Raw genomic sequence first — 72,089 nt, 5'->3', positions numbered from 1 at the left:
GAGATTAGAAAACATTTCTACACACAAAGGGTGGTAGAAGTTTGGAACTCTCTTCCGCAAACAGCAATTGATACTAGCTCAATTGCTAAATTTAAATCTGAGATAGATGGCTTTTTGGCAATCAAAGGTATTAAGGGATATGGGCCAAAGGCGGGTATATGGAGTTAGATCACAGATCAGCCATGATCTTATCAAATGGCAGAGCAGGCACGAGGGGCTGAATGGCCTACTCCTGTTCCTATGTTCCGAATCAGGTGTTCCCCAGGTAACTGCTTAATATTCCTAGCCAACGTGACCCCTATCTGACCCGGCTGTAAGATTGCCTGATGCCCACTGATGACTTTGTCACACATTTTCTGGCCACACTGACAATATTGCGGGAGAACTCCCCAGGTGAACTTTTCTACGGCCATTTGCAAGACTTTGAGCGAGTCTTCATCAAGGATACTGTAAAATTCTCCATGGTGCCTAATATTTGCTGCGTGTACAAGTAATGAAATACTTGGCTTCATTTTCCCCACCTTATTAGCTACGTGCAGGATTATTTTTCGTTCAGTAGAATCCTGTCTCCTCTGTGCTTGTCTTCATCCATATCTAATCCAGATTCATTGACCAATGGATTCTGCTCTTCTGTAGTCAGCAATTAGATGGAGCAGCCAGTATCAGGAGGATCACGGGCATGGTACCCAGCATGACTGGTATTAAGAGAGTCTGGGGCTGTACCCAGATAAGTAAAGTGATGTATTGGAGGAGCAACCTCCCATAGTTTGTGTTGACGCAGCACCGGTCCCAAAACCTCTTGCCTTACTGGACATACCGGCAGGAGTTAACTCGGTTTACCAGGTTCAGTACATTCCCAGCAGTCATCCTCATAACCATAATATGGCAGGTAAAGGTCCCCGCCATCATCATATGGGTGGGCAGTAGGATCGGAATCTAAATTTATAGTCACAATGTGACCTCTCAGGGTGCTAACATGCTCTCCTAGGTCTTTACATTGCCTGCAGCATTCAATATGATTTCCAGCAAAAAAAAGTTATCTGTTTTTAATACAAACCCCAGCATCTGCTACATTTGACCCCTGGTGACCCCACCTCAGTATTCTTGGATGTAATGTTTCCCTGACTAACCTGTTTGAACACCATTCACTCCTTTGATTGCTGTGATTATCTCTCTGCCGAGGTGTGATAAAGGGCAGTTAGAAAGATTATCTATAATCACCAGGCATTGTTCTCTGACTATATATGCTGTGCCTATATGCATCTCTTCACTTCACCCGACGAAGGAGCAAAGCTCCGAAAGCTTGTGATTTCAAATAAACCTGGTGTTGTGCGAAACCTTACATTTGTCCACCTCAGTCCATCACCGGCATCTCCACATCATATATGATCCACGGCAGTGCATGTATTAGTTTGTGTCAGCTGTTCTTGTAATATGCCAAACACACTCTTCAAATACTTCAGTTCTGACAAAAGGTCATTGATCTAAAATGTTAACCCTATCTTTCTTTCTCCACCAATGCTACCTGTCCTGCATCTGCACTACTTTGCTTTTTGTGCTCTTCAAATCTCCTGCCTTTTTTCCTTAATCCTCCTTCTTCACTTGCACTTTGCTTAACTGCACCTGTGCCTCAGTAACCTTCGTCCTTCATACCTCCAGGTTATGGACGAATGTTCCGATCATGTTATTAACATCCTCCATCTGTCTATTGTAATCCTTACACTGATACTCTTTATTTTTCAGAAGGTCCTTTTCTTTCCTTTAATTGTTCTTTCATATGACTGATTTTAGAGATAAGAGCCATACAAAGTCCCTGAACTGCTTTTCCTTTGCTGTGGAGATGCCGGTGATGGACTGGGGTTGACAAATGTAAGGAATCTTACAACACCAGGTTATAGTCCAACAGTTTTATTTGAAAATCACAAGCTTTCGGAGGCTTTCTCTTTTGTCAGGTGAGTGTCGGATTCCTTGAAAATTAACGCATGTATAGTCAGAGAACAATACCTGGTGATTACAGATAATCTTTCCAACTGCCCGTTATCAAGGCAATCAAAGGAATTGAATAGTGTTCAGACAGAGAAACATTAGATACCAGACTACTGAATATACAAGCGGCCAGAACCAAAGACAGAGAGGGAGAGAGAGAGAGAAACATCCGAAAGGAAGAGAAAGAGAGAGAATGACCAGTTGTATTAAAAACAGATAACTTTTTTTTTGCTGGTGGGGTTACGTGTAGCGCGACATGAACCCAAGATCTCAGTTGAGGCCGTCCTCATACTCCTGTGACTCGGCCAACGTTGTCTACCTCATACATAGAGTCATAGAGTCATAGAGTTATACAGCACGGATAGAGGCCCTTCGGCCCATCGTGTCCGCGCCGGCCATCAAGCCCTGTCTACTCTAATCCCATATTCCAGCATTTGGTCCGTAGCCTTGTATGCTATGGCATTTCAAGTGCTCATCCAAATGCTTCTTGAATGTTGTGAGGGTTCCTGCCTCCACAACCCTTTCAGGCAGTGAGTTCCAGACTCCAACCACCCTCTGGGTGAAAAAGTTCTTTCTCAAATCCCCTCTAAACCTCCCGCCTTTTACCTTGAATCTATGTCCCCTTGTTATAGAACCCTCAACGAAGGGAAAAAGCTCCTTAGTATCCATCCTATCTGTGCCCCTCATAATTTTGTACACCTCAATCATGTCCCCCCTCAGCCTCCTCTGCTCCAAGGAAAACAAACCCAATCTTCCCAGTCTCTCTTCATAGCTGAAGCGCTCCAGCCCTGGTAACATCCTGGTGAATCTCCTCTGCACCCTCTCCAAAGCGATCACATCCTTCCTGTAGTGTGGCGACCAGAACTGCACACAGTACTCCAGCTGTGGCCTAACCAGTGTTTTATACAGCTCCATCATAACCTCCTTGCTCTTATATTCTATGCCTCGGCTAATAAAGGCAAGTATCCCATATGCCTTCTTTACCACCTTATCTACCTGTTCTGCCGCCTTCAGGGATCTGTGAACTTGCACACCAAGATCCCTCTGACCCTCTGTCTTGCCTAGGTTCCTCCCATTCATTGTGTATTCCCTTGCCTTGTTAGTCCCTCCAAAGTGCATCACCTCGCACTTTTCCGGGTTAAATTCCATTTGCCACTGTTCCGCCCATCTGACCAACCCATCTATATCGTCCTGCAGACTGAGGCTATCCTCCTCGCTATTTACCACCCTACCAATTTTTGTATCATCAGCGAACTTACTGATCATACCTTTTACATTCATATCCAAGTCATTAATGTAGACCACAAACAGCAAGGGACCCAGCACCGATCCCTGTGGTACCCCACTGGCCACAGGCTTCCAGTCACAAAAACAACCTTCGACCATCACCCTCTGCCTTCTGCCACTAAGCCAGTTTTGTATCCAAAGTGCCAAGGCACCCTGGATTCCATGGGCTCGTACCTTCTTGACCAGCCTCCGGTGGGGGACTTTATCGAAGGCCTTACTGAAATCCATGTATACCACATCCACTCCGTTACCCTCATCCACACGCCTAGTCACCCCCTCAAAAAATTCAATCAAATTAGTCAGACATGATCTTCCCTTGACAAAGCCATGTTGACTATCCCTGATTAATCCTTGCTTCTCCAAGTGGAGACTAATTTTGTCCTTCAGAATTTTTTCCAATAATTTTCCTACCACTGATGTTAGGCTCACTGGCCTGTAGTTCCCCGGTTTTTCCCTACTCCCCTCGTTGCAGGAAAGGATGCCCCGGAGCATGGTACATTGGCGAGACCATGCAGACACTGCGACAACGGATGAACGGACACCGCGCAACAATCGCCAGACAGGAGGGTTCCCTCCCAGTCGGGGAACACTTCAGCAGTCAAGGACATTCAGTCACCGATCTTCGGGTAAGCGTTCTCCAAGGCGGCCTTCGAGACACAGGACAACGCAAAATCGTCGAGCAGAAATTGCTAGCTCCGCACCCATGAGGACGGCCTCAACCGGGATCTTGGGTTCATGTCATACTACACGTAACCCCAGCAGCGAAAAAAAAGTTTTCTGTTTTTAATACAACTGGTCATTCTCTCTCTCTTCCTTTCGGATGTTTCTCTCTCTCTCTCCCTCTCTGTCTTTGAACATAAGAACATAAGAAATAGGAGCAGGAGTAGGCCAATCGGCCCCTCGAGCCTGCTTCGCCATTCAATAAGATCATGGCTGATCTGATCCTAACCTCAAATCTAAATTCATGTCCAATTTCCTGCCCGCTCCCCGTAACCCCTAATTCCCTTTACTTTGGTTCTGACTGTTCGTATATTTAGTAGTCTGGTATCTAATGTCTCTCTGTCTGAACACTATTCAATTCCTTTGATTGCCTTGATAACGGGCAGTTGGAAAGATTATCTGTAATCACCAGGCATTGCTCTCTGACTATACATGCGTTAATTTTCAAGGAATCCGACACTTACCTGACGAAGGAGAAAGCCTCCGAAAGCTTGTGATTTTCAAATAAAACTGTTGGACTATAACCTGGTGTTGTAAGATTCCTTGCTTTTCCTTTCTTCTCTTTCTCATTTTTCTTTACCTGCACTCCTGCCATTACTTATTCGAACAGTGAACATACACAGTCCCACGGGTTATTTTTATACATTATATCTAGTGCAAAATCAGATGTCCCATGGTCACTAACATATTTTAGTATGCAATTTATTGTAATTTATTGACCTTTTTAATCGGTTAGCTATATCGAAGCCACGTCTTACAGCAAGTGCCGGGTACAGTCGGGACTTAGAAACAGCTGCAGTCTCCCTCGGCTTATCTGCGCAAATTCAGAAAGAGTTAGGTTGCTAGCCTTATCCTCCTTCTGGGTTCTTGTGATACTGATTACAGATTCTCCGCATTGGATGCCAGCTGTAGACTCATAATGATCGGAGTCTAATGGTTTTGGACATCGGATAATCAAACTCACAACAGGCTGTCTCTCAAGACTTTTTTTTTATTAACAGCACTGAAAAATACAGAAATGGTGGAATTATCTCATTCTGGAGAACAGAGGTGGTCTCCATAGCCATAACCAGCTTCTCGAGTCTGTTCTGGCCCACAGGGCGCGTGTCTTGTACAGGTGACTTGTTTACAAGAAACTAGCAACTGCCCTTGCACAATTATGACCATGGGATGTCTGTGCTTTGACCCTTTGAACTATATATTCTCAAATATAGTTACCAATTTCCCTTGATTCAGCAAGCCACGCTAACTACCAGAAATTTCAGAGAACAGAGTGGGGGAATTTACAACATAAAAACTATTTACCCCACGCCACTCTATTACGCAGGATTTCAGGAACTGATCTGATTATTGACACCTTCTTCCTAGCTCCAAACCCACACTGCCGTCCTCTCTGATGAATAACAATTAATCTAGTTTCATTCTGAATGATTCAACCAAAGTGCTAAAATGGTATTTTTTGTTAAACGCTTCAGTCATGTCAAAAAGTAAGGCACAATATTTTTTATAAGGGTTTAATCACCAGTTTGAACTAATTACCTGTAAACTGTAGGTGAAAATAACATATAATTTTAACATTATTCGCTATTGTATCAATAATAATGGTAAATATAAATTTGCTGTCATCGGATTAAAATGCAAATAATCATATGATTACATTTTAGATCAGATTTATATCTGATATATTCATTTCAGATACATCAGATTTCTATAGAGTTATAATAGTTATTTTGTTTACTGATGTAGGAAAGCAGGGTTATTATTTTGTATTATTACATGAAGACAAATGAATGATCATAACCGTTGCTCTGTATCTTTGTCTGGTCTTGTCTTACCAAGTGTTTTCTTGGTCTAACTTGGAAAAAATTGAAAAAGCATGTGTGCAATAGACATGGATATCACTAGGGGATATTATTGATACACCCTGGATTATGCTCTCATATGGTTAGATATTACACAAAATGGACAGAGTAAGATACTCAAATCGCTTTGGGGAGTGACTAGCTTCGACAGAATATTTAAGGCAAGACCCTAAATTTGTAACAGGTAGAAATCACTGTTGAGTTTATGCCTCTGTTATAATAGTGGAGAGAGGAATGTCACACAAATGCATTAAGTGTACGCCCATTAATAACACCAGCACTTATTTCCAGCCATATACATTTTTAAATCACTATGTAAGTCAGTTCCCTGAATTCAAAGGACAAAAAAAAGCTGTGAATATTTAAATTATATTGCAGAGATTGCGGTAATGCAGCTTGCTTTTAACACTTTTACACACCTGACTATCCTGGAATGTTGTCTCACTATTGATTTCATGCAGTTGGCACTGAAAGTACACTGTGAAATGACTCCTGCTTTCTTACTGTTGCAATGCACTGAGCTGCCAGTAGGGGCTTTATGCCTCTCCCTGATGTGCAGCAACAGCTGTGGGAAACTGTATGACATTGCAAACAGTTGCAAATGATTAAAAATTTAAAATAACTGAAGGAATGGCACTTCAATCCAGATGGGCTTAGTGATGAATCCAAATTAGTTAAGACAAGGTTTTTATTTTAAATTTCCCTTCAACAGTTATGCTAGAATTCACTTAACTGAGCGATTGCTAAGCATTTGCAAAGTACTATTAATCAACAAATGGTTATTCAATCAAATCCCTATTGATCGTTAAAGATCTTTATTACATTTTTAATGCAATTGAAATGATGACATTGCTTCCCCAGTCTGAAAGGGCTATTACTAGGAGATCTGGGCTCTAATCAAGTTAACTGGTGGAGTTCAGGTTCAGTTTCCCCCTCTCTCCACTGAATCCCCTATCTCAGCTGCACTGCTGTGGGGAGGTGCCTAGGGGATGCCACGGACCTCCAAAGGAGAAGAGATAAAACCTGAGGGAGAATCTTGCCCAGGTCTCTTGTATGCACTTCGCAGCTGTAGGCTCAGAATGGCTAAAGGAGGCCTGGCAACAGGTTGTCCAGTGCCATCTTTCCCACAGTCACAGCATGGCCTGAGAAGACCAAGGAGAAAATGGCACATAAACACAGTGATTTCAAGTTGGTAAAATTATTTTAACATGGTTTAATTGGAATACAATTGAAGAACATAGAAATTTTGAACCACACCTGACACTGCAGAATGGAAACAGTGATTTATGTGGAGGATATTGCATTCATGACGAGTTGTGGTAGTTCTCACAAACATGAAACACCTATACCTCCCAAGTCATGCAGGAGCAAGTTATTACAATCGTTCACAAAAGTGAAGGAATTATTGGACCTCATTATCACTGGGCAGACATTGTGTTGATTCAAAGAACCCGTGGCTCCAGGTAGAAGATTAAATGCATGCTTAAGTGCATTCTAATAATACTGTGCTCCATTATAGAATATTAACTGTTATTGGTCATGTCTTCAGAATTTCATGTGAATGAAATAAAAACAATCTGGGGCAGAAAACTTACAAATTATGGCCATAGAATTTTTTTAAAACTCTGTTCTGTTCAAGGAATTAAGAGATCTGGGCAACACAATAAGACTTCATGTTTCCGCACTGCATCTAAAAATTGTGATGTCAGGTGCTCTGTCTACATCTGTTCATTGTTAACCATTATGCCTCTTTCTCTCATACACAGAACACGTCACTTGCATCATGTATTTCATTAATGACACATGTACAGATGTTCAAATGTCAATCAGACAGAAGTGAATTCTAACTTTCAAAGAACAATATGAATGAAATTGAAAGGAAAATGGATGTTGTTGTAACTGAAGAAGAAATGCTCATCTTTGGTCATCCAAATATGAAATCTCCTACCTGTAGCTTGTGCCTCCTTAGCACTGTGGTGAAGGGAAGGATTATACAGAAGAGACTTTCTGAGGGGAAACAGTGATTCTTACCAAACAGAGTGACTGATCACCAGAGTGACATTAGTTGTTCCTTTTGGTCAAATTTCTAGAATATTTCTGAGCCACATATGTTGCGGTACTTAAAAATAATAGCAGCCCATGTGAACTTAGTAAGGCAAGCCAAAGAAATATAATAAACCTGACTGATGAGAATAAATTACAATAATGAAAAGAATTATAACTGACCATAAAATTAAATGATATCAATATATCCTTTCAGTTTTTGGAATGAATTTATACTACTCATCTTGCCTGCCCGTCCTTCTATAAAATGGATGCAATTAATCAATGTAGGAAGGTTTTTTTTAGTAGAGATCCCTTTTCATTCCAACATTCTCTACACAGTTACAGGAGCAAACACAGGGAAATTGCGATACAATGTTTTTCATATGGACAGTATTATCCACATAAGCTCTCGTTCCTGTATCACGGAAGCTTCACTTCCTGGACTGCCAGACTAGTCCTCCTTGTTGCCAACAGGCCTGGTAACTACCTGCCTTTCCATTGGTAAGCCAGGATTTTACTTTATTTAATTTATTGTCATGTCAGTGATTCCAGCTTAATAAAAGATAAACTACTAAATATAAAGACTAAAAAGAAGACAATAGAGGTAAAAGGCAGTATTGTGATGTGCAAGTCCTTTAGGCTCAAGTATTGCATCAAGTTTGCCTTGGGTTCACCATTGCTGATGGGCAATCAAAATACATCCATTGCCTTTTATCCAGAACAATATGAACTGCTGCTCCATTAGTCTAAGTTTCTCTGCTCCTATCCATTGGTTCTGATTACAAAGATGGAAAGTCATCCTCCAGGAGAACATCCACTTCAGCAATGAGCCCTTGAGAACACAGATGATGTGAACACCATTAAAAGCAGCAGTACTGGGTAAGTTATGTGCCACCTTGGTACTTGGGAAGCTGGGGTCTGACTCTTTGAAGCCTGCTGTGGAGAGGGGATGTGCTCCCATACATTGGACTACTTCCTATGTTAATACTTTGGCACTGACCAATACTGGCTATGCTATAAATAGTTCACCGTCAATGTTAATAGAGAAGAATTGGCTTTATCCCTTCTGGATCCCCACTGAACCATGCAGTTTGACATTGGTAAATTTCATCCTATGATGTCAGTACTAAACAGCATTAAGAGGCATTCCAAAACCTCATCATTGACTGGTATTGAGAACCTCAAACTTTGAATACCATCCAGTACCAGATAAAAGAAACCCAGGATGCCAAATGGTATGTCAAGGTTTTGGACAAGAAGAAACTGCATTTTGCTTCTCTCAGTGCTGACCTAGTTAGCAACGGGTATTGCAGGACAAAAGACCAAGACTGCTCCACGGGAGGCTGAGGGGCAACAAGCATTGACCTCTTCCTCAGCCTTTACCATTGAGATTCTCCCAGTGCTAACCAACACTGTTGGGAAGCCCAACATTCTGATGAGAACTGTAACTAAGGAAGTTACTCCCTAACTCTCTCGGAATCAAGGGACCTTCCTGAGGTTACTAAACTCTCTGCAGGTTCTGCCAGGGTTTCATGGATGGAGGCCCCGATTTAATAAATTAGTCTGACCAGGATTTGGAGGAAGTCAGTGTAAAAAGAGACAGCCAGAGCCCGTGGCCTGTGGATTGCTTGAATCCATAGGATTTGAGTTATTTGATTCAGGGTCAAGGAAAAAACAGATAGAAGAGAAACATTCTGCCCTGCCAGAGCTAGCTCCTTAATACTTACAAAGTGCGTTCAATGCAAAATTGACACCCCAATTGTTGATGAAATGGACCAACGTAGCATTGCTCATCCAGAAATATATGAATTGGCCCTGCACTAAAATTTAAACTGTAAATGTAACAGGGACAATCCCATACCACTTGAAATTTGCACCTGTTGATGTGGCATCTGGACTCCGCTGGAGTCTTTGGGCCCTTGTCCAAATTCCTTGAATATGAGCCTTACAGCCCATTAAGAAAGCATCTATCACCAGTATCAGTGGCAATAACTGTTCTTGTATAAGTGTTTAACTGTGACTCTTGCAGCTGTGCTGTATTTGGGTGTAATAGTTTATCACCGGCGGTAAGTTAAAATGCGGTGGTTTAGAATATGCCATGTTAACAGCTGGCCAGCAAACCTATTTAATTATTGTCACAAAACAGCTTGAAATACCTTTACACCCGACATACTCAACAGCACATTTTCCTCTTGTCGTATGTAATGCAGGCAACATTTTGTTTTAATGTTGATCTCTTGATTTCTCCCAGTCCTAAAGGGCTGAATGGCAATTTATGGAAAGAAAGGTGGCAAAGAGAGGAAAAGCAGTTTAAAACTTTGTTACTAGCTTGTTAATGCCTGAGATGGTCTCATGAAAGTAAAATTGGAAGAAAGGTGTGCTCATTTCCTCATGGTGCAATATAAAAGTCAAGTGTGATCTGAACATCCTGTGAGAGCAGCTGTTCATTAGACAAAGGAAAGATAACATTTGGAGGACATCAGCCAATCCCTGACGACGGTCTGAGCCAATCCCTGACGACGGTCTGAGCCAATCCCTGACGACGGTCTGAGCCAATCCCTGACGACGGTCTGAGCCAATCCCTGACGACGGTCTGAGCCAATCCCTGACGACGGTCTGAGCCAATCCCTGACGACGGTCTCAGCCAATTCCTGACGACGGTCTCAGCCAATCCCTGACGACGGTCTCAGCCAATCTCTGACGACGGTCTCAGCCAATCCTTGACGACGGTCTGAGCCAATCCCTGACGACGGTTTCAGCCAATCCCTGACGACGGTCTGAGCCAATCCCTGACGACGGTCTCAGCCAATCCCTGACGACGGTCTCAGCCAATCCCTGACGACGGTCTCAGCCATTCCCTGACGACGGTCTCAGCCAATCTCTGACGACGGTCTCAGCCAATCCCTGACGACGGTCTCAGCCAATCCCTGACGACGGTCTCAGCCAATCCCTGACGACGGTCTGAGCCAATCCCTGACGACGGTCTCAGCCAATCCTTGACGACGGTCTCAGCCAATCCCTGACGACGGTCTCAGCCATTCCCTGACGACGGTCTCAGCCAATCTCTGACGACGGTCTCAGCCAATCCTTGACGACGGTCTCAGCCAATCCCTGACGACGGTCTGAGCCAATCCCTGACGACGGTCTGAGCCAATCCCTGACGACGGTCTGAGCCAATCCCTGACGACGGTCTGAGCCAATCCCTGACGACGGTCTCAGCCAATCCCTGACGACGGTCTCAGCCAATCCCTGACGACGGTCTCAGCCAATCCCTGACGACGGTCTGAGCCAATCCCTGATGACGGTCTGAGCCAATCCCTGACGACGGTCTCAGCCAATCCCTGACGATGGTCTCAGCCATTCCCTGACGACGGTCTGAGCCAATCCCTGACGACGGTTTGAGCCAATCCCTGACGACGGTCTCAGCCAATCCCTGACGACGGTCTCAGCCAATCCCTGACGACGGTCTCAGCCAATCCTTGACGACGGTCTGAGCCAATCCCTGACGACGGTTTGAGCCAATCCCGGACGACGGTCTCAGCCATTCCCTGACGACGGTTTGAGCCAATCCCTGACGACGGTCTCAGCCAATCCTTGACGACGGTCTCAGCCAATCCCTGACGACGGTCTGAGCCAATCCCTGACGACGGTCTGAGCCAATCCCTGACGACGGTCTCAGCCAATCCTTGACGACGGTCTCAACCAATCCCTGACGACGGTCTCAGCCAATCCTTGACGACGGTCTCAACCAATCCCTGACGACGGTCTCAGCCAATCCTTGACGACGGTCTCAGCCATTCCCTGACGACGGTCTCAGCCAATCCTTGACGACGGTCTCAGCCATTCCCTGACGACGGTCTGAGCCAATCCCTGACGACCGTCTCAGCCAATCCCTGACGACGGTCTCAGCCAATCCCTGACGACGGTCTCAGCCAATCCCTGACGACGGTCTCAGCCAATCCCTGACGACGGTCTCAGCCAGTCCCCGATGGAAGCCCATTCACAAAAATGAATGTACTGGTAGCTGAGAGGTTCACTGATGTTAATATTGGAGAGGATGGAAATAAATTTCAACTGATGTTATAATTGATCAAATAATGGAAAGTAAAAGACACTGACAGTGAAATCAATGAAATTGGGGATGATATAGCAACAAATGAATTAAATTTCTGTGTATCAATGATTCATTTTTTAAATTCATGCTTTTCTGAAACTAGCTTTTATAACTTTTTTCATAGTAAGAATAACTGATTTATTTATTCAGAACTTACCATCTGCGAAGAGAATCCAATGGATACAATAGCTAAACAGCACCGCACAACTGAGCAAACATGGTCACCAACTCACTTGAAGCAAACACTGGTGCAATTACATGCACTAAGGGAGAAGTAACTAGTGATAAAGATAAAGAATAAAAGGGCAAGGCACTGAGTACTGGTGAGGAAGGCATAGCTGCTGTGCCCTTACTGAGTTACATGGAGATACAGACCTTAGTGACCCTGCTTTCAAACTGGTAGGAAAAGGTCCAGCTGGTTAGCACTCTTGAGAGCAGCACTTCTGTGAATTTGTGTCATTCTACACAAATGACAGTAGCACTGCCTTTGAAAGCACTGAAGCACAATGACGACAAATCCAGAGACCCTGGGCACTGATGCAGGCCCCACAGGGTCAGTCGCAGATGTAGGTAGTGTGCCTTCTGTATCCCTGCAGTTTACTGTGCAGCCATCCATGAGAGTTTCCCTTTTATCAAGGGAGCCAGTTATTAGTAGGCCACATCCATAATCAGTACAGAAAAGTTCATCACACTCAAGAGACAGAAAAAAAAAACATTAAACATGTAAGAGTCTGTAACTCTTTCATTGTACAGAAAGTGAAATGTCAGTTGTTCAGAAGACAAATTAAAACAAAAAGCAAAAACCAACAGAGATGTAAATAGCAATTCCATTATTGTAATGGGGACAATTTTCCTGTCCCTTGCCCCTGGTGAATGCCAATTCCCCAGGCCTAAAAGCGAGGAAAAAGGGAGCAGAGACCCATTATGCCAGGTCCCTTCTTTTCGTTGCCACAGGATTTCTGATCTTCCCCAGCATGGATGGAGCAGGCCCTGCACCTGCAATAGTCACAGGCCGAATGACAGCATGTTGATGAGGCAGAAAGGAGTGTCCCGAGTCCTCCCTGCTCAATTCTTTGATCCAGTGGACTTGCGGTGCCCAGATGGAGGGATGCCCCCCAAAGCTAGCAGTGGGGGTTTTTATAGGACATTCCTCAGATTCGAAGAAGGCTGAGGCATTTTTTTCCCAGCTGATATTTGGCCTTGAGGCCTTCAGCCGGCACGTCTGCTCCTGTTCCCCTTCCTATTTTCCAGTGCTAGGCCCAGCCAGGGGACGGAGCTGCTCTGGGGGCCCTGCTGGGCCACATTAATGGCTTAGGGCAGGAAGTTTAGGTGCTCATGGGCCTGGACAGATGCAGCGCATTTTGGCCAGGAAAATTGGTCACAATGGGAGGAATATTAACTCTCCCACAACGGGCGGAGGAGGGTCGGGGGGGAGGATTAAATTGTTAAAAATGTGAAACCCGACCCCAACTCGCCACTAATGCGGCTACATCCTGTTTAACCATGGCAGGTTTGGGGGTGTCCGAGTAACCTGCTCGGGAGAGGCGGGTCCGTGATTATAATATTTAAATGAGGCTCCATTCCTCAGATTGTCGCAGCCATTTTAATTTAACGACAGCTGGCTGGGTTTCACAGAGCTTGGGAAACTGGGCAGCTGAGGGGAGGCGGGAGCTGTCAGATCCAGCAGGTAAGTGCTTTTCCAGCACTGCTTGTGGACCAAAAGGAGCAGGGGTGCTTCCCCCTCGCTTCTCAAGCATACCTTCTGCTGTGATCTCTCCCTCCCCGCGATCGGACGACCCCTCCCTTCATGATCTTCGGAACCCCTCCCATCTCTCCCCACTGCAATCTCATCCCCCCCCCCCACCACCAGCAATCTCTCCCCCCCGATCTCATCCCCCCCCCAGCCACCTCTCCCCCCGCGATCTTTATCTATCCCCCACTCGATCTCTCCCGCTGCAATCTTCATCCCCAACGTGATCTCTTCCCCCCCCCCCCCACCCAAGCCCCCATGATCTTCCCATCCCTCTCTCCTTCCCTTGCTGCCATGCTCCGAGCCCCCGCACCTACCTCTGATCTTCTCTGTTGTCGTGGACCGTCCCCAGAAGTCCCCAGCCGCGGCCTTCTACCCCAGGCTTTCTCACCCGGCCGCGGCCTTCTACCCCAGGCTTTCTCACCCGGCCGCGGCCTTCTACTCCAGGCTTTCTCACCCGGCCGCGGCCTTCTACCCCAGGCTTTCTCACCCGGCCGCGGCCTTCTACCCCAGGCTTTCTCACCCGGCCGCGGCCTTCTACCCCAGGCTTTCTCACACGGCCGCGGCCTTCTACCCCAGGCTTTCTCACCCGGCAGCGGCCTTCTACCCCAGGCTTTCTCACCCGGCCGCGGCCTTCTACCCCAGGCTTTCTCACCCGGCCGCGGCCTTCGACCCCAGGCTTTCTCACCCGGCCGCGGCCTTCTACCCCAGGCTTTCTCACCCGGCCGCGGCCTTCTACCCCAGGCTTTCTCACCCGGCAGCGGCCTTCTACCCCAGGCTTTCTCACCCGGCAGCCGGCCGGGAAACAGAGTAAAAAAAAGTTAGAATGAGGTCCTGCCGTTAAATTCAGCAGGACCTCCACCTTCCTGTTATATCTGGGTTTTCCGTGCTCCAGCTCCCTCCCTGTCTCCCCGTAAACATCGGGGGCAACATTTCCAAAAGTAGTTACATGCACAATTGTAGAATTCACTGTACGAATTAGGTAATGAAATCCTCGGGTAACAGTCTTCCTGATTCCAGTGCCTGGTTTACTGCTGGCTTTTGCTGAGATGTGTGTGGCTGCATGTCTGGTGACACAAAGCTTGAGGTATCTCCTTAATAATGTGATCAGCGCCAAAGTGGCTGATTTTTGATGCGTCCACTGTGGCTGCTTGGAAGGTCCCTGTGGCATAAAGGCCAAGGGCAGCGATGGCCCTTGCTTAAAATAGTGCAAATGATATTCTTATCCCTGCAAGTCTTTTAGTCCAGGTGACCCACCCTTAGACACTACTCAACAGTGGCTGGGTAGTTGACTGTATTGTGGTAGATGCATTGCCTGGGGTAGTGACTGCCCTTAATCCCCCAATCCCCTCTTCTCCTTCTATATCATGATATGTCTAGCTATTGCTGCAACATCAATGCTCTCAGCAGAAATACTCCTGTGGCATTCACTGCTCTCTTGTGTTATTTGTAGCCATATGATTTATATCAATTAGTGTTAATTGTATTTAGGTGGTGCGTATCAATTTGGGACTCTATTGTATCCATTTATATGAAAGCGTATCTAGGGTGTGGTATGGGTAATGTGGATCTCTGTGAATAAAGGCTTGGAAGCAACTGAAGACCAGGCTCTAGTATTCTATCCTGTACCAACTGGCTATCCAATTTATTACATCTTGTTAATTAAAACCCTTCGACCTTATTTACCTTGCTAAAACCAGGTCTAACCTGGAGTTAGAATTCACTTTCTACGTGCCTCTACAGCTGTGGAATGCTGCATGACACCTTCATTAAAGACCTTTAACAAGACTATAACAAGTTAAATTAGCATTTTTCAAAACTTTATGATTTGTTTTACTCCAGTTGTTTAGGATAGGAATATACAGAAAAGGGCTGAACATGGATGATTAATTCATTGGCACTTTTCCCAATATTCCACCCCTCCCTTTACTAAGTCTATCTTTTAGCTAAGATTCATGAACAAATGAATATTCTTTTGTCCTGTTGGATTAATGCCAATCCATTGGATCCAGTTGAGTTCCATGGTGCTCTACTGTCAGTTTGGCTTAATGACAGCACCCCTGAGTCTGAGTCGGAGGTTTGTGGGTTCAAACCGCACTGCAGGACTTGAGCACAGAATCTAGTCTGACGCTGCAGGGAGTGCTGTATTGTTGGAGATGTTGTCTTTCGGATGAAACATTAAATTGCAACCCTGCCTGCCTCTCTGTTCAGGCAAAAGATCCCTGGACATGGTTTGAAGAAGAGCAGGAAGTTGTTCTGATGTCCTGACAAATATTCATCCTTCAATCAACACCACTAAAATATAAATTATCTGGTCATTTATCTCATTTGCTGTTTATGGAACCTTGCTGTATGTAAATTGTCTGTTGCATTAAATTGTCGATTTAACACCAGTGACTGCACTTCAAAAAGTCATTCACTGGCTGTGATGCACTTTGTGATGTCCTAAGGATGTGAAAGGCACTATATAAATATAGATTCTTCCTCAGTTAGAAGCTTTGCATCCAAGTTCTCCATTTGTTTATCAAATGGAGGAGGGCTTTTGTCTGAGATTATTTCTGCTGGGACAGGGGCGGGGGGCGGTGGTGGTTATGAACTAAATTCTTGCAATGACATTTATTATTAAGTGCAATTGATTTACAAACAAGTCAACTGACATAAAGTAGCTGGTTGGACTTTATCTGTATCAACTGTTCTCAAGAACCTTCAACCTGAAGCTATACAGTAAGGATTCAGTCCTGTGAGCTGCAGCTATAAAATCAACAACTCCATTGTCCTACACCAAGCAGTTATGTGCTCTGGTAAAGGATTCCCTTAGGACAATGCCATGAAATATGTTCCATGTGTCACATCAGTCAAGCATCAATTGCTCATTAAGGCTGAAAGTCCATGTGAGGAGTCAAGATGACACGTGAAACCCTTTCAGCTATTTTTTGCTTTAGATAACAAGCATTTATCACACAATAAAACTTGATGCTTTGCCCACTATGCAGGTTATCAGGTGTTACCAGGCACCATTCTGTGTTAATTGTATTCAGGTGGTTGATATCAATTGGGGACTCTCTTGGATCCTTTTTATAGGAGAGCTTATCTGAGGTGTGGTGTCTGTGTAAAGGGAATTTCTATGAATAAAGGCTTGGAAACAACTAAAGACCAGGCTCTAGTGTTCTATCCTTCACCACATGGCTATCCGATTATAACATTCTGGTTTCAATCCCAACAATCAACCACTCGGCTTGAACTTAAAATTCGATGGGCTTTGTTTTGTCGCCAATTGTCCTCTGTCAATTTTCTTCCTCCCCTTCCCTACTGAAACTGTTAACTCCTTGCTGTGATACAGCTCCACCAGCACCAGTCACCCTCAGGTACCTTGCCCAACTGCCCATTATTCATATATTAGGTGAGCCCAAGCTTGTCCACACCTGATGTCTACCTGCACTTCCAGCAGAACCCGTTAGATATTGGATATTTATGCTTACAAGTTATGTAAGACTTGAACTAAGTTGGGTGTTAGGCGGTTCCTCTTTTCCCAGCGAATAGTGGGCCTGTGGAACAGCTTCCCGCTGTGGTGAATGCTGATTCACTGTATTCCTTCAAGAGAGAGCTGGACCTGTTTCTGGCTGAGGTGGAGATCATCTGGTACAAGAGATAAATATCTTGTAATATTATTTAAATGGAGAGAGATTGCAGAACTCTGAGGTACAGAGGGATCTGGGTGTCCTAGTACATGAATCACAAAAAGTTAATATGTAGGTACAGCAAGTGATTAGGAAGGCAAATGGAATGTTGTCATGTAGGAATAAACGGGTCTTTTTCCGGGTGGCAGGCAGTGACTAGTGGGGTACCGCAGGGATCAGTGCTTGGGCCCCAGCTATTCACAATACATATCAATGATTTGGATGAGGGAACGGAATGTAACATTTCCAAGTTTGCAGACGACACAAAGCTGGGGTGGAATGTGTGCTGTGAGGAGGATGCAAAGAGTCTCCAATGTGATTTAGACAAGTTGGGTGAGTGGGCAAGAACATGGCAGATGCAGTATAACGCAGATAAATGTGAGGTTATCCACTTTGGTTATAAAAACAGAAAGGCAGATTATTATCTGAATGGTGATAGATTGGGAAAAGGGGAGGTGCAACGAAACCTGGGTGTCCTCGTACACCAGTTGCTGAAAGCAAGAATTCAGGTGCAGCAAGCAGTTAGGAAGGCGAATGGTATGTTGGCATTCATTGCAAGAGGATTTGAGTACAGGAACAGAGATGCCTTACTGCAGTTATACAGGGCCTTGGTGACACCACATCTGGAGTGTTGTGGGCAGTTTTGGTCTCCTTATCTGAGGAAGGATGTCCTTGCCATGGAGGGAGTGCAACGAAGGTTTACCAGACTGATTCATGGGATGGCAGGACTGATGTATGAGGAGAGATTAGGTCGACTAGACCAATATTCACTAGAGCTTAGAAGAATGAGAGGTGATCACATCGAAACATAGAAAATTCTAACAGGACTAGACAGACTAGATGCAGGGAGGATGTTCCCGATGGCTGGGGAATCCAGAACCAAGGGCCACAGTCTCAGGATACGGGGTATGCCATTTAGAACCGAGATGAGGAGAAATTTCTTCACTCAGAGGGTGGTGAACCTGTGGAATTCTCTACCACAGAAGGCAGTGGAGACCAAGTCATTAGATATATTCAAGAAGGAGATAGATATATTTCTTAATGCTAAAGAGATCAAGGGGTATGGGGAAAAAGCAGGAACAGGGTACTGAGTTAGACGATCAGCCATTATCATTTTGAATGACGGAGCAGGCCCGAAGGGCCGAATGGCCTACTCTTGCTCCTATTTTCTATGTTTCTATGTTTTTCTATGTTTCTATTGCAAGGGGAGTGGAATATAAAAGTAGAGATGTTTTGCTACAGTTGTACAGGGCATTGGTGAGACCACATCTAGAATACTGTGTGCAGTTTTGGTCTCCTTATTTAAGAAAGGACATAATTGCTTTGGAAGCGGTTCAGAGAAGGTTCGCTGACTGATTCCTGGGATGAGGGGGTCATCTTATGAGGAAAGGTTGGACAAGTTTGGCCTGTATACACTGGAGTTTAGAAGAATGAGAGGTGATCTTATTGAAACATATAAGATCCTGAGGGTACTAGAAGGGGTAGATGCTGTGAGGATGTTTCCCCTTGTGGGAGAGAGTAGAACCAGAGTTTAAAAATAAGGGGTCTCCCAAGACAGAGATGAGGAGAATTTTTTTCTCTCAGAGGGTCGTGAGTCTGGGGAACTCCCTTCCCCAGAGAGCGGTGGAGGCAGGGTCATTGAATATTTTTAAGGCTAAGTTGGATAGATTCCTGATTAACAAGGGAGTCAAAGGTTATAGTAGGTAGACGGGAAAGTAGGGTTGAGGTCACAATCAGATCAGCCATGATCTTATCAAATGGCGTACTCCTGCTATTAATTCGTATGTTCGTATATGGGGTCATGGGATCTCCTGGACTAGTTTGATTGACTAAAAGGGTCTGAGAGGAACTGTCCAGGTTTTTTTCTCCCCCTAACTGGCCTGGGATTTTAGTCTGTTTTTTGCCTCTAAAGATTATTATAGCTCCGGGTGGTGGGGACTGTTGGAACAACTATATGGAAAAGGCTGGATGGAGCAGTGGGTCCATCATTTTCATTTGTTGGTATGATATTTTACCAGAATGATGCTTCACATAATTAACACACTGATAAAGAGAGATCAGGCTAACATCTGAGTAAAAGAAAGAGGAAAAAATGCTGATTATCAAACTGTCCAACAAATATCAAACATGTTTCTCCAGCCTTTCTTCAATTTAGCTTTGCATTTGCTGTCAATGACCTCCATTATTCTCCCCATATTTGTACTGCATCTTCCATATTCCTGTCAATTCACCTATAGCAAGACTAGTATAATTTATATTTATAAATGTTGATCTTCGCTTGAGTTGGACCGTAATTCTTTTTTACATGCATTCTTTAATTTATCAAGATTGCTGCTTTAATATCTTTAACAATTTATCAATTTGACATATTTTTATGATTTGATTGATACAACACTGACAGATTACGTGCAGTATCTTTTAAGTCTGGATTGTGGTTGCCACTATTAGGCCAGTATCATCAGCATTTCTAATTTTGGTTTGATTTAGTGCGTCATGTGTTCCATTTAGCACGACACATCCCTACTGTATCCCAGCTACAGATGCAGGACTGCAGCCATGCTGCGACCGTTCTCAATGGACTCTTTCTGCTGATTTAAGTTGTCAGTTCTGAAAATGATTTGGGGTAGACGCTCATAGGGCTGTAATCTGGAATTTCACTGCATACAAATTCAATCCAAAATGCTTTTTTTTTGATGTTGCTGATGATGTGATTGTGATATAATTCTGTCCGTTGAGTCTCTCGGCTTTTCTCAGCAATCATGCGGAAGATCAAAATCTGTTCAGTAGTGCTCTTTCCTGACCAGAAACCAGCTTTTTCTTCAACCATCTGTTCTTTATACAAGCTTTTCCTTTCAGCCCTTATAATTTTCAGGATAATCTCGCAAGTATGATAGACAAGTCTAATGATATACTAGTGTTCACAACTAGTGACAGTGCTCATTTTTCAGATAACAATCAGCGTCTGGGTCCAAATCTGAAGGAAAGCAGACACACTTCTGCGAATGGTACGTGTGCTGTTTCTATCATGTTTGAGTCAAAATTTATTTCATCCACACCACGTACTTTTGTATTTTTTTTTTACTTTCTTACAGTTGCAAAAGCTTCCTTTAGAATTTGGGAGAGGGATGTTGTAGTTTGTGTTTACTCCCGGTAAGTTTTATTTATGTTCACAGCAAAAGGCAGTTTTCATAAGTAACCCTGTGTCCGCTAGAAACTGAAACTGAAACTTGCTCCCTAATCCATGATGGGAATGGGAACAGCATGTCGCAGGACTAACAATGGCACTGACACCTTGGTATTTTGCACCAGATTAGTTTGTGTTACCCACTACTTGTCAAGGTGGAAAAAATCATGTTGTCAGATGGCATAATTCAGGCAAAAACTGACAGTCAATGTATTCACAAGGGATATAATCACACAGAAGCAAACAAATACAGCATGTAACCAGTAGTACAATATTTGACTTGTACAATATTTAATCTGCTTGAATCAAAATAAAGTCCAAAATCTGAGAAGTCTTTTAACTGAGTCTCTGATGAGCATAACATGGATGCTCCCACTGTCAAAAAGTGGATACATATTATGGCAGGGGAAGGGGGAGGGGGGTGTGGGGGGATATCATGCAAAAAAAGTGTCTATATCTCATCTGCCAGAAATAGGAAATTGAAGACAGAGAAATCTCTTTACCTATTGTATTAATCTGGGATTGCTACATTGAAGATCAGATCATTTCTTTCCAACTAGGTAGGCAATCATTTTATTAATTCACAATACCATTCAGATAGATGGACTGCGATCTTGGCTGATCTTGTGGCTCTGTTTGCCTTTGACATCTGATTTCCATGTTAGATGGCTTTCCTTCCCTCATGTAGTCAGTTTGGCTCTGATCGAAGTCTGTTAGATTGGATACATTAACATCTCAAAAACGTGAGGGACTTTCTGAAGCAATTAACTTCTCAATACATGTAATAACATCGCTCCATGAAACCAGATAGACCTATTGATGCGTAGATATTCCTGGATAATGTGGCTGCATTTGTCTCTTTTCTCAACAAAGACAAAGGGACCCTTTTGGAATACAACTAACTGAAGTGAATTCTAAATTCCCAATATTTTGCCTGGATGAGGCCATATTGAAAAATGGTTTGGCATAGATGGAGGGCCACGTCCCTCGCAGTGGACTACCTTATCCAAAAGATACCAATCCATTTCTTATTTAATGTACTTTTGAGTGTTGTGATTCTGTTAAAGAAGGTGTTCCTAAAGAGGATATGAAGTACAGAGATAAGTCTCTCTCAACTGTACACAAAACTGGAGCTCATCTGATTCATCTGTACACAGAACTGAGTCTAGTCTGGGTGATCTGCACACTGAACTGTAGCTGGAGCTGAGTGAGCAAACAATAATGTCCTCTTCAGTATCATGTGTGGGAAGAATTCGACTTCTCCCTAGGGCTTTGGCATCTTGATAGCAATAGCGACTAGTCACACTGTATGATACTATTATGTTCCTTTGTTTGTTATTTGAATGAAGCCACACAAAATAAATGGATTAACCCCCTTCATTAAAGTAGCAAATAAAGGAATTTCACAAGAGCATGTTATTATGTTTGTAACTAACACTGCACAGCACAATTTCCCTCCATATATTTCGTTTGAGGTATGAAGGAGTAAAACATTAATTTGTTTGTGATTTCCATTTAAGGCACCATTTTATCATTCTTCAATATGTTTTCATCTATGTGCATAAAGTTATGGGGAAATACTTGCATGAAAGTGTAATTGGTAGACAATCAAAGTTTAGGAAAGTAATTTTTGACACAGGAAAATATTTGTGTTTAATTGTTTTGCTAAATTCAGTGTTGGGAAGAGAAACTAAACTTAATATTTTAATATTGCAAAGATTTTTGAGGGATTATAATTTCCAGTGGTATTGTTTATTTACTAAAGGGAAAGTGCCAACAAGACATCTTACACTTGCACACACTGATAGAATCTTGAATATATGACCCACGCTTAGTTCAAAATTGAAAAGTGGATTTTTGATTTAATCCCCAAGTTGCAGATTTAAATTCAGCAAACTTCCTAAATCGATATCTCCAAAATGGAATGCATTTAAATCACTGTTTTCAGAAGTTAATAATTGCGGTGGAGTACGGCTTCTAAGTTCATAATAGCAGATCTGACAGGGTAAGAAAAAGAAAATATATTGGAATGTCAGAAAATAAGGTAATAAACGTGGGTTTAAAAACATAGGTGTCCAATTCTCAGCAGACTTGCAATTATATACTATTTGCCTCTTCTAAATGTTCTGTAGTTTGAGAATTTTAACATATTTTAATATGGAGATGCATTTTCTCCCCAATGTTTAATAAAAAATATATATATTTTAACCTCAAAGTTTCTTTTACTCCATCTTTAACTAGTATCTTAAGATTTTATTTTCCCCCGACCACAAATTCCAGAGTTGCCTCCAGATGGCTGATGACTTTTTGAACTTTGAAAGTCTCCATTAAGGGTACATTTAGGCTGACAGTATAAAGAACAGTATTTTTCTTCAGATTGGCCCATGAGGCTGCTTGACAGATGGAGGAGAAGGTATGATTACACTAAGCAAGGAGACGCATAACTAAATTAGAGTGGGGCACACATGATTGGAAAAGAAAACAATGTTGAGGTCGACAATCTTCTCATATTATAAAAACATTATCTGTAATTACTCGTAACATTAGGCAGGATAGGAAATACACAATAAAAAATTACAGCTTGTTCACATGTGTGTTTTTTAATCCGTCCTTCAATTATTTATTTTTAACTCTGACTTCCATTAACGTCATTTGGTAAACTCTTATTGTTGACTTCAGGGTAGATTTGGACTATGGGTGGAATTCTTATTGTACCAAATCTTTATAGCATTGCCCCCTAATCTTTCTCCTCCGGAAAAAGCCTATTAAAGCGGCACTGTCTTCATGAAAACTTATTTATCAATCTTTTATTTATTTTTTATTCGTTCATGGGATGTGGGCGTCGCTGGCGAGGCTAGCATTTATTGCCCATCCCTAATTGCCCTTGAGAAGGTGGTGGTGAGCTGCCGCCTTGAACCGCTGCAGTCCGTGTGGTGAAGGTTCTCCCACAGTGCTGTTAGGAAGGGAGTTCCAGGATTTTGACCCAGTGACGATTTATTTGTTTATAAATGCATGATGTGAGTATATAAATCTTGTAGACACATATTTTGGATGTCATGGCAAAATGATGTACAGCTCTTCTCTCCATCTAAGTAAAACAAAATGGTTTTCCAGGCACTTTTTTAATAAATGAAGACAGTGTTGCTTTAAGCTACATTTTTGTCCACCTAGGAGTTCGTATTCTCACTACTGCCATCTTAGTATTTTCCTTTGCTTGTAGTCTTGATGTACTTGGACAGAAAGATAAACTGTTTCTTCTTGAGCCTGTTTTGGGGTTGGAGATAAAGCAAACAGATTGCACAGCACCGAGTCCCCACAGACATCGCCGCCCATCAGGCGGCAGATAAAGGCACTGCAAGGCTGATTTATTTTCTTTTAATTTAAAGTTAAAACTACGGTAGAAAAAAAATTCCAACATTGCTTTTTTTCTGATTAACAAAACAAATCCTTAGACCAGTGGAAAAGACATGCAGTAGGGTTGTAGTGGTACTCAGAAATTCTTTTTGAAAATCTAGAAATTGGCCATTTTTAAAAATGGGATTTAGGCACTTGGTTCAGGGCCTGCTATCAATAACAGAAGTACCAAGATGCATATTGCAGAGAGGAGGCGAATGTTAATGAGAGTGAAAAGACAAGCAATTAAGTACAAAAGGACCATAAGAATATTTAGGATTTAAATGCTATTAGGCCCCAGAAAGCTTGTCCCTTTTTAATAGATAAACACGAGCGACCTATCTACTCGTTAATTTTCCTCCTTTAGAAATAATTACTGAAGTTCACCTATTAATGTTCATGTGTATCATCTCTTTCAACCCATCGCCCTGAAGACAGCATATACTTCTCAAAGTGACATTCTTGACTAGTCAGAGGCACAGTTTTAAAAAAAATGATGCAGATAAGGAGTAATTAAATGCCCCGTGCAAGAAGTACTAAATGGAATTGGAGAGTCGTACAACCAGGATCTAAAAGCTCTTTGCGACAGTCAAGAATTGCAAGGAAATAACGTTATAGTGTGCTATTTTCGTGTAGTAGCTTCAAATGGTAACATAAGTAGTTAAAAGTATATGGAGCAATAAGGGAAAAACAGGAAAGAATATAATTTTATTAAGGAAGCTTTCAGTTAAGAAAGAAAAGGATAGTGATCTGGGATCATAGAGCATAGTATTGGGTAATATAGGGTGGAAGGAAATTCCAAAGCACATAGAAGATGATGTGTGGAATTAAGTGTTCCATGTAATAAAAGAGAGAAAGATGAGGTAACAGCAATTGATAGCAGGAATACCAAGATACATATTGCAGAGACAGGAGGTGAATGTTAATGAGAGTGAAAAGACAAGCAATTAAGGATAGAAGCACCATGAGAATTTTTAGGAATTAAAGGCCATTAGGCCCAAAAGGCTTGTCCATATTTAATAAACACTAACGACCGACCTACTTATTTTTCCTCCTTTATAAATAATTACTAAAGTTCACCTATATTTGTTCAAGAATATCATCTGTTTCAACCCATCACACTTGTGTTTTCCAAATTTGACAATCCCATTCAATCAATCAGCATATGTCTAATGGCCATTTCACGTGATAAATGTAGATGAGAATGGCTATTCATCCCATTTTAACTTATCCATTTAGAAAGGCCGACAATCATCCATCACAATATCCACTATCTCTTAAATGATTTCACAGCTTTTACCTCCACTAACCATACTACTCTGAAGTCCAGTCCAAGTGATTGTGTGTAAAACATAATGAGGCTACTTAATCTGTAGCTGGGTGGTAAGTGAACTTGATGCTTTATGTCCAAATCTGTCAATTAGCAACTACTGTACTGACCATGATACTAACTGTTGATAATCAATTTTTTTCACTTGAGCTGCAATAACCAAAAGAGAAGTTCTTCTCCTTCCCTGGTAATGGAATAACACAGCATGTAGTCATAACTGAATACTTTCACTGTTTGCTAAGCTTTTCTTTTTCTTGACATATACTGGTCCAGAGGAATAAATTCCTTCCTATCTATCCACACACACACTAGTCAATCTCCCGTAGTGTTGCATACAGGGAGTCAACACCGATTGTCGTGTTCTGGACAAGCGGGCTGAGAGTATGGTGGATAATTGGGCCAGGGCTGTAGGAGGACTGTAGTACTGGCGGTGAGAAGAGTCTAGAGGGGCAGGTAGAGTGGAGTTAGATGCTGTCAGTGGGGGTGGGGGGAGATAACAGCAGGTTTAGAGGCTGCGGCAGGGTGCAGAAGGTAGACTATTGTAACAGAGCAGAGGAGAGTTAGGGGGCCAGTGGGTGGGGGAGAGAAATGAAAGATGCTGGATCAGTGCCAAAGCCCAAAGGAAGTAGGAATGAGGTGGGTGGGGGAAGGGACTGGGAAAGGCGAGAGGCTGAAGTGGGAGAGGAGATAAGATGTTCACCACAAGAAGGCGGCTCACCACCATTTTCTCAAGGGCAATTAGGGATGGGCAATAAATGCTGGCCTCGCCAGCGACGCCCACATCCCATGAACGAATAAAAAAAATGTCTGACTTTTCCTGAACTCTGCATTTCTGGCTCTCTATTTCTCTCTACCTAATTTCTTTCACCCATTCCCTACATTACAGCAGTGTCTACATTTAAAAAGGTACTTCATTGGCTGTAAAGCACTTTGGGACATCGTGAGGTCATGAAAGGCGCTATATAAATGCAAGTCCTTTCCTTTATTTGTATTCGACTAATATTTTTCATCGATCTGTCCTTTTTGTGTTTCTGCTCCATCTCTCTCTCTCACCCTCCTCTGTTTTCTTGCCTATCTCTGTTCTGGCATTTTCTCTGTATTGGTCTCTCTTTTCTGTGAGTGAGGGATAGGCCATGTGTGTTTTGAGCACTTTTAGATTTGTTTAAACCTAGACCTAAATGGTTAAAAAAGTGAGAAAATTAAACTAAATATTTTAAAAGGTATAATAACTAATAGAGACAGATCATGATTGAAAATGTGACAGTGAAATAAAAGATGCTAAAAATGTATGCCTAGAAATGACTGTGATATTAGCATATGAATGTGCAACACGTATATATCACAGTATTTTGTCCACAATTTTAAATGGATTATTGCCTCCATTAAAATGGCATAGGTAATGTTATATGAATGTGTTATGTTCATATACTAATATCACACATTTCTAGCCTATAATCAAGAATGAAAGCAAAAGCTGAAAAAACAAACTGTAATGGACTGTAGGAAAATTAATTATTTTGAGTCATTTGCATTTTTACACTATTAAACCATGGCGGTCTCCTTGTAATATAGTTCTTTGCCTTTCCTACTTCCATGTAAAAGTAAAGGGACAGGAATAAAATTCAAATAAGGAATGCAATTGCTGCTCGTTTTTGGAATCCTAAGGGGGCACATTGGGAATATCAAATGGGAAAAGCAAAAGTGGTTTAAAGAAAACATATTCCCCACATTATTTTTCAAATGACAAAAGGTGATATTGAGAGTGTCGACTAACAAAAACAAAATTGATCTTTCTGGAGAGTAGGGATAATGGATAGGTACTCACATTGGCAGGATGTGACCAGTGGAGTCCCGCAGGGATCTGTCTTGGGGCCTCAATTATTCACAATATTTATTAACGACTTAGATGAAGGCATAGAAAGTCTCATATCTAAGTTTGCCGATGACACAAAGATTGGTGGCATTGTAAGCAGTGTAGATGAAAACATAAAATTACAAAGCGATATTGATAGATTAGGTGAATGGGCAAAACTGTGGCAAATGGAATTCAATGTAAACAAATGTGAGATCATCCACTTTGGATCAAAATAGGATAGAACAGGGTACTTTCTAAATGGTGAAAAGTTAAAAACAGTGGATGTCCAAAGGGACTTAGGGGTTCAGGTACATAGATCATTGAAGTGTCATGAACAGGTGCAGAAAATAATCAAGAAGGCAAATGGAATGTTGGCCTTTATATCTAGAGGACTAGAGTACAAGAGGGCAGAAGTTATGCTGTAGCTATACAAAACCCTGGTTAGACCGCACCTGGAGTAATGTGAGCTGTTCTGGGCACCGCACCTTCGGAAGGACATATTGGCCTCGGAGGGAGTGCAGTGTAGGTTTACTAGAATGATACCCGGACTTCAAGGGTTAAGTTACGAGGAGAGATTACAGAAATTGGGGTTGTATTCTCTAGAGTTTCGAAGGTTAAGGGGTGATCTTATCAAAGTTTATAAGATATTAAGGGGAACAGATTGGGTGGATAGAGAGGAACTATTTCCGCTGGTTGGGGATTTTAGGAGTAGGGGGCACAGTCTAAAAATTAGAGCCAGACCTTTCAGGAGCGAGATTAGAAAACATTTCTACACACAAAGGGTGGTAGAAGTTTGGAACTCTCTTCCGCAAACGGCAATTGATACTAGCTCAATTGCTAAATTTAAATCTGAGATGGATAGCTTTTTGGCAACCAAAGGTATTAAGGGATATGGGCCAAAGGCAGGTATATGGGGCTCGATTTTGGGATCGTGTTTCCGGCGGGTTCCCAGCGGGGTGGCCCCGAAAATCCCGATATCCGGTCACGTGACCGGATCGCGACGAAATCCCGGCCACTTCCGGGTACCGCGCTGACGTGCGGGGCTGCGCGCGCAAGCCCCGCTGGTGGGAATCCCGCAGGCAATTAAAGCCAGCGGGGTTCCACTTGAGAGTACTTAACTTGCTCGTTGTGGTCAGTTAATGAGCTGAAGCAGCTGTCAAAAGAGGAAGTGTGGGATTTTCGGTTCAAGGCAGTGAGTTTCCCACACTGGGGGAAACAGTCTCCCTCCAACCAGGCGTGTTGCAGCCAGCAGCCTGTGGCAGGTGCCAAGGTGCGCTCCACGGGGGAGAGCCCTCACCCACGCAGGAGGCCACCGCGTCACATAGGGCAACCCCTGCCCTCCACCACCCCCCGCCAAGCCAGAGGACAGACCGACACGAAACCGCAGCCCCAGTCCGAGGAACCACACACCTACCCTGCACAACCCCTCAGACCAACACCTGCCAGTTGGGTGGTGTGTGGAGACCCTCGGAGGACGAAGAGCATGACCAGCACCAGCAGCCTCACAGTCCACGCCGTCCGCCGCAGGGACGTGGATCCCCCCAACACGGTGTTGTTGCACGCCCACCTGCACAGCAGGAGGGAGGGCAACCGCAGAGAGAGACGCATCGCAGAGGGCACTACCCTCGCCACAGGGTCCACAGACCGAGGCGCAGCTCCCCGGACCTCTCCGAGCAGCAGTGCACAGGGAGGCGCAGATTCGCTCGACATGTAGTCGTGGAGATCTGCAGCCTCTTTCATGCCGAGCTGCTCCTGGCTGGCCCCAGCACCAACTGCTTACCTGTCGCTGTCAAAGTCACCACTGCCCTCCACACCTTCTCCTCCGCATCCTTCCAGGGTGCAGCCGGCTACACCGCCGATGTCTCTCAGTCGTCTGTGCGGACGAGCCCTGCAAATACACCTGCACCTACTCTGCAGTAACACGATGGGTGGCATCAGTGGTGGGTCCTCATAGTGATACCCAGGAGCGGCCATTATTGGACACAACGGACAGGATTCGCGGAGACATGGCAGTGGTGGTGTCAATATAATGTGTGCTGTTTGTTGCTCTGAAATTCAATATAGGTAACACCCATGACAAACCCTCAGACACCCTTGTGCACCCCCTTCATGCTGACGAGACGTTTGCCTTACGCTGCCTACTGCACATATGTGATGCATGCCCTGTGGCTGCAGCACAGGTGGTGGCAGGTTGAGTGAGGCTGGCCGTGAGGGAGATGCACGGGAGGGTGAGTATGGGATGGAGCAATGAGATTGTATGAGGATTGGGTTGCGTGTTAGTGGCAGGATGAGTACTGGCGAGGTGAGTAGGTGGAGGTAAGATGAGGATGGGGTTTGAGTGGGTATGAAGGGTGATGTGACAGAATAGTGTTGGCGGTGCCGAAGGAGATGTGGGGTGGGGGCAGTGTTGTGGCAGACGGAGTGTAGGGGAAAGACTTCATGTTCTCACTGCGGCTGACCTACTGCGGTCATTGCAGCGCCTCCTGCACTGTATGCAGGTGGGCGATATGTTGGTGGCGCAGGTGACCCCCTCTGCCACCTCGAGCCAGGCCTTCTTGGTGGCAGAGGCAGGCCGCTTCCTCCCGCCCGCCGGGGGGAAGATCTGTGTCCTCCCCCTCCTCCTCACCCCATCTGATGATACCTGGGGTGAGGCATCATTAAACTGGGAGCAGCCTTCCCCCTGGGCTGCTCCATGCTGCAATTTGTCCCATTGGTTGCAGCATCTGTCAGTGGAGGACTGCCCCTTTAACTAGAGAACCTCCAGCTGACAGATCGTACTGCGCATGCGCAGCCCGACCGACGCGCAGGCCAGCGCCGTGGACCCCGGAGGAGCAGGTAATTGATTCCTATTAGCGTGTTGCCTGCTACAATCGCGTGGGCAACCCACTAATTTCGCCGTCCGCGTTTTCGACGCTCCCGGAGGACCACCCGCTGGGAACCCGCAGGCCTGCTAAATTCGAGCCCATGGAGTTAGATCACAGATCAGCCATGATCTTATCAAATGGCGGAGTAGGCATGAGGGGCTGAATGGCCTACTCTTGTTCCTATGTTCCTATTCAGTTTTGATTAGGAGATTGTCCATCAAATAACACATGCATGCACACACAATATTACTATATTCGTGAGATCCTGATTCGGGATCCCTTTATATAGAAGTTTACCAAATGATTTCTCCTGTTGAGGCAGAGGGAACAACAAAATTTTGGGAAGACACTCTCAATAGATCCAAGCTGGACTACATTCACCTTGTTTTTTTTCCCTCTTTGTTTCCCTTTTAACTCTACTTTTTGTCATCTCAGGTAAGTTTGTTTTCATTCACACCAAAGTTATATCTACAGTGATTCAAGGCATCATAATTGTACATATTTCTTTCAGAAGACTGTTGTCTGACTGAAGACCTCATTTTATTTGGCAACCAGGAAAATACCCATTAACTATAAGAGATTTTTTGAAAATGTATCAATTTGACCAGGTCGCAACCATCAAGTTCTAATTTGGCCATTAGTCCCCTAGTCTTAATCTTTCTAACTGTAGGATATTTAAAGGTCTCTGTAATCTACTGTTATATCAATATTCAGTCTTACTCTCTGTTCTTTAATTGAATAAATCTCCTTGAATTGATTATTCTTCAGGATATTCTTTCTAACTTACTGATTTTTTTTGTATGTAGATGTATGACTTTTATTTTGCCTTATTTAATATTTCCAGATATTCCCTTAGACCCTTGGATACTTAACAGGTAAGCTTATTCTCCCTACAGGCCCTCTCCTGCAAATCAGAATGTCATATATTGCAACACTCAAGATCTCAAACTTTACATTAGAGCTACTCCATCAGTCTGAGTTCTGCTTGTCAGAAAAATTTAAAGCTCAGATTTCAGATACCCATGTAAAATGTCCTCTTTATAATGGAACCCCTTTATGACATGCTTTCAGCTGGTCTCTTGGAGAGAGAGTAATGGAATAATAATGAACTAAAATAGCTTTTTTGACTGCATGTACAGTAATAAAAAGCACGTTTTCATATTTATCAATACTAGTGGATGTCCCATGGGCTTATTTATGGTAAGTCAAATAGTACACTGCATTATATGGACAGCAGTATAATACCAAGCAATGCACAGCATATTGTTCTACTGATAAACTAGAGTTGTGTCCCTTTAAAGTCACAAAGTCCAATTGTTATCGGGACTAAAAAGGTTAAATTATGAGGATTAGGCTTGTATTCCTTTGAATATAGAAGATTAAGAGGTGGTCTCATTGAGGCGTTTAAGACAATCAAAGGAGTTGGTAAGGTAGATAGAAAGTATTTCCTCTGGTGGGGGTGTCCAGAACAAGGAGTCATAACTTTAAAATTGGACCTTGGATGTACAGGGGTGATATCAGAAAGCATTTCTTCACACATTAGGTAATGAAAATCTGGAACTCACTCATCCAAAAAGCTGTTGAGGCTGGGTCAATTGATAATTTCAAAACTGAGATTGATAGATTTTTGTTAGGCAAGGGTATTAAGGATTAAAGAACCTAAGCGGGTAGATGGAGTTAAGATACAGATCAGCCATGATCTAATTGAATGACAGAATCGGCCCGAGCGGCGGAAAGGCCTTACTCCTGTTTCTATGTTCCTAAGTAAAATCAGGCTTCAGTCAATCAGAGATTAATTGTGGTTCGTCATGGAATGTTTCAGAATAGAAAGTGCTTGCAAGTAGGAAGGATCCAATGTTAGCTGACTGGATTTCCATTTTTTCTGAAATGTGGCTGCTAAGATCAATCGGTGGGGATAGACATTCTGACTCCTGTATTTTCTGTTGCTGTACATTGCAAATGATTGACTTTCTTTCTCTTTTTCTTTCCAAATACTTTTTTACTGAAGTGTAACACAGAAAAATATGTGCATGTAGACTGGTGTGATGGACAAAACATATATCAAATGCAATATATATATATATGCACAATGGTTCCCAACACATCTCATCAGTGGGAGGTAAAAGATCCTCTAATAACAACACTGCTGTAATTCAACATATCTATTCAATACCAAGAATATAGCTGTGTAATATAGTCAAATGTGTTTTATGGCTTTCACCCTATTGTGTTAAAATTACAGTATTACTCATACTATCATTTGGAGACACGTGTTTTTTTATATCGCATTATGTAATACTTTGTTAAGCTGATTTTCAAACTAACCGTGTGTAAATCATTTAGCAATTCATGTGGATTCATCCTCCAGGTTTCGTTTGCCAGACTTCTAACTGGAGAACTTGAACTCTTGACAGTAGTTAAAATTATTACTTATAATCTGTAACCCCTGACTAATCGCTGGTAATCCTGAGTTCTCAATTTCATTATTTATCTGTTAGAAGTGAGAAAATGCTGTACTTTCTAAATCGAGTAAGAGCTGTGCATACTCAAATCCTTATTACTGCAGAATAAACACTGTGTAAACTCATAAAATTTCCCCCCCTCCCACATCTCTGGGACATCTGTCAATCCTTCACAGTGTCTCCTTTACATAGATCAGCCTGTAGAGTGCACCTTGCCATTTGCTGGACTTGCACAATGTTTGCAAAATGATGGAAATCTATAGTTATGTTGCTGACATTTCAGACATCTTGAAGTCTGGTATCAATAACCTTAACAGTGATATCCTGTAGGTCTAGTAAGGCATCTTTGTAGAAATCATAGATGATAGTGTTGAATTAATTAATTTTCTTGCTGTGTTTCAGCAGTTCCTGAGCCAGACATTCATTTAGTTCTGTGCTGTGAGCCACAAGCATCCCCATTAAGTTCTGCTCAAAGCATAGATTAAAGCTAGCATCGACTGAGAGCTTGGTACCTGGCCGCAGGCCTATTCCACCTGAGGCGCCAATGCCATCAGGGCACTTGGGGCGACAGGGCAACTTGATGCCAACCAAATATACTTGTGTATACGTGCACCCAACTGTTAGTGCAGATAGAAATACAGGCAACACCACCAGGACAACTATATCAGTACTCATATATCTATGGAAATCGCTTGACTTTCCAGGCAAATTTATCTGTTTGCAGATATAACAAGGAAAAAGAGAAAGTTAGAAATCTAGGAGAATATAAATGTGAGCGTTCTATTGTCCAATGAATTGCCATTAACACTTCAAAGTCATTTTAAAACTGAAACATTACAAAGGGCAGAAAACATAATGGGCAAGAACCATGAATGCTATATTCGGATGTGTCCATTACTTGCCAGCAATTTTTTATGCATGGTGCCCACTGCAGAAGTAACGTTTATGGCTTAATGAGGTATGCCAGGCTTGGCAAGTGAGAACTGTTGCCGCTGAAAATCTGTGGGTGTTCCGCTGGTCTTACCCTGTAACTCCGCTGGGAGACCAGAAGAACCCACCGGAAAACAGCGAGCGCCAGGTCTCTGCTGCTTCTGGGAGTTTCCAACTTTATTTATTATGGGGCAGAACCTCCGCCCAGCCTTTAACCAGGCAAATGTTGTCCTGGACTCCCTACGATGGAAGTTCCCATTTTCCTGGCTCAGTCAGGACCCGGCTTACCTCTCAAGGCCAGTACACCAAGTGAGATGAGGTACATCAGGCTCTGGGTGGGAGAAAATAGGTCTAACAATGGGTGGGAGAAGAAGAAGGATCCAGATCAGAGAAGCGGCTTGGACCCCCAAAGGGAGGACAGAATTTTGTTGTCCCACTGTCACGGGAGACTAAGAGAAATATGGCTGAGGTCTGGAAGGATGCTAGGCAACCTTCCCCAACCCCAATGGTGAGCATCTGCCAGACTGAATGAGTGCTTGGGACAGATGGACGCCCAAAGATGTGCCTACAGCGACACTTGTGCCTGCCAGCCCTGTGTAAAATTAGGTGCCATCCCACTGACCCCGCAGGGTCATTGCTGGAGGGCACGATCAGGCGTAATCCCAGCGTAAATGGCAGGATCATGTCCCAAGGAATTTCAGGGCCATTGCATTCCTTTAATAAATACCAATACATTACAACAATTTTATGGGGCCCGATGTTAGCAGGGCTGCGGGTTCTCGGCGGGGGGGCTATCGGGCACGTGGGTAACGCGCCCGGTGAAATTAGTCAGCTTCCCGCGCGATCGTAGCATCCAATCCACTAATTGGATCCACTTACCTGCTCCTCCGGGTTCCCCACTGCTGATCTGCGCGTCGGTCGGGCTGCGCATGCGCAGTAAGATCTGTCAGCTGGAGGAGCTCTATTTAAAGGGGCAGTCCTCCACTGACAGATGCTGCAACAAATAGAAAAAATTAAAGCATGGAGCAGCCCAGGGGGAAGGCTGCTCCCAGTTTAATGATGCCTCACTCCAGGTATCAATACATGGGGTGAGGAGGAGGGGGAGGACAGAGATCTTCCTCCCGGCGGGCGGGAGGAAGCGGCCTGCCTCTGCCACCAGGAAGGCCTGGCTCGAGGTGGCAGAGGAGGTCACCAGCGCAACCAACATATCGCCCACCTGCATACAGTGCAGGAGGCGCTCCAATGACCTCAGTAGGTCAGCCAAAGTGAGTACACGTAGTCTTTCCCCTACACTCCGTCTGCCACATCACTGCCCCCACCCCACATCTCCTTCAGCACTGCCAACACTACTCTGTCACATCACCCCTCATACCCACTCAAACCTCATCCTCATCTTACCTGCACCTACTCACCTCGCCAGTACTCATCCCACCACTACCACTCAACCCAATCCTCATACAATCTCATGGCTCTCTCATACTCACCCTCTCGTGCATTTCTTTCACGGCCAGCCTAACTCAATCTGCCACTACCTGTGCTGCAGCCACAGGGCATGCATCACATATGTGCAGTAGGTAGCGTAAGGCAAACGTGTTGTGAGCATGAAGGGGATGCACAAGGGTGTTTGAGGGTTTGTCACGGGTGTTACTTATATTGAATTTCAGAACAACTCACATTACATATTATATTGGCACCACTACTGCCATGTCTTCGCGAATCCTGTCTGGTTTGTGCAATAATGCCCTCTGCTGAGGATCACTATGAGGACCCACAACTGATCATAGAATCATAGAATCATAGAAGTTTACCACATGGAAACAGGCCCTTCGGCCCAACATGTCCATGTCGCCCAGTTTATACCACTAAGCTGGTCCCAATTGCCTGCACTTGGCCCATATCCCTCTATACCCATCTTACCCATGTAACTGTCCAAATGCTTTTTAAAAGACAAAATTGTACCCGCCTCTACTACTGCCTCTGGCAGCTCGTTCCAGACACTCACCACCCTTTGAGTGAAAAAATTGCCCCTCTGGACCCTTTTGTATCTCTCCCCTCTCACCTTAAATCTATGTCCCCTCGTTATAGACTCCCCTACCTTTGGGAAAAGATTTTGACTATCTACCTTATCTATGCCCCTCATTATTTTATAGACTTCTATAAGATCACCCCTTAACCTTCTACTCTCCAGGGAAAAAAGTCCCAGTCTATCTAACCTCTCCCTATAAGTAAAACCATCAAGTCCCGGTAGCATCCTAGTAAATCTTTTCTGCACTCTTTCTAGTTTAAAAATATCCTTTCGATAATAGGGTGACCAGAACTGTACACAGTCTTCCAAGTGTGGCCTTACTAATGTCTTGTACAACTTCAACAAGACATCCCAACTCCTGTATTCAATGTTCTGACCAATGAAACCAAGCATGCCGAATGCCTTCTTCACCACCCTATCCACCTGTGACTCCAGTTTCAAGGACCTATGAACCTGTACTCCTAGATCTCTTTGTTCTATAACTTTCCCCAACGCCCTACCATTAACGGAGTAGGTCCTGACCCGATTCGATCTACCAAAATGCATCACCTCACATTTATCTAAATTAAACTCCATCTGCCATTCATCGGCCCACTGGCCCAATTCATCAAGATCCTGTTGCAATCCTAGATAACCTTCTTCACTGTCCACAATGCCACCAATCTTGGTGGCATCTGCAAACTTACTAACCATGCCTCCTAAATTCTCATCCAAATCATTAATATAAATAACAAATAACAGCGGACCCAGCACCGATCCCTGAGGCACACCGCTGGTCACAGGCCTCCAGTTTGAAACACAACCCTCTACAACCATCCTCTGTCTTCTGTCGTCAAGCCAATTTTGTATCCAATTGGCTACCTCACCTTGGATCCCGTGAGATTTAACCTTATGTAACAACCTACCCTGCGGTACCTTGTCAAAGGCTTTGCTAAAGTCCATGTAGACCACGTCTACTGCACAGCCCTCATCTATCTTCTTGGTTACCCCTTCAAAAAACTCAATCAAATTCGTGAGACATGATTTTACTCTCACAAAACCATGCTGACTGTTCCTAATCAGTCCCTGCCTCTCCAAATGCCTGTAGATCCTGTCTCTCAGAATACCCTCTAACAACTTACCCACTACAGATGTCAGGCTCAACGGTCTGTAATTCCCAGGCTTTTCCCTGCCGCCCTTCTTAAACAAAGGCACAACATTTGCTACCCTCCAATCTTCAGGCACCTCACCTGTAGCTGTCGATGATTCAAATATCTCTGCTAGGGAACCCGTAATTTCCTCCCTAACCTCCCATAACGTCCTGGGATACATTTCATCAGGTCCCGGAGATTTATCTACCTTGATGCGCGTTAAGACGTCCAGCACCTCCCTCTCTGTAATATGTACACTCCTCAAGACATCACTATTTATTTCCCCAAGTTCCCTAACATCCATGCCTTTCTCAACCGTAAATACCGATGTGAAATATTCATTTAGGATCTCACCCATCTCTTGTGATTCCACACATAGATGACCTTGTTGATCCTTAAGAGGCCCTACTCTCTCCCTAGTTACTCTTTTGCCCTTTATGTATTTGTAGAAGCTCTTTGGATTCTCCTTTGCCTTATCTGCCAAAGCAATCTCATGTCCCCTTTGTGTCACTGCAGAGTGGGTGTAGGTGTATTTGCAGGGCTCTTTTGCGCAGACGACTGAGAGACATCGGCGATGTCCCCGGTTGCACCCTGGAAGGATGCGGAGGAGAAGTTGTTGAGGGCAGTGGTGACTTTGACAGCGACAGGTAAGAAGATGGGGCTCGGGCCAGCCACGAGCAGCTCGGCATGAAAGAGGCTGCAGATGTCCACGACTACATGTCGAGTGACTCTGAGCCTCCGTGTGCACTGCTGCTCAGAGAGGTCCAGGAGGCTGAGCCTCGGTCTGTGGACCCTGTAGCGAGGGTAGTGCCCTCTGCGACGCATCTCTCTCTGCGGTAGCCCTTCCTCCTGCTGTACAGGTGGATGTGTCATAGCACTGTTGTGGAGCTCCACGTGTCAGGGGTGGACGGCGAGGCTGGTGAGGCTGGTGATGCTGTACGCCCTCCGAGGAGGTCATGACTGCAGCTATGGCGGCCCCCATCTGCAAGATGTACATCTGAGGGGGTCCGCAAGGTAGGTACATGTCTCCGGACCCCGGGGTAAGTGTGCAGGTTGGTGACTTTGACTGTCAGGAGGAGGGTGGTGGAGGCCAAACTTTGTCCCAAGTGACAGACCTGCAATGGGTGAGGGTCTTCCCCCCACCTGTCAAATGGACCTTTGCAGCTGCCACAGGCTGACAGCTGCAACACGTCCATTTGAACCGGGAGTGTTTCCCCCAGTGTGGGAAACAATCCCAGTTTGCTCTAAAATCCCACCCCTCCTCACATAATCCCTTAATCAGGTCAGTTAATGACCTGAAATACCTAAATAAATACTTTCAAGTGGCATCCCGCTGGCTTTAATTGCCTGCGGGATTCCCACCAGCGGGGGCTGCGCGCGCACGCCGGCGCATCAGCGGGGAACCCGGAAGTGCGTGGGTTCGGGGCGGGCTCCGGTCCCGCTCCGGGATTCTCTGATTTTCGGAGCCCCCCCGCCAGGAACGCGCCCGATAGCGGGTGCTAAAATGACGCCCATTGTCCCTGTAACTTTCTTGGTGTATTTCCATGGTTATTTGGAAGAGGATAAAACATAGGGAAACTAACAAAGAAATACATGGAAGATATAGATGAACCACCTCTACAGGAAAATTCAGGTCATAAGGAAGCCCTGAGCCTTGTTCATGCATAAATGGGGGTTTATACCAGGGGAAGGATTTGTGACTAGCACGTTAACATAAATATTCTTTCAAAAGGGAATTGGGTAAATATTTGAAGTGGAAAAATTTGCAGGACTATGGGGAAAGAGCAGGGGAATGGGACTAATTGGATAGCTCTTTCAAAGGGTGGACACAGGCATGATGGGCCGAATGACCGCCTTCTGTGCTGTATCATTCTACCATTCTATTCTATGTTGCGAGGGTTAATTTTGTACAGTATTTGTCAAAACCGCAAGTTTATGAACATGCTTTAATTTTTGCTGAAAGTATATTTGTTATGCATTTTTACATTCTCATTCCAGTTTATTTTAATTAAATTGAGGTTTAATATACCCTGAGAGAGAGAATCTGATTTAATTGTGTCAGTCTCTGTCCATCAATTCACATTGTTATTTTTAAAAATCAAAGGGGAAACCAAAAGTGCACAAAGTCTACATGCATGCATATACCTGCAATAGACTTATCTGTATTTTTAGGAAAGGAGGACTTAGGAACATGAGTAGGCCATTCAGCCACTTGGCCAGCTCCGCCATTCAATTAGATCATGGCTGATCTGGACCTCATCTCCATTTACCCGCCTTTGCTCCAAATTCCTTGATAACCTTACCTAACAAAAATCTATCTCTCTAAGTCTTGAAAGCTTCAATTGTCCAAGCATCCAGTCTTTTGGGGGAGAAAGTTCCAAACTTCTACTACTATTTGTGTGTGAAAAAATGCTGCCTGATTTTGCCCCTGAATGGCTTAGCTCTAATTTTAAGGTTATGCCCCCTTGTTCTTGATTCTTCCACCAGAGGAAATAGTTTCTCCGTATCTACCCTATCGAATCCTTTTTGCATTTTAAACACATTTTAGGTATGATAGCAGCTCATTGGGGCTTATTAATATGCTTCTTTAGAAACAGTCCTGGCTCAATATTGTAAGGAGAAGTTACTCTTGCCTTTCAATTTATGAATTACATGATGCATTCAAGGATGCCTGAAGAACTGTCCTATTAGCTGAATTAATGATTAAACTGAATGCTGAGGTGAGCACAATGTAATTTTTTTGCGCAGTCTACTAAGCAATTTGTTTCCAACTGTTTTTGTTGCTTTAAATATCAGCCTGCAGTTGTACCTATAATATAATTTGATTTACAATATTGCGCTGCAGTGGAGAGTAGATACCAAATGAGATTTGGAAGAGTTTTTCGTGCAACTGTGGGACCTGCCAAAATCTCTTCCAAATAGGACTGCTTTTACGATAAGGTGTGGGGCTTTGTTGGGGCCTTAAAATTAAGGCGTGGTGCTTTGTCAAGTTCCTCAGAGGGTACAATCAATAACAACTAAGACCTCCGAATTTGAATCATATTTTCTGCTTGCTTGTAAATAACTCAGGCAATTTCTATCAGAATTTCTCTGGGTTTTCATTCAGGCAAATAAATGAGCAACTTCTATTTTAGATTATATTGGAACTTTTTATCTTACTTTTCTTACTTTGCTATCAATTGACTGAGCAATCCTATTTGTTCAATATTGCTTGCTCTGTTGTTAAAAAAAAACGAGTCCATATTGCCGCTTATCTGATTTAGATTATTTTTTAGAAACTGAGGCATGCGTATGTTTTCTGTCCTCTGTGTATTGCAGTCCTAACGTACAGTCAGGACTAATTTCAGTCCCAGTGATCTACATAAACTTAAGCTATAATTCAAAGTCATCAAAATTGTTTTTAGAAAATACTAATTTAACCTTTCTAGCAATTCTGCCAAATGCTAGCAGAGTCAATTCCTGTTAATCAGCCAATCCAACTTCCACAATATTGGAATAACATGCAAGCAGTTCACTTAGAATGCATTTGCAAGGAAATGTCATTCTGTTTCACAAATTGGTGGATACTTTCTATTATAACAGATTAATTATTCTATGTTTTTTTATTCCCACAGAATGACAGAACATGGGTTTGGTAAGATCATAAATCAACACTATTACCAGCTGCAAAAATAAACCCACTGGAGTGACCTTAAATCAGCAACACTGCATTCTTTAGCATAACACAATATTGTAGGGGAAGGTACTTTCAATGCAGACTATTGCCCCTGTAATGTTTCCAAACTGAAGGCTTGAAACAAACCTTTTACCTATTATAATAAATCATGATTTATAGCAGTGGTTTTCAAATGTCTCAATGGGCAGTCCTGCAGTTATTGACACGCCCGTGCTAACATCTGAACGACAGAGTCAGATACCCAAAGGAAAACCGTGCTATCATTGCAAAAAATGCAATTTATTAGTGTACAGCAATAGAAATAACAGGCTTGCAAGTCAAAAGATTAGGAAAAATACAAAACTAATGAAAGATAGTCAGAAATCTGATGGTCTTGCAGTCCCTCTGGGATTCTGTTGCGGGCCCGCCGTAGTCCGAGGACCCTAGTTTGAAGACTTGTGACGTGTGGCCTTTTGTCCCATATCTTAGGGGACTCCGCTCTTTTGGTAGGGTGAAAGCCATGATCACAATTTCAGTTAATGACAAAATAGGAATTAGTATTCGGAACAATGGTTAAATTGTGCAAATCATAAATTTAATGCCGCATGTGTACATGTGTTTTATAGAAAAAAAAGTAATAAATCACTCATTAATCATAAATTATGAGGTTGTTTCCTCTTTAGGAGGATAATACTACAGATTAGTGCTTTCAATTTAAAATACTTACCTTGTAAAGTTTACACAATTTAGCCTTTTATTTCCCCTACCTGTTGTTAGGTGAAATTTCCAGTGTCAACAGTTGTATGCCAGGCTGCTTTAGAACTGCTGGTGGTGTAGGGGGTGGTGGTGTGTGTCAGCTTCACCTCTGACTTCTGAGTGGTTCGAATCGCTCCCACTCCCTGGGTTCTAGACCTTGGACTTATTTGGGGGTTGTGACAAAAAATTGCAGCAGACAACTGGTTTTGGTACAAGAAAAGAAACTGGGTTTATTGAAGTCACAAATGAACTTATAACATTAGGATAACACTGAGATACAAAGTACACTTAGTTAAGAATGGGGAACACACGGCATAACGAGGGAAAATCACCCTACTTTTTTTTTTTTTATTCGATAACGGGATGTGGGCGTCGCTGGCAAGGCCGGCATTTATTGCCCATCCCTAATTGCCCTCGAGAAGGTGGTGGTGAGCCGCCTTCTTGAACCGCTGCAGTCCGTGTGGTGACGGTTCTCCCACAGTGCTGTTAGGAAGGGAGTTCCAGGATTTTGACCCAGCGACGATGAAGGAACGGCTACTAATCCCCTTACCCTTGTCCCACCCCCAAAACCTAACTAAATTGAACTAGGAGAGGTCAGGAATCATGCTCACCAAACCAGGGGTTCCTTGACAGTTCGAAATCCAGCCAGGTAAGCCGGTTGCAGTTTTGGGGTACGCTCTTTGTGTCCTCTGGGCCCTGCCATCCCCACGTGGTCCTGGTCTGTGGAATCTGCGAAGGTTCTTCAGTTGGATAGAGTCTGTTGGTGCGGCAAGGCGCAGTTGTGGGTGGGCGATCTTCGTGGAGGGTTGCGGTTGCCTTGTTGCTGCTCCAAAACTGCTGTTTAAAAACTGAACTGTCTAGAACCTGCTCCAAAACCAACTCTCTCTGCTTCGTAACTGGTCGCCCAGTTATACTGTTTTTCGAATTTCTTATCTGATTCCAAAACAAGGTTAGTTCTTTGTCTGATTATGGTGGGCTTCTTCTGGTGATTGTTGGTTTCCTGTCCCCATAACTAGGCTTGAACTGAAAGCCATTGTATTAATGGATTTGCATAATTGCATTGATTGCTAAGCGATAATTTATGCAAGGTTTTGATGGGCTTTAGTTTCATGTCAGCTGAAGTCTTTCTCTGGGTTGATTGTTTTAAAGGGAAGAATGCGTATTCTGTCTACTCTCATTGTCTGGTTTTCAGGGACAATCCACACTGTCCCAACAAGCCCGGGCATGTCCAGTCTCATGGGCCGAATCTCCTGTCTGCAAGGATCCATATTTAACCCAGCAGTCGGGTCCTCTGCCATAAAGGTCCAAAAGTCATATCCTCGTTGATGATATGAAAAATGTGGGAATTTTGAGAACCCTTCAGTGGAATATTAATCACCCTGCCTCACCAGGCAGAAACCAGGCTGGGGTAATTAAAATAGAGTGGAGGATTAACACCACCCCCCCGCCTCGATCAGGCCAACTGCTATTTTACATTTCAGCCAGCAAGGATACCTGCCCAGCGGGTCCTTATTAAATATGCAGATCAGGCTCCGATGATGTCATTGGGCCCCGACTCCTATTTATACATGAGGCCCGAATAGGGGAGCAGTGATGCCTTCCCCTCCAGGACAAACCTAGCGGGAACAGGAGCCAGGCCCAGAAAGGTTCCTTGCAGTCCTGGAGAAGCTGGAGTGCTCCCACGGGCCCCACAAGGAAACCTTGGGCCTCCCTTGCCCTGGTCTTCCCCTCCTTCCCCTGACTGTCACTCCCCTCCCTGAACTCTCGCAGACACTTACCTTGTGCTGGAGACTGTTCCAGTGACGGTCTCCGAACCATGTGATTTTAACAGTTGGGCAGTCACTTCACGACGACTTCCTAACCCTTTTGCTCGGGAAGTATTTCTTCACCGTTAGCTATTTGTAGCAAGATCGTAAATATCTGTACAAAGACCTCTGATAAACTTCAACTAATACAGTATTCTACAGCTCAGGTTCTCTTCTGCACAAAGTCTGCAACATTCATAAGCCATAAAGAACATGTTCATAATAACAAACAGAGGAAATCATCCCCATGTATCAAGAAATAATGGGGCTAATTTTCCTCTGCCCTGCTCCCAAATGGCAGCAATGCAGAGGAAATATGGACGCTAATCCTTTGCTTCCATTCTGCTTCTTAATAGCACTGTACCTGATCTTCCTCTATGGCTTTTCTGGTGTCTGGACCTGACTGCGCCTGAAGAGGGTACAGCAATGTAAAGCATATACAAATGGACGTCAAATGGCTGTGCACCCAGGATTCCTCTACCAGCTCTGGGTGCAGCTCAGGGGAAAACTGACTCCATAAAAACCTGGTGCTACTGATTCCTGAGCAGCAGTTTAGGCACTATGGGGTGGAAATTCATTTCGGACTGTTTTTGGCAGCGCACTGGCAGTATGCCAGAAGCCCAAGGCCTGAGATCCATTTTCTGGTGAGCTGCAGATGCCAATTTGGCATCAGAAGGCCGCTTGCCAATTCCACGAGGATGAAGTTTGATCGGATGCCTCCCCAGCTTTCAGGGCTGCCCAATTTTGGTAAGGAGGCCTTAAATAGTTGTTAGGTCACCTATTTGCATATGCAACGGGCCCAATGCCTGTTTCTGGCGTGGAATACCTACACTGGAGCCTTTACCAATTACCGGCGCAGAATGTGCACGCATGCCACCTGTCATATTGGATGCTTAGGCGCTCGTTTGACGCCTGCGAAATGGGCACGGCGTGAATGAATTTCTGGGCCAATTAGTCTTAAGGGACAGGCTGGTATTGTCAAGATTGGTACTTATTTTTACCCTTTGACTAAAAAGTTGTTGTTCTGCATCAGGACTCATTGCAGAATACTGTTAGTATTTTACAGTGATGGAGGCTAAGGTTTGTGCCATTTCCACCCCCTTTTTTGATTGTGGCTTATTTGGAGGCACAATCCCCTTTGACAGGTGCTGAAGGCAGTTGCCTGAGCCTCTCCTAAGCCACTTCCACAAAGGAAAATGTTAGCATACAACTACTCCATCCCACCTTGAATAACCAGAGCCCTCCTCCTATTCCCGTACCATCATTCTTCATGGCCGCACTTGTTTAGAAAGAAACAAACAAAGAACTTGCATTTCTATATTGCCTTTGTATCCTCAGGATGTCCTAACATGCTTCACAGTCAATGAATTACTTTGGAAGTTGAATCACTATTGTTTTGGAAACAAACATGGCAACCAATTAAAACACAGCAAGGTCCCACAAACAGCACTGAGATGAGCATGGTGGTGTTGATTGAGGGATAACTGTTGATCAGAAAACTCCCCTGCTCTTCTTCAAGTAGAGCAATGGGATCGTTTTTGTCCACCTGAGAAGGGGGCCTTGGCTTGATGTCTCATCCGAGAGATGGCACCTTCGACAACACTCAATACTGAACTGAAGAGTCAGCTGATATAATGGGCGCTAAATTAGGCCATGTAGCACCAGTTGTTTTGGCGCTACACTGCCTCTCCAATATCCAAGATGGTGTCTTGGCTGCGCACGCACATTTCCAGCCTGACGTGCACGGGACGCCATCTTGGTATAGGAATTAGCACGTGTGCAAATACTGAATGCCAGAAGCATGTAAAGTAGGGAAAAATGCGTGCAATCAGTGTGCAACGCTGATTTAAAGTGATAGACACCATTTTGCACTTAACACTCAACTCAACGCGTAGTCTTGACCCCGACCACCTGAACATATCTTAGAGTGCCTAAAGGACCCCTCACCAGCGCTATTTAAAGGGACCATGCAGAATTTACAGGTTAGTTGCTGGATTATTTCTTCTGGCTGCTGGTGGAAGAGGAAATGTTTTTTGAAGCTCCCTATTCTTACTGAGAGTTCCTACAGTACATTTGAGAGTGCTTTGGCAGGTATTGCCTTACGGGTCGGAAAATTACAACCCTGGTTGAACAACATTCCTGGCAACTGTGGGTGGTCTGCTAGGGCTCCCGCTGGGCATATTGCATAGCTGGGAGCATGCAGAGAGGCCACGCACACCAGGTCAAGCCACAAGGAGGCGCAGGGCACTGAGCAGGAGGCCCTATCCCTCTTACCTCAACATGACCGAGAAGGATTGCATCCAACGCCTGAGGTTCACCAAGGAAGCCGTGACCGAGATCTGTCAACTGGTGCGGCCACAACTGCAGCCTCAGAGCAGGGCGAGGACAGCATTGCCTGTGGCTGTGAAGGTCACCGTGACACTGAATTTCTACAACTAAGGAGCATTTCAGGCCTCCGCTGGCGACATGTGCAACATCTCACAGTATGCAGTGCACTGCTGCATAAGGAAGGTCACAGACGCACTGTACCAGATGAGGAACAGGTTCATCACCTTCCATTTAGACAGAGATAAGCAGAAGGAGCGAGCACGGGGGTTCGCTCGCATTTCTGGCTTCCTAATGGTGCAGGGTACCAATGACTGAACGTACATTGCCCTGCACGCCCCGCACATCAACTCGCCTCTCTTCGTCAACCGAAAGGGCTTCCGCTCCCTCAACGTGCAGCTGGTGTGCGACCACATGCATCGAATCATGGAGGTTGATGCCCGCTGGGAATAGTCACGATACCTTCGTCATGTGGCAGTCCAACATGCCAGCTATCTTTCACCCGGCTCGGCAAATCAAAGGCTGGCTACTGGCGACAAGGGCTATCCACTCACGCCGTGGCTCATGACTCCGGTCAAGAACCCACGCACATGAGCACAGAAGGCCTATAATGAGAGCCATGCTGCCACATGCAATGTCATGGAGCACACCATAGGCTTCCTCAAACAACGCTTCCGCTGCCTGGACTGGTCTGGAGGAGCCCTGCAGTACTCCTCTGAGTGGGTGGGCAGATTTGTGATGGTCTGCTGCATGCTGCATAACCTCGCCATCATGAGGGACCAGCCTTTGCCACCAATGATTAGAGAAGACACAGAGCCAGAGGTTGAGGAGGAGGAGGCTGAGGCGGAGGAGGAGGAGGGGAGGAGCCAGAAGAGGAAGTGGAGGAAGACGCAAGGGTGAAATAGGGACCACACACCTTGTCTACAAGGGCTGTGCGTGCTCGCCTGATCCGTACCCACTATCAATAATGTCAACTACATCCCCTAACACAGTCCTACACTCCCCACCTTTCCGCTCCCACAAGACAATCAAATCGCCCTCCATCTGATTACACATTGTGTCCCCCTCAGCTCATCGCACAAATATAAACCACCACCAAATGCAAATTCAAAGTCACATTTATCAATGAATAATTGAAATTATGCAAACATAACAGAACTATTTACACATGTGCATTCCCTTAGAGCCTGTTGTCCGTGTGCCTTTACCTATCCTAGTGCTCCTACAAGGTGCTTCCCAAATGGCTGGAACATGGGTGGGGGAGGCTGCTGGTCTTCAATTGAGGAGTGTGCAGCTGGCCTTGGAGGACGACCTAGAGCAGCTCTGGGCCGGGAGGGCCCGGCTTCAGACTGCACCATCTCAGCATGGGCTGCAGCAGTTTGGCCTGGCTGGCCGATAGGCAACAACAGGGGCACTGGCAGAGTGGCAGGGGTGGGAGCAGGATACGGGCGTGGTGCCGGAGGATTGGAGGACTGCTAACATTATACCATTGTTTAAAAAGGGAGTGAGTGATAGATCGAGTCAATCTAACCTCGGTGGTGGGCAAATTATTGGAATCAATTTTAAGGGACAGTATAAACCGTCACTTAGAAAGGCACAGACAAATCAAGGACCGTCAGCATGGAATTGTTAAGGCAGGGTTGTGTCTGACTAACTTGATTGAATTTTTTGAGGAGGTAACAAGGAGGGTCGATGAGGGTAGTGTATTTGATGTAGTCCACATGGATTTTAACAAGGCTTCTGACAAAGTGCCACATGGCAGACTGGTCAATAAAGTACAAGCCCATGGGATCCAAGAGAGAGTGGCAAGTTGGATCCAAAATTGGCTCAGTGGCAGGAAGCAAAGGGTCATGGTCGACGGGTGTTTTTGTGACTGGAAGGCTGTTTCTAGTGGGGTTCTGCAGGGCTCAATACTAACTCCCTTGCTTTTTGTGATATATATTAATGATTTGGACTTAAATGTAGGGGACATGATTAGGAAGTTTGCAGATGATACAAAAATTGGCTGTGTGGTTGATAGTGAGGAGGAAAGCTGTAGACTACAGGAAGATATCAATGGACTGGTCAGGTGGGTAAAAAAGTGGCAAATGGAATTCAATCCAGAGAAGTGTGAGGTAATGTATTTGGGGAGGGCAAACAAGGCAAGGGAATACACAATAAATGGGAGGATACTGACAGATGTGGAGGAAGTGAGGGACCTTGGAGTGCATGTCCACAGATCCCTGAACGTAATAAGACAGGTAGATAAGGTGGTTAAGAAGGCATATGGAATACTTTCCTTTATTAGCCGAGACAGAGAATATAAGAGCAGGGAAGTTATGCTGGATCTGGATAAAACACTGGTTAGGCCACAGCTTGAGTACTGTGTACAGTTCTGGTCACCACATTACACGAAGGATGTAATTGCACTAGAGAGAGTACAGAGGAGATTTATGAGGATGTTGCCAGGACAGGAGAATTTTAGGAATGAGGAAAGATTGAACAGGCTGGGGTTGTTCTCTTTGGAACCAGCCACATAAATATTGGGCTACAAGAGCAGGTCAGTGGCTGGGTATTCTGCGGCGAGTGACTCACCTCCTGACTCCCCAAAGCCTTTCCACCACGAGGCACAAGTCAGGAGCGTGATGGAATACTCTCCACTTGCCTGGATGAGTGCAGCTCCAACAACACTCAAGAAGCTCGACACCATCCAGGACAAAGCAGCCCGCTTGATTGGCACCCCATCCACCACCCTAAACATTCACTCCCTTCACCACCGGCACACCGTGGCTGTAGTGTGTACCATCCACAGGATGCACTGCAGCAACTCGCCAAGGCTTCTTCGACAGCACCTCCCAAACCCGCGACCTCTACCACCTAGAAGGACAAGGGCAGCAGGCACATGGGAACAACACCACCTGCACATTCCCCTCCAAGTCACACACGTCTTGGAAATATATCGCCGTTCCTTCATCGTCGCTGGGTCAAGATTCTGGAACTCCCTTCCTAACAGCACTGTGGGAGAACCTTCACCACACGGACTGCAGTGGTTCAAGAAGGCGGCTCACCACCACCTTCTCAAGGGCAATTAGAGATTGGCAATAAATGCTGGCCTTTCCAGCAACGCCCACATCCCATGAACGAATAAAAAGAAAACAGAGGAGACTGAGGGGTGATTTAATTGAGATGTACAAAATTATGAGGGCCTAGATAGAGTGGATAGGAAGGACCTATTTCCCTTAGCAGCGAGGTCAATAACCAGGAGGCACAGATTTAAAGTGATTGGTACCAGGATTAGAGGGGAGCTGAGGAAAAGTTTTTCACCCAGAGGGTGTTCGGGGTCTGGAACTCACTGCCTGACAGGGTGGTAGAGGCAGAAACCCTCAAGTCATTTAAAAAGTACCTAGATGTGCACCTGAAGTGCCGTGACCTACAAGGCTACGGACCAAGTGCTGGAACTTGGCATTAGGCTGAGTGGCTCATTTTCGGCCGGCACGGACACAATGGGCCGAATGGCCTCTTTCCGTGCCGTAAATTTTCTATGATTTTATCATCCTGAGAGAGGACTGCGGGTCCGACTGCCATGGTGCCACTACCACTCTCCCGGGGCAGCGCCTCAGCAATCCCGGTGATCAGCTGGAGAACACATTGCTGGAGTGCTGTGATGCCCTGGAAGCCCTGTTTCACTGTGGTCCCTAGAGCCACGATAGCAGCAGTCAGAGCTTCCAATGCAGCAGCTTGAGCAGCAACCATAGCTTGCAGATCTTTGATCACATCGGTTTGTGCTGCAGTGGATGCTGTGATATCGGCCATCATGGTGGGTTCCACAGGTGTGCTGATGGAGGTGACCACCTGTTCCATGTTGGAAAGGACGGGCTCCAAGCTCTGCGCAAAGCCCTGTGCCAAGTTGGAGCTGGACTCCTCCATGCCCCTTCTCATTATGCGCAGGCTTTCCAGTGCCCCAAGCATTTGTTGCCATACGCCCATCAGCCGTCTTCAGCAGTCCTCATCTGACTTCTCTGCAGCAGAACTAGTGAGCGAACTCACCCTCTGGTGAGGTGGCACCTGTGATATCCGTTCCCCCCCCACTCCGGCTCATGCGCACTTGTGCTCGGTGTCTCACCACGTGCAGATCCCTCCTCTAACCTAACCTCTAAAGGACGCGCTCTGTCAGTCTCCGAACTGGTGGAAGCAAGTGTCAGATTGAGTGATGGTGTGGTTTCAGTGTCCTCCTCCTCCTCCTCCTCAGACGGTGCCTCCACGTGTTTTTGGGTATCTGCAATGAAAAAGGGAAACATGTTGAGTTGTGGAATGGGGATAGGAGCAAGTAAGAGTTGCATGCTGACAGCATCTGCAGCACGTGAGTCAGAAAAGATTATGAGAGGAGGGAGATGTGGGAAACGAGAAGGTGCATTAGATATGCAGAGACCCCCTTCACAGGGCCTCTAGTGCGGCATGTTGTCATGGCTGCAGCGACGGCCTGGCCAGTGATCTGAAGCGCTGTCTCCTCTAGGGGGTGAGGATGTGTAAGCGTCCCCGTCCACCCTCTCCTGCTGCCGGCTGTTATGCGCCACTTTCTCCTGCAAGATAGAGGACAGTGTGTCAGTGAGTGTATCCTGCAAGGTGTGTGGGTGATGTGCCTGTCATGGTCGAATAGCTGCCAGTATGTGTGACCTGTGAGTGGTGGTTGTGTGGTCTGCAAGTGTGGTACTATGTACGGGTGTGATTCTGCATGCCAAGTGCAGCATTGCGTATGGATGGGCAGTGTTTGTTGGTGGGTGGGTGACGGGGCGTGTGATGCGTGTAGCAGTGGTTCAGTTGGTTGAATGTGCCACTTGACACTTGCATTCACTCACCTTGACCACTCGAGTCAAATCACTTAATTTCTTTCGGCACTGCGCCTACGTGCGTGGTGCAATGCTCCTGGGGTTCACTTCCTGCACCACAGCCCGTCAATGCCTGTGGAGCTGCAATCTGGAGGGTCTCCTGCCACCCTGCGGGTACATGTTGGCCCTCCTTTTGTCCACCCCTTCCACCCGGGCCTCCAGTGCATCATCGGAGAACCATGGGACCCTCTCTCGTGCCGGTCCCGCCATCCTTCCAGCCATCTTTTCCTCCTCTTAGTGGACTGTGCATGTCCCATTTAAAATGTGCACCTGGACCTTTAAAAGGTGCAGGCTGCTGATGACGTGCGCTGTGCACGCCCCATTTCCGGCTTCCTCATTCTCCACTACCCACGCTGCTGAGAGGCTGCACTGAGATATCATGGTAAGTAGCAGGCAGCTCAAAATTCACATGCTGCCTGCGTAGGGGGTGGAGTAATGGCAGATCACGCTATCCATGCCCTAAAATAGCCCTCATCAAATTTTTCCCCCAATGTGCTGAAGTCGTAGAGTGAACTCACAGCCTACTGACCCAGAGGCAAGAGTGCTACCACCCATTCTTTTTTAAGGCCCTGGAAGCACCTGGATTTCCTCTCCCCTGTGGGCCTGCACCCAATGTTGTGCTGCTATGTGTGCCTGGCCTGTATCCATGATATTCTAGAGTCCCCAGAGGAAGTTCCGGCACTGAGGTGGATCTCCTGGCAGAGCACATTTCCGATGAGCTCCAACCAAATTGCACCCAGATAGCGCAGGAGAGAGAGATTGGTCTTCATCGAGCCAGCGGACTTCACACCTTTAACGGCAAGTAAAGTTGAGGATTTGTTTGGTATGAAGTGGACATGTGGAGCTCCTACGGAAGGCCCAGCTAATAGTTCCCCGTGTATCTCCAGTTTTTTTATTGCTGCCCAGATGCATATTATAAATTACATTGTCTAATGTAAATGTGTAAAGGCAGTGATACACCTAGGCTGTTTTGAAAAGTTGCAACACACACCGAATGAAAGAATCCCATCACAATAGCTTGCTGTTATAATTGTCTATACCCTGGTTTTTTGGGATAATCTGGCACACAGCATTAGCTGCGGACTGTGCAGGCAATAAAGTCAATGTGAATAAATATGCTACAGCATCTGTCAACACTTAAAAGAACAAATTTGGAAGATCTAAAGGGACGTACAACAGAATAATAGAAAGAAAAACTATCACTGCTTTTGTGGTTCTAATGGTAGAACTATTAGACATTCAAATAAGTGTAATTACATCTGTCTGTAGGTTCACCCAGTAATGCCTTATTACCAGCTTCATTTAGGGTGGTGTTTCCATAACCCTGTATTTTTTCTCCAAAACATCATCTGTCTCTGTCTCAGCCCATCTGCTGCCGAATCCCTCCTCCATGCCTTTGTCACCTCCAGACTTTACTATTCCAATGTACTTCTGGCCAATCTCCCATCCTTCACCTTCAAACTTCAGCTCATCTAAAATTCTGCTGCTTGTATCCTAACACACAGCAAGTCCAGCGCACCCATCACCCCTGTGTTCACTGACCTACAATGGCTCTTGGTTTCCCAATGCATCCAATTTAAAATTCTCATCCTCGTCTTCAAATTCCTTCATGGCCTTGCCCTTTCCTATCTCTGTAACCTCCTTCAGCCCAATTACCCTCAAGAACTTTCCGTTGCTCCAACTCTGGCCTCTTGAGCATACCCCACTTCCCTCTCCCCATCATTGGAGGCCGTACTTTCTGCCATTTAGGCCCTAAGCTCTGGAATTTCCTCCCTAAACCTCTCTGGCTTTCCACCTCTCTCTCCCCTTAAAACCTACCTCTTAGACCTAGCTTTTAGTCACTAATATCTCTTTCTTTGACATGTTGACTATTTTTGTCTGATTACACTTCTGTGAAGCACCTTTGGGGCTTTTTCTATGTTAAAGCTGCTATATAAATGCAAGTTGATGTTGTTTTATCATAAGATAATACTGATTATCTTATGATAAAACTAGTGGGAAGGATATAGAGGAGCAAATTTGCAAGGAAATTACAGAGAGGTGCAAGAGCCATAGAGTACTGATAATGGGGGAGCTTCAATTATCCTAATAAAGACTGGAATAGTGATAGTGTAAAGGGCAGAGAGGGGAAAGAATTTCTGAAGTGTGTTCAGGAGAACTTCCTTGATCAGTACGTTTCCGGTCCAACGAGAAAGGAGGCATTGCTGGACTTGGTTCTAGGGAATGAGGCGGGCCAAGTGGAGCAAGTGTCAATGGGGGAGCATTTAGGGAGCAGCAATCATAGTATCATAAGGTTTAGAATAGCTATGGAAAAGGACACGAACCACTCTAAGGTAAAAATACTCAATTGGAGGAGGGCAAATTTCAATGGGATAAGAACGGATCTGACCCGGGTAAATTAGAACCAAAGATTGGCAGGTAAAACTGTAATTGAACAGTGGGTGGCCTTTAAAGAGGAGATGGTTCGGGTACAGTCTAGGTACATTCCCATGAGGCAGAAAGGTAGGGCAACTAAAGCTAGAGCTCCCTGGATGACAAAAGAGATAGAGAGTAAGATGAAATGAAAAATGGGGCGTATGACAGATGTCAAGTTGATAACACAAGTGAGAACTTAGCAGAATATAGAAAGTTCAGAGGGAAAGTGTAAAAGGAAATAAGAGGGGCAAAGAGAGAGAGTATGAGACTAGACTGGCGGCTAACATAAAAGGGAATCCAAAAGTCTTCTACAGGCATGTAAACAATAAACGGGCAGTAAGAGGAAGGATGGGGCTGATTAGGAACCATAAAGGAGATCTACTCATGGAGGCGGAGGGGATGTCTGGGGTACTAAATGAGCACTTTACATCTATCTTTACCAAGGAAGGAGATGCTGCCACAGTCTCAGTAAAGGAAGATATAGTTGAGATACTGGATGGGCTAAAAGTTAATAAAGAAGAGGCACTTGAAAGGCTAACTGTACTTAAAGTAGATAAGTCACCCGGTCCGGATGGGATGCATCCTAGGTTCCTGAGGGAAGTAAGGGCGGAAATTGTGGAGGTACTGGCCATAATCTTCCAAAAATCCGTAGATACAGGGGTGGTACCAGAGGGCTGGAGAATTGCAAATGTTACACCCTTGTTCAAAAAAGGGTGTAAGGATAAACCCAGCAACTATAGGCCAATCAGTTTAACCTCAGTGGTGGGGAATCGTTTAGAAATGATAATCCGGGACAGAATTAACAGTCACTTGGACGAGTGTGGATTGATTAGGGAAAGCCAGCATGGATTTGTTAAGGCAAATCATGTTTAACCAACCTGATAGAGTTTTTCGATGAGGTAACAGAGAGGGTAGATGAGGGCAATGCAGTTGATGTGGTGTATATGGACTTTCAAAAGGCGTTTGATAAAGTACCACATGGTAGGCTTATCATCAAGATTGCGGCCCATGGAATAAAGGAGGCAGTAGCAACATGGATACAGACTTGGCTAAGGGACAGGAAACAGAGAGTAGTGGTGAACAATTATTTATCGGACTGGAGGGAGGTGTACAGTAGTGTTCCCCAGGGGTCAGTGCTGGGACCACTGCTTTTCTTGATATATATTAATGACTTGGACTTGGGTGTACAAGGCACAATTTCCAAATTTGCAGATGACACAAAACTTGAAAGGGTAGTAAATAGTGAGGATAGTGATAGGCTTCAAGAGGATATAGACAGACTGGTGGCAAAGGCGGACACGTGGCAGATGAAATTTAATGCAGAAAAATGCGAAGTGATACATTTCGGTACGAAGAACGAGGAAAGGCAATATAAACTAGAGGGCACAACTCTAAAAGGGGTGCAGGAACAGAGAGATCTGAGGGTATATGTACACAAATCATTGAAGGTGGCAGGGCAGGTTGAGAAAGTGGTTAAAAAAGCATACGGAATCCTGGGCTTTATAAATAGAGGCATAGAGTACAAAAGTATGGAAGTCATGATGAACCTTTACAAAACACTGGTTTGGCCACAACTGGATTATTGTGTCCCGTTCTGGGCACCACACTTTAGGAAAGATGTGAAGGCCTTAGAGCGGGTGCAGAATGCTTCCAGGAATGAGGGACTTTAATTATGCGGATAGACTGGAGAATCTGGGATTGTTCTCCTTGGAACAAAGACGGTTGCGAGGGGATTTGATAGATGTATTCAAAATCATGAAGGAGTAGATAGAGAAAAACTGTTCCCATTGGCGGAAGGGTCAAGAACCAAAGGATATAAATTTAAGTTGTTTGGCAAAAGAACCAAATGTGACATGAGGAAAAACATTTTTACACAGCGAGTGGTTAAGATCTGGAATACACTGCCCGAGGGAGTGGTGGAGGCAGATTCAATCATGGCCTTCAAAAGGGAACTGGATAAATACTTGAAAGGAAAACATTTTCAGGGCTACGGGGATAGGGTGGGGGAGTTGGACTAGCTGGATTGCTCTTGCATAGAGTTGGCGCGGACTCGATGGGCCGAATGGCCTCCTTCTGCGCTGTAACCTTCCTATGATTCTATGATTTGATTCTTTTCCAGTGACCAGTGAGAACAGTGTTTAAAAAAACTTCACCTGATCTAGCCCCTGGCTCCTCTCTTTGGGAGCAGCTAAGGCCCTATCTGAGTTTCTGGTCCTTGCAGCATGGGAGGCCCTGTCGTGCCACCACAAATGGGGGGGCACCTGTCCTATTGTGATAATGACCTCATCCCTGGGGATGGGGTCACGTGAAATCAAAGCAGCGGGCAGGTGGTCCATCCTGTCGCATGTGTGACTGTACAACAGCACTGCCAGAACCTCCGGGTGGCAATGTTGACATTTTATCATTTGAGAAGGATGGATTTCAGTTCAGTTGCAGATGCCTTACACAGTTATACCACATCAGTAAAGAGAATGGAACTCATAACTAAACACGACCTGTATTGTAAATGGTAAAAATAGCTTCAATGTAATGTGGTTGAACCATTTCCGATATAACCGCACTTCAATTATTCAAGGAAAATGAAACTACTTTTGACAAAAGCACCGACCGTTTTGGATCAAGAATCATGTATGAACAGAACTTTATAGGTAGCACATGAAAAATTTAAGCAAGACTTTCCAAATCATTAATTGTACACCAATCCTTGATTCATCAAATATTTTCTTTCTCACCCTCTACAGAAAATGTATTTTGTATAGAGGTCTTTGTGTCACATGGCATCAGGATAGGACTATCTGGTGAGTTTAAGCAAACATTGTACTTGGAGGCAAATGGATAGCTGTGAAAAATTAAGCCCTGAAATTGCAAGACTCCACTGCCGATCTGGAGTCTTGTTTGAAAGGATTGGAAAATAGAGAAACAGACACCCCAAGAGGTTGGAGCATCCAATTCGTGACAGTCCCGATATTCATTTTAATGGCAGGAAAATCAGCAGCACGGTCAATTGGACACACTGACTCTCTGATAGTAAAAACTGTCGAGCAAGACATCACATTGGAGTGGAGTGTCACAATTTCAGGGCTACAGAGTTCACGTTTAAAGACACTGCCAAATTACCAACAGACACAAAAATGACAAAGGCTGTCCTTCTCTATATAATAATTAATGGAATATATTAAGAAAGAAAAAACTTGCATTTATATATTGCCTTCCATGTCCCGAGGATATCCCAAAGTGCTTTACAACCAGTGGATTACTTATGTGTAGTCACTGTAATTATGTAGGTAAACTCAGCAGCTAATTTGTGCACAGCAAGATCCCACAAACACCAGGAGACTTTCCTGTTCTATTCTAATAGTGCCATGGGATCTTTTATGTACATATAAATTGTTTAATATCTGCTCTGAAAGATGGTACCTCCAGCAATGCAGCACTTCAGTACTTCACTGAAGCTGCAGTCTAGATAATATGTCTGTGGGGCTACCAATCTAACCAAGGTGACACTAAAACAGTAAAAGAAGCCTGAACTAGAACTAAGCAGGTTAAAATAGAACAAAGTTCACAGGGAGTGTTCAAAGTGGAAAAAATAATTCAGGGTTCTCCCTCCTGATTACCATCCAATGGCCCGCGCTGAAAAATAAGCGTGTGTGGATGGGGACAGGGTGAGACTCGACTGTGATATCTCTCATGGGTTCCTACCCTGCTGCTACTAGCTCTGATTTTAACCTGGGGCGAGAGGTGAGCATGGGGCCAGCGTGGTGAGCGACAGGCTCGTCCTGACATGCCAACGTGATGCCTGGCCATTTTAAGTTCCATATTCTAGCATTTTTTAGCTTCTCACAATTATGTATCAACATTTTTGAGCTACATATAAAAATGAGACTGTCAATTTTTTGAACTGGTATCTTAAGAATAATAACTTTTAGTCAACCTACATCAATAAGCATGCCTTTAAATTGGTGGTGTGGCACTTAGTGGAGTTTATCACCCTGCTTAAATTTTCAAAACTTTTTTTTTTAATAACAAGCTTGCCATTAAGTGCCTAATTGATCTAAAGTGACCCCCAACTCTCTCAGTGGTTGGTTGGGTAAATACACAACCCAGTGCAGTGCTGAGCAATGTAGAACAAGTAGGTTTAATCCCCGGTCCATCATATTGTTGCTGATCTCAACCAGGGACTCATATAGGATTCTAGTAGAAACCCATACAAAATGATCTAATGATCTAATAGCACCATGCTCTACTGGGTACACTTTATCATGATAAGTTATTTATCATATTACATTTACTTTTGATCAAGCTATAGTTGTTCACTTACCCAGTGGAGACCAAGGATTAGGATCATTAAGGAGAGTATGATTTCTATCAGCAGCAGCACACAGTATAATCAGCAAACCAATGTGTTTTAGTGAACCGCCCCATCAGTTACCGTGGCTGCGAACTTTGAATCAGCTGATTCTAGAGTGCCAGTTCTACCCTCTCCCACGCTTCTACTGTCAGCTTTCAATATGGCATGAGTTAGGTTTTGGACTAGGGCTGAGGTTGATCCTGAGAGTAAGCTGTGGGTTGTGGAGAGTCGCAGAACTGTAGTCAGTACTGGGAGCATGGAACCAGATCTTGAGGATTAAAGGATGGATGTAGCTTCACCACTGCATCTACTGGGGGTTTGCAGGAGTCAGGGTACACCCCTGATCGCAACTGAAGTTGTTGAAATTGTCCTCACGGTCCTTGGGCTGAATAGAAAAAAATTCAGCTAGGGTTCTCACTCATGATTGCCATTCAGTGAACCTTGTAGGAAGTGTGCATGTGCTAATGTCAAATGAGACAGAATTGAGCTTTCTTGTGTTTTATCCTATGGCTAAATAGTTGGCCAACATTCAATTGTCTTGAACAAAGGCCACTTGGGTAAACTAGCTGAGGGCAGTCAAACATATGCCAGCATCAGTCAGTGCCTTCAGGAAAGAAGAGGAGGAAAAAAAGAGCAAAAGAGCAGTCATACCCTGACTTTGATCTGCAGGATCCCCTATTATAGAGAGATACAGTTGTGGTCTTCAGCCTCCCCTGTTGTGTCTGTATCCCATCTGGCGATCAATCTAGATGGCTCAATCTTGGTCCCCAGGGACTGTTTCTCTGCTGAAGGCTGGCAAATATTCTGTGCAACAAAAAGCTGACTCCTTCTCTGCTAGGCCTTCTAAATGCCACAAGTATCTGGTAAATTTCAGCAACAATCTGGAAAAAGGTGCCTTATTGTTAACCATTATAAGCTAAACAGTGTTTTTTTTTATTCGTTCATGGGATGCGGGCGTCGTTGGTGAGGCCAGCATTTATTGCCCATCCCCAATTGCCCATGAGAAGGTGGTGGTGAGCCACCTTCTTGAACCACTGCAGTCCGTGACATACCTTTATAATACATAATCTTCATAAACAAACCTGTCATAATATTGCATATGCCTCTCTGGTGAAAAAGTAGCATACATTTTAAAAAGTGCACACTTTATCATATGATTCAGTGATACCAAATATCTAACAGTCAATAAGAATAGTTAAGTATCCTTTATATGGTACAGTTATTCATTATTTATAGGATCTTTACTGATAATGAGCTTTTATTTTCTCGGCTGATGTTCAGAAAACTTGCATCACTGTAGTGTCAAGCTAAATGTTATTTTTAAATCCATTACTTTCAGTCTCAAGTGAGTCTAATTGGAAGTCTGTCTGTTGATCGCAATGTAAAAAAAACCTCTTGAATCTCAATGACGAACTTCAGCAGATAGCTGATTATTAGTTAACACATCCTCAGTATGGGTTCACCTTAGATTAATTTTAAAGAAAAGGCATTTACTCATGTCCACGTTTAGTTGTTTGAAATTTAAAGGGCTTGAATTTGTTTTGTGTAGTGGCAAGATTCTTCCTTAAACCCATGCTTGCTCCTGTAACATCAGCAAAGATTCACTCTTTTATTTATCTAAAGATAGCTTAAGCAATCAGAGCTTGATTATTAAGATCGCCAGTATCTTCCTGTGGATTACATCCCAATTTGTCTTTCTTAACTCTGGGGTTAATATTTTTAAGGATCTCTTTATTCTCCTGTCATAGGAAGCACAACTTTTAGTAACATAAACTGCTGTGTCAACTCCTCTCAATCCTGTGGGGTTTTTTTGTTTTTGTGTCCCTTTCGGTCTAAACTGGTTGTATGTATTTTCATGTTTTTGTGCTGATTGTCTGCATTCAGTTGGTTCTATGAAGAACATGAAGGCCTGCTGTTCTACATTTCTACTGCTATATTTCCCTCTTGTATCTCAACTGACAGCTCACAGTTTACAATTGTTCACTCTGATTCAAGTTCTAGCTCCTTCCAGCTCTGATAACCTATCTTGCCATTCTCATCAGCTGAGATGTTTCAATATCATCTCTGCCATTCAGTGCTACACTCTCTTCAATCTCATGTCAAAATACATGTTCTCAAATGTATGATTGGCTTTTCTGCTGCAAGACTCAGTGTCTGAGCTGCTATTACTATCATCCAGTACCATTCCTTTCATCTTCTTAATCTTCAGCATCTTCACTTCTACATGGTCTTTCACAAACAGAGAAACCTTCTGCCTAACTATAATCAAAGATGTCTGTTTGTCTTTAAAACATCACTGTGACCATGCCAACAATTTCATGATTTATTTGATTCGGTTTTTTTTAGTGCAACCTTGTCTCTATTCAAGGGCACAGCCACTTATAGAGTTGGGGAAAATATTTGGGGCAATTTTGGGATTTTGTGAGGGGTCAAGGACATAACCCATACTGAAAAATTTGGAGCAAACATTCCCCTCAATCCTTAACCAGTGATTCTGCCTGTATCTATTATTTCTCCTGTTCCATTCTTTCCTTCTGTCCATTTCTCCTGTTTCTTTCACTTTCCTTCTATGCTGTTTACTTTTCCTCCTCATTTCCTTTGAAGCATTTTAATCAGTATAGAGAATAGTTTCTAGTTACAATTCTGCAATCTGATTCATTCTTACTCCTCTTGCCTTTTCACTTGAGAACTTTTTATATAGTTTGTTGTTTAGTCCCCAAAGTATCTAATAGTAATCATCAATTCATTATTTCAGTTCTGTTTGTAGAATGCCAAACATTGCATCCCAACAATCCATTTTTTCCAACAATCTCCTATGAAGAACCCAATTTTATTTCAGTAAGGTCAACAGCTGATTTTTCCTGGCAACGTTCTAACCTACAAAACTTAGAAGAAAACACAATCATAAGTTTGTACAAAAGCGTCCATCATTTGAAAAACTTTTCCTACTGTCAAAATTGTCGATTGCAGCTTGCACACTCCCCATCATCTCTCAGGCTTCCAAGAAATACTAATAGATCTGTAACAGCTGTTATCAATTCTACGATGAAGAGTTTTATATCTTAATTGCTATCATTAAATGGCTCATTTTCATCACCACCTTCACCAGTAAGCAGACTGTGGAATTAGTGCTTTTGGACTCAGTGAGGTGATTACTTGTGTTTGACAAGCCTTTTTAAATGCATTAACTTTCATTGGGCCAGAAATCGTGCTGAGCGGCATGGCAACGCTCTCCGCAGCACCTGTGAGTTAAAATTTGACATTTGACGGACTGCAACGGTTCAAGGAGGCGGCTCACCACCACCTTCTCAAGGACAATTAGGGATGGGCAATAAATGCTGGCCTCACTATCGACGCCCACATCCCATGAACGAGTTAAAAAAACCAACAAATGTACTTTCTGTGGGGTCGACTTGCTTCTTGATTTTGAAGTTTAGTGAAATTGCGTGCTATCAATTCAACCTCTCAGCAACATGGAACAGCCTGTGGAAGTGGAAGACATGCCCACAAAATCTGTCAGGAGGAGAAGTCACGCCCACAAGTAGGCAAGCAGACTTCATTCATTTAAAGTTAGTATTCTGGAAGTCATTGCAAACAAAAATTTTAATTTTTTTAATAAAAAGCCAAAGAAACAATTGAATTAAGTTAAAGAGACAGAAGGGAAAAGTAAACAAAAATAATTTTTAACTTTTTTAAAAAATTAATTTTTAAATTTTAATTTTTTTAATGAACAAAAATTATTAAAATACAGAGTAATATGAGACTCTGCATTTTTAAAATTTAATTTTTAGTTGTTTGGCAGTGATAAAGAGTTATCGCACTTTTAAAATGTAGTTTAGACCTGATATTTTCACGCTTACCTTTTGGTAGTGTAATTAGTTACGTTCCAGCTGGGCGGATGAGCACGTTTGCGATTTTTCACTGATTTCTATGATTGTAGTGTGCGATGGCCCTTTAATTCGCAGCTGTCAAATCGCCGGCGAAGCAATAGGAGCAAGTTCACGATTTCCGCGTTTTACTGCACATATGCAAATTCAGGAACTTGCTTCTTCAATTCGCCATTAAAAACAAGGAGCATTGTTGAGCTCCTCCATTATTTCGGGAGCGATTTCGGCCCCATTAAAATTAAGGGTCATATTTTTATCTTTTTTGCAAAAAAATGATAATAGCCCTGATTTCATTAGTTTCCATGGGGTCCTAACTAAAATGGCTGGTGTGCGTGATTCTATTGCCGATGACTGTGGAAAACGAATTCATTATATGAACAAAAGAAATCTGGCCAATCAGAACATACTTGTAATAATAGCCATTGCATGCTTTCAAGCAGATAAATTGATACTTGACTGATACAAATTAATATTTTGTTCATCCAGCTGAGGTGTAGACAAAACTTCTGAAGGAAAGCCACAACGAAAACTGAGGAACGTCTGCTTTACTGACTGAGACATGATTGACATTTTTAAGGAACAGAACAAACTTTTGAGATGGGGGAGGGAAGGCTGCTCACAAACTTGCACCAGACACAAAGAGCATGGTTATCCTCGAGCAATTCCACGGGAGATTTGCCAATGCCACAAAAAGTACTTTGATTGGAAATGATTTAGTTAAAGCTTGCGCACTTAAATAGACTTTGAAATCAATATAAACTTTCCCTCGTACAACTGCATTTGTCAGTATTTGTTATTTATGCATTATTACTTCCAGTACTTATTTTCTTTTGCAGCTCTGATACACCTACGCTCAGTCTAACATCAATTTGAGTGAAGTGACTAACTTTCATTGTGCTCAGTGAACCATCCTAGCTGCATACTTTAGTTGCAGCCATTTTAAGCCATGGATTCTGATGTTAAGCTTTATTGTACTGTATATCTTTTCCTGGAGTCACATTTAACTTGCAGAAAGGAGAATAAAACAGTAATTTCTGAATGACCGAGTAATTCAATGAATGTTAATTTAAAACCCAATTACCACAGAAAATCAAAAATATGTATAATTTTGCTAAATGGAAGAAAATGTCCAATCAATTTTCTTTTTATCTGCTCTTTGTAAATTGTTATCATTCTCAACTGATAGATGCAAATCCTATACTTTCAACAGAAAGTTGATCATTACCCTTATGAAGCTGTCAAGCATAGTGCTCCCAAATTGTGAAATTTTGATGCCACTGAATTACAACATTGCTGTACACACAGGAACAAGTCATTACTTCAGTACCCTATGTTACTGAAAGTGAATGCACATTCTGGAACAGCATGTCACATTAGTCTGAAGGCATTATGGTTTTTTAAGGGTCATTTGGCACATGAGTGCCTAAGCTTTGCAGCCCTGCCATTAGACAAATGAGCAGAGACACTTTCTATCAGCCCTGAAGCCAAAAAGACATACCAGCAATTTACGGGGAAGTTTAAAAATATCAAACTGTTACACTGGCTTATCCAGATTTCATCTTTAAAGGAAATAAAAATTCTGTGTTTCCTTGGACAATGCAAGTTATATTTCAAACCTTTGATTGGCCTAAACTTGTGTGCAGTCCAATAGCTGGTAAATGCAAACCACCATTGTCTTTCATGTTTTTTTTCTTCTCCTTTTTCTCCTCTTTTCTGCCCTCCTTTCCAGATGGCAGTAACTGATAATTCCACTGGCAGCTCTCCAGTACCTCAACGCAAATGGTCATTTGTGAGCCTTAGATTGTGAGTGTCACCAGCCTATTTTACTAGGGGAGAGGAGGACCATTACATCAGAGACTATGCGTGTCCATACTTTACATCCAGATGTGCACACTTTTCAGCACAAATCACTGGACAGTGATCAGGCGCAAGGATCATGATTTCCTGGCTGATTTTCCCCTCCCTCGGTGTTGTGGCCAATTGTGGAGAGTTTTGAGAACCATGGGGGCTAAATTGGGCCACGTAGCGCCCGTTCTGTAGGCACTACGCGGACTCCTAAGCCCCGAAAATGGCGACCGAGGTGCGGGTGCACACCTCCCGTGTGACGCCACCTTGGTAAAGGCTTTTGCGCACGAGCACCCAACGAACGCCGACAGCATGTAAAGTAGGGAGATTATGACGTTAATCAGTGTGCAACACTGATTTGAAGCAGCCGGTGGCATTTTCGAACCCCCCGTTTCAGCCAATGCACTGTTCCAATGCACAGCTGAACAGGAGTTAAAAAGGGCAATGAGGACCCCCCACCAGCACTATTTAAAGGGAGCATGCAGGAGTTACAGCTTTGTTGCTGGATTAGTTATTCTGGCTGTTGGTACAATTGTCGATGTTTGTGGAAGTTTCCTACACTTGGAGAAAGATGCAATATTATATCGAGAGTGGTCTGACTGGTCATGCAGTACTGATGGTGGCACTTAAAATAGTGTACTGAACAAGGGTTCCAGACATGGGTGGCCTGCTGGGGCTTCTTCTGGGAATTGAACATGACTGGGAGCATTCAGAGAGGCCATACAGAGCAGGACAAGCTGCGAGAAAAGGGAGGAGGAGCAGGAGTAGCAGGGCACTCAGCAGGAAGCCATGTCCAATGACGGCCTTCAGGGACCAATTCTCTCACCTCAACTTCAGTGACGACCAGTGCATCCGACGGCTGCGGTTCACGAAAGAGGTCGTGCCTGAGATTTGTCAATTGCTGCAGCCTCAGAGCGGGGCAAGGACAGCATTGCCTGTGGCCGTCATGGTTACCGTGGCGCTTAATTTTTACGGCTCTGGCTCCTTTCAGGCTGCTGCTGGAGATATAAGCAACATCTTGCAGTTTGCAGTGCACTGCTGTATAAGGGAGATCACTGAGGCTCTGTCCGCACTGAGAAACAGATTCATCACGTTCCCTCTTGACAGAGACAAGCAGCATGAGCGAGCAGGAGGGTTTGCTCGCATTGCAGGCTTCCCCATGGTACAGGATGCCATTGACTACACACATGTTGCCATGCATGCTCCACATCTGAACTTGACCATATTTCATGAACAGAAAGGGCCACTCCTTCAATGTGCAGCTGGTGTGCAACCACATGCAGTGCATCATGCAGGTCAATGCTTGCTATCCTGGCAGCCGTCATGACTCCTTCATTCTGTGGCAGGTCCAACGTGCCACCTATATTTCAACCAGCACGGCAAGTCAAAGGCTGGCGTTGCTTGAGGACACCGTAGGTGTCCTCAAGCAACGCTTCCGCTGCCTGGACCACTCTGGAGGCGCCCTGCAGTACTCAGGAGAGCGGGTATCAAGATTTGACATTGTATGCTGCACAACCTGGCCATTATTTTTTTATTCGTTCACGGGATGTGGGCATCGCTGGCAAGGCCGGCATTTATTGCCCATCCCTAAGAGGGCAATTAAGAATCAATCACATTGCTGTGGGTCTGGAGTCACATATAGGCCAGACTGGGTAAGGACGGCAGGTTTCCTTCCCTAAAGGACATTAGTGAACCAGATGGGTTTTTACGACAATCCGGTAGTTTCATGGCTAGCATTACTGATACTAGTATTTTAATTCCAGATTTTTATTTAATTAATTGAATTTAAATTCGCCAGCCACCGTGGCGGGATTTGAACTCGTGACTCTGGATTTTAGTCCAGGCCTCTGGATTACTAGCCCAGTAACATAACCACTACGCTACCGTACCCGATTATGAGGGAACAGCCCTTGCCAACCTCTCTCTGGCGAGAACCTGAGCCAGAGGCAGGGGAGGAGGAGGAAGTGGAGGAAGAGGCAGGGAGGCAACAAGGTCAACAAGCCCTATCTGCCAGGGCTCTGCGTGGTCAGATTATTAATGAGCAATACCAGTAACCTCAACGACACCTCCCCATTCACCAACAGTCCCACACTCCTTACCTTTCCTCTCTCACATGACCATCAAATCGTCCTCCTTATGATTACACATTGCTTCCTCCCTCAGCTCATCGCAGAAATAAAAACCACCACCAAATGCAAATTCAAATCCAAATTTATAAATTAACACATGAAATGATTGAAACAATATACTATTCACCCTTGTGCATTCCCTTAGTGCCTGTCGTTCGTGTGCCTTTACCTATCCTAGTGCTCCTACGAGGTGCATCCCCAGTGGCTGGAGCATGGGTGGTGGGAGGCTGCTGACCTTCAACTGAGGATCGTGCAGATGGCAGTGGAGGACAACTTCGAGCAGCTCTGGGCCGGGAGATCCACGGTTTCAGACTGCACCATCTCGGCCTGGGCTGCAACGGTCTAGCTGGTTGGCAGGCAACAGCAAGTGCACTGGCGGAGTGCCAAGTGTGGGAGCAGGAATGCTGTCATCCTGAGAGAGGACAGCAGGATGGTCTTCTATGGCGCCACTGTCACTCTCCCAGGGTGGCGCCTCAGCAAACCTGGTGATCTGCTGGAGAACAGATTGCCGGACTGCTGTGGTTCCCTGGAAGCCCTGTTCCACAGTGGAGACCAGAACCCTCCGGCAAGCTGGCACCTGCATTATCCATTTCTCCTGCCCCGGCTCCTGTGCACTTGTGCCCAGTGTCTCACCATGTGCAGTTCCCCCTTCTATCCTAGCCTCTAAACTGTGCACAGTGTCAGTCTCCGAGCTGGTGGCTGCGAATGTAAGATTGAGTGAGGCTTGTCTGCATCATCACTGTCATCTTCCTCTGCCTCCTCTGATGGTGCTGGTTCCAGTTTTAGGTATCTTCAATGACAAAGGGACACGGATTGAGTTGTGGTGAGGGGAGAGGAGAAAGTAAGACATGTGTGCTGACACCATCTGCAGCATGTGAGTCAGAAAAGATTGTGGGATGAGGGAGAAGTGGGAAGCGAGAAGGAGGATTATGTATGCAGAGACCCTCATCATCGGACCCTCCGGCACCGCCAGTGGCCACGGCCGCAGCAACAGCCCGCCAATGGTCGACAGCGCTGTCTCCTCTATGTCGGCGAGCCTGTCCCCTCCCAGGTCTTTCCTGCTGCCTCCTGATATGCGCCACCTTCTCCTGCATGAAAGAGAGAAGTGTGTCAGTGAGTGTCCTGCAGGATGTTTGGGTGATGTGGCTGTCATGATTGAATAGCTGCCAGTGTATGTGACCTGTTAGTTGTGGGTGTGTGGCTTGCAAGAGTGTGAGGGTGAGGTGCAGCTGCCGATTTGAAGAGTTGCGTACTGATAGAGAGTTTGTTGGTAGGTGGGTGACAGGGGTGCAGTCCGTGGAGCAGTGGATGCCGCTAGTGGTACAGTTGGTAAGAGATGCCACTTGACAGTTGAACTCACTCTCCTTGAGCACTCGTGTCAAAGCATTGAACTTAATCCTGCACTGCATCCATGTGTATGGTGCGATGCTCCTGGCATTTACTTCGTAGGCGACTTCCTCCGACTGCCTCTTCAACAGGTGTCTGGAGAGCCTCCTCCCCTCTGTGGATAGAGGAAGCCCCTCCATACGTCCACCTCTTGCACCAAGGCCTCTAGTGCACCGTCTGAGAATCTTGGTGCACGCTCTCTCGCAGGCACAGCCATTCCTCACTTCCCTGTAGCACAATGAATTCCAGTTCTTCCTGCAGCCACAGTGCACCTCCCCTTTATGAGGTGCAGGCTGCCTTTAGGTGGCGCTAGCCACGGCCGATATGGGGGCCCCTGCTGGTGCGTGCAGCTACGCAACGGTACAGGTAGCACTGGCTACGCCAGCAATCATTAGGCAGCATCTCAACCAACGGGCGTGGGTTAATCGCACACCCCGATCCCAGTGTCCGTTTTCGGGGGTTAACCAATTTAACCCCCCCCCCCACCAAATGTCCAAAGTCTTCTGTTCCTCCCGAGCATGCTGCACTTACCATATGTCATATTGCAAATTATTCATATACTGTATCCCAAAATGTTAATATAAGTTAATCCATCTGAAATCTGATTTTAGGTTCATGAAAAGCTTATGCCAGCATCTGCTTTCCTAACCTTGGTTATAATAGTCATGTAATTAAATCAACATGACTACCTGATCAACGTTTGCTGAAAATGAGGCATGACTATTGGCTACTTTTCCATTTTCCATGAGCTTTTCCAGATAGGGAGGCCTGAATGAAAGCTGAATGATTCAGTTGTTTATCTCTACCTCCAAGTGCAGTGTTATCATTGACTAAACAATAAAATTACAATCAAAAGCAAAATATTGCAGATGCTGGAAATCTGAAATAAAAACAGAAAATGCTGGAGAAGCTCAGCAAGTCAGGCAGCATCTGTGGAGAAAGAAACAGAGTTAACGTTTCAGGTCGATGACCTTTCGTCAGAACTGGAAGATGTTAAAGAGTTAAAGTTTTTGAGCAAGTACAGAGACAGGGAAAGGGAGGAGGGAGGGGAGGGGAGGAAAGAACAAAAGGGAAGGTCTGTGATAGGATAGAGGACAGGAGTGATTAAATGACAAAAGGGATGATGGTGCAAGGCAAGGAAGGCGGTAATGGGACAGGCTAAGAAACAAAAGATTGATCAGGAGTAGCTGTAAATGGCAGCAGCAGAACCATTACCAGCACTAGCTGACCGAAAAAATGGGAACAGTGGTTATGATCTGAAGTTATTGAAATCAGTGTTGAGTCCAGAGGTTGTAAAGTGCCCAAACGAAAGATGAGATGCTGCTCCTTGAGCTTACGTTGAGCTTCATTGGAATTGTGTAAGAGGCTGAGGTCAGAGTAGGAGTGGGAAGGGGAATTAAAATGGCAAATGACCGGCAGGTCAGGGTCATGCTTGCGGACTGAACAGAAATGTTCAGCAAAGTGATCACCAAGTCTGCATTTGGTCTCCCCAATGTGGAGGAGACCGCATCGTGTGTAGCGGATACAGTATATTAAATTGAAAGAAGTACAAGTAAATCGCTGTTTCACCTGGAAGGAGTGTTTGGGGCCCTGGACGGTGGGAAGGGAGGAGGTGAAAGGGCAGGTGTTGCATCTCCTGCGCTCACACGGGAAGGTGCCGTGGGGAGGAGAGCAGGTGTTGGGGTTGATGGAAGAGTGGACCAGGATGTCACGGAGGGAGTAGCCCTTTTGGAATGCTGAAAGGGGAGAGGAGGGGAAGATGTGTTTGGTGGCGGAAATGGCAGAGGATAGTGGGGTGGAAGGTGAGGACAAGGGGGACCCTATCATGGTTCTAGGAGGGAAGGGAGGGGGTGAGGGCAGAAGTGCGGGAAATAGGATGGACACAGTCGAGGGTCCTGTCAACTACAGTGGAGGGGAATCCTCGGTTGAAGAAAAAGGAAAACATATCGGAAGCACTGGTGCGGAAGGTGGTATCGTCAGAACAGAACTGAACAAACTTAACTGTGTTTCTTTCTCCACAGATGCTGCCTGACTTGCTGAACTTCTCCAGTATTTTCTGTTTTTATATAATAACATTAGAATAATGGAAACAACTTTTCAGTCAGCCTTGGCTCAGTGGTAGCACTCTCGCCTCTGAATCAGAAGATTGTGAGTTCAAGACCTGATCCAGAGACTTCAACACAAAATCCAGGCTCACACTCCAGTGTAGTACCGAGGGAATGCTGCACTATCAGAGGGGCCGTCTTTCGGATGAGATGTTAAACCAAGGCCCCATCTGTCCTCTCAGGTGGAAGTAAAAGATCCCATGGCACTATTTCAAAAAAGATCAGGGGAGTTCTCCTTGGTGTCCTGGCCAATATTTATCTCTCAACCAACCTCATTAAAAAAAATTATCTGGTCATTATCACATTGCTGCTTGTGGGTTCTTGCTGTGCACAAATTGGCTGATGCGTTTCCTACATTGCAACAGTGACTACACTTCAAAAGTACTTCATTGGCTGTAAAGTACTTTGGGATGTTCTGAGGTTGTGAAAGGCGCTATATAAATGCAAGTTTTTTATTATTTATTGTCAGGATTTTTCTTATAATAAGCTTTCTTTCAAGTCACAGCACACCCAAGGGATGATAGCGAGAAGGTATAGAGCAGTGGTGACCTCACTTGGAGTACTGTGTGCAATTCTGGTCACTATACCACAATGGCTTTGGAGAAGGTACAGGGGATGGCAACTCATTTCATATTGGAGATTAGGCACTTTAGCTACAAAGAGAGATTAAGGAATCTGGGAATGTTCACAATGGTTCGGGGGAGACCTGATCACAGTTTTTAATATCACAAACTCTGTAACTAAGAGCAACAGACTCAAGGTCAGAGAAGGGAAGATGAATGGGCAATTTAATTTTACCAACATCATGGAGAGGCGGTTGTCACAATTATCAGGATTTTGTACTAGATATTCTCTCAGATGCAATGTCACTGAGTCACGCAGTGAGCAGACCTCAAGCCCCCTATGATCCAGGGTGCACCTTTTACTGCCCACTACCTAGTTAAACAATAGCATGACCTGGAGATCATAACATAGAACCCATGTTCTGTATATAGGGTATTGAAATATTGCACATGAAGCAGAGAGAAAGAGTTCTCTGTCACCTGCCTTAAGTTTGTGTGTGGACTTTGCCTTTTCTAATTGAGTTCAAATGCATACAATGCATATTCCACCAACATAGACTGAAAACAAAGAAGCCCATCTTTACTGATGGCCTGAGATGCTTCTCAGTGATATGAGAAGATCATTTATAGCTAACTGATCTCCTGGGGTCTGCCCATTGTTCTGAAGCTATAGTAACTTGCATAAACAAGCAGTGCCATTGCTGGGACCTCTATGATGCGATTCCCTCTCTGGGAAGCTAATTAATGTTTCAAGTTACCATGGCAACCAACTTGTTTTCATCCCTTCTCGCTTAATTTCTTTGAAACAAAATGCTGAAGTTAATATTACAGAAACAGTATAAATTAAAAGAAACAATGCAGTTCAGGCAATATAGGTAAAGACCAAACTCCCCAAAGAGATAGCGCTAGTAAACTCAAGAGGGAAATAAGATAGCGCCTTGCAAAGAAGCAGTTATGGGTATAAGGGAATGGTACGGCATTTTTTGGAATTTTGGAACCAACCAGATGGACCTTGATGGTCTTTTCTGGTCTTGTACACTCCTATTTTATATTGTACACTTGAGATCTTCTATTGTAAACCCAGGTGAAGGGCCAAGTCCATCCTGTAGGATACCAACAAGGTTGAAAAGAGCAGGCAAGAAAATTACGCAAATCAAGAAGCGATTAGGTGATGCCTCACATGGGTTTTAAAAGCTTTAGATTGGAAGTGAAAGGGAAGACTGAGGGAGGTAAGGAATTGCTGCACTACTTATTCTGTGTTGGTAGAGTCAATCCTGAACTTTCTTTCATCAACTTATATGAATGCAGCACAATTCAATTCAATATAATATATTTCAACATAAGTTACAAATGACTCCAAGAGAACATTAATCTTTATCTTGGTTTTCATTGCTGTTTTCTATTGAAATCAGCATTTGGTGGCTGTGTAGTGTTCTGCAAATGTGTGCAACACATGCCGCTCAATAAATACTTCCAGAAAAATCTTTTACCTATTTAGACTATAATCAGAAGTAAATATCAAATACAGTTTCTTATGATTCAAATCTAATAGCACGGTTTACATGGAGGGAAAACATTTACCAGCGGGTGGATGTCAAGTAGTGCCTGGAAATTGGATAATGGGTGTCCTCTACAGGACATAATTCTTGTTCTCTTTGTTCACAGACCCATGTTAGTGCAAATTTTAAAGCAATGCAATTCTAAATCTTGTTGAATTACTATAATTATTAATTCTGTAACATTTTGTATTAAGAATTATTTAATTCTTTGGTTGGCAAACAACAATAACAACAGCTTGAATTTCTATAGTGCCCTTTGTGTACAGAAAAACATTCTGTTTACACTGAGAAATTACTGAACAACATGCCTAACCCTAACATAGAATTACTTGGAATGACATGGAATGTTCAGCACAGAGGCAGGTCATTTGGACCAAAAGGTCCATGCCAGTATTTATGCTCCACAGGAGACTCCTCCCTCCCTACTTTATCTAACCGTATCAGCATAACCTTCTATTCCTTTCTCCCTCATGTGTTTATCTAGCTTCCCCTTAAATGCATCTGTGTTATTTGCCTCAGTTGCTCCTTGTGGTAGCGAGGTCCACATTCTAACTACTCTCAGGGTAAAGAAGTTTTCTCCTGAATTCCCTATTGGACTTATTACTGACTATCTTATATTTATGGCCCGTAGTTCTGGTCTTCCCGCAAGTGGAAACATCTTATCTACGTCTACCCTATCAAACCCTCTCATAATCTTAAAGACCTGTTTCAGGTAACCCCTCAGTCATTTTTTTTTAGAAAGAAGAGCCCCAGCCCGTTCAGTCTTTCTTGATAATTATAATCTCTCCATTTTGGTGTCATTCTAGTAAATCTTTATTGCACCTTCTCCAGTGCATCTATATCCTTTTTATAATATGGAGGCTAGAGAACATTGCGTGTGGAGTCAGGGGCCAGATAGCAGAATGGATTGAAAGGTGGCTATGAAACAGAAAATGGAGGGAAGGAGTTAATGGAAGTTTCTCAGACTGGCAGAAAATGGGAAGTGGTGTCCCGCAGGGATTTGTGCAGGGACCACTCTTCTCTTCTGTGCAGCGACCATCTTCAGCCAGAAGTGCCGAGTGGATGATCCGTTTCAGCCTCCTCCCGATACCCCCACCATCACAGAAGCCAGTCTTCAGCTAATTCGATTCACTCCACGTGATATTAAGAAAAGGCTGAGTGCACTGGATACAGCAAAGGCTATGGGCCCCGACAACATCCCGGCTGTAGTGCTCAAGATTTGTGCTCCAGAACTAGCCGCGCATCTAACCAAGCTGTTCCAGTACAGCTACAACACTGGCATCTACCCAATAATGTGGAAAATTGCCCAGGTATGTTGTGTCCACAAAAAGCAGGACAAATCCAATCCAGCCAATTACCGCCCCATCAATCTACTCTCAATCATCAGCAAAGTGATGGAAAGTGTTGTCAACATTGCTATCAAGCGGCAATTACTCACCAATAACCTGCTCAGTTTGGGTTCCGCTGGGACCACTTGGCTCCAGACCTCATTACAGCCTTGGTCCAACCATGGACAGAAGAGCTGAATTCCAGAGGTGAGGTGAGAGTGACTGCCCTTGACATCAAGGCAGCATTTGACCAAGTGTGGCACCAAGGAGCTCTAGTAAAATTGAAGTCAATGGGAATCAGGGGGAAAACTCTCCAGTGGCTGGAGTCATACCTAGCACAAAGGAAGATGTTAGTGATTGTTGGAGGCCAATCATCTCAGCCCCAGGACATTGCTGCAGGAGTTCATCAGGTCAGTGTCCTTGGCTCAACCATCCTCAGCTGCTTCATCAATGACCTTCCCTCCATCATAAGGTCAGAAATGGGGATGTTCGCTGATGATTG

The 72,089-nt window shown here is 44.3% G+C and overlaps 1 long non-coding RNA gene across 1 annotated transcript; it reads left to right on the top strand.

Annotated features, from left to right (window-relative positions):
- Positions 1 to 30,910: 30,910 nt before the first annotated feature.
- LOC137332156 (uncharacterized) lies at positions 30,911 to 61,711 on the top strand. Its single transcript, XR_010965604.1, has 4 exons — positions 30,911 to 30,943; positions 40,231 to 40,250; positions 55,179 to 55,235; positions 61,159 to 61,711. It is a non-coding gene; the product is annotated as an uncharacterized lncRNA (long non-coding RNA).
- The last annotated feature ends 10,378 nt before the right edge of the window (positions 61,712 to 72,089 follow it).

The sequence above is a fragment of the Heptranchias perlo genome, chromosome 14 (assembly GCF_035084215.1).
Source record: "Heptranchias perlo isolate sHepPer1 chromosome 14, sHepPer1.hap1, whole genome shotgun sequence".
NCBI classification, from domain to species: Eukaryota; Metazoa; Chordata; class Chondrichthyes; order Hexanchiformes; family Hexanchidae; genus Heptranchias; species Heptranchias perlo.
This window is presented reverse-complemented; position numbering and strand designations above follow the sequence as displayed.